This window comes from Mobula birostris, chromosome 12 (genome assembly GCF_030028105.1).
Source record: "Mobula birostris isolate sMobBir1 chromosome 12, sMobBir1.hap1, whole genome shotgun sequence".
Classification (NCBI taxonomy): Eukaryota; Metazoa; Chordata; class Chondrichthyes; order Myliobatiformes; family Myliobatidae; genus Mobula; species Mobula birostris.
This window is the reverse complement of record NC_092381.1, coordinates 13,342,701-13,414,789: the sequence shown is the minus strand read 5'-3', so window position 1 is coordinate 13,414,789 and position 72,089 is coordinate 13,342,701. Positions and strand designations below refer to the sequence as shown.

The following is a 72,089-nucleotide window of genomic DNA, read 5'->3' as shown; positions in this document are numbered from 1 at the left end:
TGTCTTAAGTTTTCTTCTTTAATTGCAAGTAGTCAAGGGATTGTTCAGGTTTTTGCTTCTTTAGTTTTTTAAGTTTTACTTTTACATGACATACTACTGGGTTATGGTCACAGAACAGTCCAGGTATATTAATTTCAGCTCAGCTCAGTTCAGTTCAATCTAGCACTGTGTCTTCATTAACTTCAGGCCTGGACAGTCCACCTTAGTGTATATGACAATAAATAAGCTGAATCTTGAACATTTCTGAATTCAAACCCTTTGATGCCTGGAATTAACTCACACAACCTCCATGACCTGGAGTATTATGTTCATCTCTGATCACCTCATTACAAGAAGGAAGTGGAAGCTGTAGAGAGAGTGCAGAGGAGATTTACTTGGATTAGTTGAGCGAACTAGGGTCTTTCTCTTTGGAGAGAAGGAGGATGGAAGGTGAATTGATAGGGTGTAGAAGGTAATAAGATGCACAGATAGAGTGGAGAACTAGAGACTTCTTTTCCCAGGGCTGAAAGAGCATAATTTTAAGGTGGAGGGAGCAAATGTCAGAGGTAGGTTTTTTAACACAGAAATTGGTGGGTGTGTGGAACACATTGTCAGGGGCTGGTGGTAGAGGCAGATATATTAGGGATAGTTAAGAGACTTTTAAACAGGCACATGGAGGAAAGAAAAATAGAGGGCTCTGTGGGAGGGAAGGGTTAATTGATCTTAGAGCAGGTTTAAAGGTCAGCACAACATTGTGGGCTGCAATATAAGTGTCACTAGTGAATCACGTGCAGGAATCAAGGATGCTTCAGGTATTCAGCTGTGAAGTGGTTCATTTTGGTAGGTCAAATATGATGGCAGGATATAGTATTAATGGTAAGACTCTTGGCAATGTGGAGGATCAGAGGGTTCTTGGGGTCCAAGTCCATAGGACGCTCAAAGCAGCTGTGCAGGTTGACTCTGTGGTTAAGAAGGCATACGGCGTATTGGCCTTCATCAATCGTGGGATTGAATTTAGGAGCCGAGAGGTAATGTTGCAGCTATATAGGACCCTGGTCAGACCCCACTTGGAGTACTGTGCTCAGTTCTGGTTGCCTCACTACAGAAAGGACGTGGAAACCATAGAAAGGGTGCAGAGGAGATTTACAAGGATGTTGCCTGGATTGGGGAGCATGCCTTATGAAAACAGGTTGAGTGAACTTGGCCTTTTCTCCTTGGAGCGACGGAGGATGAGAGGTGACCTGATAGAGGTGTATAAGATGATGAGAGGCATTGATCATGTGGATAGTCAGAGGCTTTTTCCCAGGGCTGAAATGGCTGTCACAAGAGGGCACAGATTTAAGGTGCTTGGGAGTAGGTACAGAGGTGATGTCAGGGGTAAGTTTTTCACTCAGTGATGAGTGCATGGAATGGGCTGCCGGCAACAGTGGTGGAGGCAGATACAATAGTGTCTTTTAAGAGACTTTTGGATAGGTACATGGAGCTTAGAATGGAGGGCTATGGGTAAGCCTAGTAATTTCTAAGGTAGGGACATGTTTGGCACAAATTTGTGGGCTGAAGGGCCTGTGTTGTGCTGTAGGTTTTCTATGTTTCTATACAAATAAAAATAAAAATTGATTACAAAAATTAATTAGGAAATCTAACAAGAGCTCAGGCGAACTGTACAGAACTTGATGAACAGAAATCATTGACGATACACAGAAGAACTTGGTTTAAATTTCACCTGACAAGGAGCCACAATGACCCAACAAAGAGGGGTTGGCATGTCCCTCCTGAACTACACCCCAGGAAGTTCCAGACATTGACAATACCTTGCTAAGTAAATGATGCCAAACTGAATTAGTGATCAAAACAAAGAGTTCAACAATCTCCAGGATCCGAAATGACACACCTACAAAACAAAGTGGAAAAACTGGAGCCAGTGCAAAGACAAACAACTAAACATAAAACTACACAATCCAAAAGGACAATGCAGACCTAGACGGTGATGTTGAGAAAATACAGACTACATACTAACTGACAAAAAAAGACGTATTTTTTAAAAAAAACTATCCCCAGTTGGGACCTGAAGGGCTTCTGCTGTGGTGTACTGTTCTATGCTTTTTGACATGTGCTGTTTTGTAGTGTTCTGTGAGCACGGTGGGTGTGCTATGTTAGTATTAGAGTGTGTAGTAACACTTGGGGGCTGCCCTCAGCACATCCTTGGGTGCGCTGGTTGTTAGTGCAAATGAGACATTTCTCCGTTGGTTTTGATGTACATGTGGTAAATAAATCTGAATCTAAATAGTCAATGTTCAGTGTTCACATCTCTCTCCTCCTTTAAGGCATTCCTTACAACCTCTGTGCTCAAGTCCATCTTAAGCTCCCCTTTGGGCGTGAGGTCAATTTGTTTGGAACCAACTTTGTACCACATGAAAGTTATCAGGATCAGATTTAATATCATTGGCATATTTCGTGCTATATTTCATTTGGAGCTTGAGGAGATTTGGTATGTCATCCAAGACGCTTTCAGATTTCTACACCTGTACCCTAGAGAGCATTCTAACTGGCTGCATCACTGTCCCGTATGGGGGGGGGGGGGTCACTGCACAGGTTCGAAACAAGCTGCAGAGTGTTATAAACTTAGTCAGCTCCATCATGGGTACTATCCTCTGACTATCCAGGGCACCTTCAAGGACCAACGCCTCAGAAAGTTGGCGTCCATCATTAAGGACCCCTGTCACCGAGGTCATGCCTTGTTATCATTGCTACCATCAGGAAGGAGGTACAGGAGGCACTCGCTCAGCGATTCAGGAACAGCTTCTTCCCCTCTGCCACCTGATTTCTGAATGGACATTGAACATATGAACACTACCTCTACTTTCTTTATTTCTATTTTTGCATTACTTAGTTAATTTACGTAATTTACATTTTTTCCCTATTATTATGTATCGCAATGTACTGCTGCCACAAAGACAGAATGTTTCACAACATATGCCCGTGATATTAAAGTTGATTCTGATTCTAAAATTTGTGTTTCGCAGCAGCAGTACATTGCAAAATATAAAAATAAATTACAAGTACTGTATATATAAAAATAAATTAAATAAGTAGGGCAAAAAGAAAAAAAAAAGGTAGCGAGGTGGTGTTCTTGGGTTCATTGTCCATTCAGAATCTAACGGTGGACGGGAAGAAGCTGCTCCTGAACCGCCGAGTGCGTCTCTTCAGGCTCTGCACCTCCGCGGTGATTATATCACTGAGAAGAGAGCCATGGGAGACGGGGGTCCTTAATACGGACTTGTTGAGGCATCCCCTTTTGAAGATGTCCTCGATTCTGGGAGGCTGGTGCCCCTGATGGATTTGTCTGAGTTTCTAACTTTCTGCAGCTTGCATTCCTAGAGAAATCCTGTCTCCCGGGGGAAGTGGTGCTCAGCTCCGCCGCGTCACTGGGCGGCGTGGGGAGCAGGATCCAATCCTGGCCGAGGCGGTGCTCTGGACTCCAGTTTAACTCGGCGGGTTCACTGTCCGCACTCATTGGGAGCGGTCGCTACGAGGAGCAGCATCGGGGTTTTGGACCACACGGAGCGTACAAGTAAGCATTTAATCTTTTACGGTGTGGACGTTTCTGAAAGCCGAATTCAGTTTATATCGACACTAAAACCTCGAGAATTCTGATTAGAACAAGATTGCGGAAACACCGCTTTAGAAGGCTCTACAACACGTTTGAAACTTCATTTTTAACACATTCGAACCTGTAAAGCGATATATAGATTTCGGATTTAATACGGACGCCGGACCCTGGAACTTCCCGAAGTCGCAGAGATGCGGCTGTTTGCCTTTGTCTATCCTGCTTTCTCCGTGGCGAGAGCTCCCCTCGAATTTACGCACCGCTGTTAGTAATAGATGGTCAAGCAGGTGTGATCTGGGGAGCATGTTAATAACCCGAGGAAAGATGGGGCAGTTTTAGGGGGTAGAATTTTTCATTGCAAACCCGGGTCTTGGCAGCTTTGACCGAGATGATGGAGGTTCCATGCAACGTGAACAGGGCGGTTGTATCAACACTTGCGCTAAATACTAAATTCTAAATACGCAAATTACCGAAACCAGATTTCCGCATTTCTTCTGCTCCTGTATTTTGTTGTAGCAAATTACCTTGATATTTTTTCAAATTTAGCACCTGTTCCGAAGAACCTAACGTGTATATTTTGGGGAAATCTTTATTTTTGCGGCAAGGGCGGCTATGGATTCCCCAATCTGATTTTATATATGCAGCATAAATGTTCATATATATATATATAATAGTATTTTTATATATAAAAGTGTTTAAGCAGCGACTGTCCGTATTCCGTTGTATTTATCCCTCTGCAGAAAGGTGCAGGATTTTATGGTGGACGGGTAGTCGTTAGGAGATATGTGTGAAAATTCACTGGACCATGAAAACATAGGAGCAGAATTAGGCCATTCGGCCCATCGACTCATATTGATGCAATTATAAAGAAAGAAAGACAGCGGCTATATTTCTTTAGGAGTTTGAGGAAACTTGAGGACCATATCTGGTCCTAACATATCGATGCAGGTACAAAGAAGGCAAGATAGCGACTATATTTCATTAGGAATTTGAAGGGATTTGGTATGTCAGCAAAAACACTCAAACTTCTATACAGTAGATATACCACGGAGAGCATTCTGACAGGCTGCATCACTGTCTGGTAAAGGGGAGGGCGCAACTGGCAGGTCCGAAAGAAGCTGCAGAGGGTTGTAAATTTAGTCGGCTCCATCTTGGGCACTAGCCTACAAAGTTCCCAGGACATCTTCAGGGAGCGGTGTCTCAGAAAGTCAGCGTCCATTATTAAGGACCCCCAGCACCCAGGGCATGCCCTTTTCTCACTGTTACCATCAGGTAGGAGGTACAGAAGCCAGAAGGCGCACACTCAGCGATTCAGGAACAGCTTCTTCCCCTCTGCCATCCGATTCCTAAATGGACATTGAATCCTTGGACACTACCTCACTTTAAAAATTATATTATTTCTGTTTTTGAACGATTTTAATCTATTACATGTACTGTAATAGATTTACTTACTTTTTCCATTCTATATTATGTATTGCATTGAACTGCTGCTGCTAAGTTAACAAATTTCACGACACATGCCGGTGACAATAAGCCTGATTCTGGTATGTCACCAAAGACGCTGGCAAATTTCAGATGTACGGCAGACAGCATTCTAACCTGTTGCATCCTCGTCTGGCATGACGGGTCCACTGCACAGGATCGGGAAAAAAAAACACTGCAGAAATTTGTGAACTCTGCCAGTTCCACCGTGGGCTCGAGCCTCCCCAGCATCGAGGAAACCTTCAAAACCCGATACCTCAAAAAGGCGGCATCCATCATTCAGGGCCCACCGACCACGTCCCGTCACTCAGGACACGCCTTGCTCCCATTGTTAATCATCCGGGAGGAGGTGCAGGAGCCTGAAGACACGCGCAACACTTGAGGGGCAGCTTCTTCCCGTCCGCCCTCAGATTTCTGAACGGGCAATGAACCCCAAAACACTATTTTGTTTCCCCTCGTTTTGCACTACTTATTGAATTTTCTTATTTACTTATTGTAGTTTATAGTTTTCATGGTTATGTATTGCTGCCGCAGTACAACAAATTGCACCACATATGGCAGTGATATTAAATCTGAGTCTAAGTCTGCTCCACCATTATATCATGGCTGATTTATTGTCCTTCTCAACTCCTTTCTCCAGCCTTCTTCCCATAATCTCTGCACCCTTAGTTATCAACCTTCACTTTAAATACTGTATACCCAATGAATTGGCCTTCATAGTCATCTCTGGAAATGAATTCCACAGATTCACCACCCTTTAGCTAAAGAAATCCCTCCTCATCTCTGTTCTGAAGGGATGTCCTTTTATTCCGAGGCTGTGCCCTCTGGTCCTAGACACCCCTGCTACAGGAAACATCACCTCCACATTAGCTCTATCTAGGCTATAGGTTTGAATGAGATCCCACCCTCATTCTTCTAAACTTCAATGATTACAGGCTCAGAGCCTCATCTGTTCACACCTTCATTCCCAGGTTCATTCTTGTAAACCTCCACTGGATCTTCTCCAATGCCAGCACAAAAATAGTTGAGTATGGGGCCGAAAGGGTAACAAATCTCTGGAACTCTCTGCATCTGTGCATGGTGGAGCATAAGCCATTAGACAATGTTAAGGTGGAGATGGTTAATTATTTATAAGGATTCCCCCACTATAGGAAATATCCTCTTCGCCTCTATTCTAACTAGGCTTTTTAATATTCGATGGATTTCAATGAGATTTCCCCCCCCGCCCCAATTCTTCTAAACTCCAGCGAGCACAGGCACGGAGCCATCAAATGCTCTTCGTACGTTAACTCTTCTATTCCGGGATCATTCCTCTGCACCCTCTTCGATCCTATCACATTCTTTCTTAGCCAAGGGAGCCGAAATGCTCCTGGTGTAACCAGGATTGTTAAGAGACTGTCTTGAGAGTCTGCAGATGCTGAAATCTGGAGCAACAAACTAACTGCCGGAGGAACTCAGCAGGGTGAGCAGCACCACTGGAGGTAGAGGGCTCTGGCCAAGCCTCAACGTCAGGGATTTAAATTCAGATAATGTAATTAAGGTTGTTATAGCCAGGGCTGGTAATGGGGACAAGCTCCCACTACCTATTAAATGTGCCCAATGGTGTGTGCCTCAAATAGCCTCTAACAACCAAGTCCAGCTCCTGGCCTTCACATGTGGCTTAGCTGCTAAGCCCAGCAGAACCATTTCTACTGACAGGAGAAGGGGAAAAGCCAGGTTACTGGTGCCATAAAACCAGTCACTTTGGGCAGATGGGGCTCGTTAGCTGTGGTTGGCAGCTCATCTAGGAGAAAGAAAACTCTGATGTCAAACCTCCAGTGCTTTGTGGCTATACCCACTCATGGGGAAGGCTCCAGGAGTAAACCCCAAGGGAACGATCCAGTCCCTAAGGCAGTCCTACACTGAGTTCAATGCTGACTGGCAACTCCTGCGATGCTGCTGGTACCAAACTGTATCGGTCTCTGCCGTTCCTTTGGGTTTATCAGATGCGCGGAGAGGGGGAGCTTATTCTCCATATCGTACTGCCCAGGCTTATGTATCTAGATAGCTAGAACGCAATACCTATGGTCAATTCTGACTAATGGAGGCCCTCCTCACAATTAATACAAAATTGGAGCTGAGAACTACTTGTACAGACATCTGACTCACCAATGTCTATTAAGGGTTAGTTGATACCGGAATTCTATTTGAAAATCATTTAAGGGATGTGCTGTATATGTGTCTAAAAATAGATTGAGATATTCTAGCACCTGATGGCACAGCCTCTGACAGTGAGATGTACAATTAGAACAGACATGAGGAATTTCTTTAGCCAGAGGGTGGTGAATCTATGGAATTTAGTCCCACTCCCCCACCTTCTCACCATAACCCTTGATGCCCTGGCTACTCAGATACCTATCAATCTCTGCCTTAAATACACCCAATGACTTGGCCCCCACTGCCGCCCGTGGCAGCAAATTTCATAGATTCACCACCCTCTGGCTAAAAAAATTTCTTTGCATATCTGTTCTGAATGGGTGCCCTTCAATCCTTAAGTCATGCCCTCTCGTACTAGACTCCCCCATCATGGGAAACAACTTTGCCATATCCACTCTGTCCATGCCTTTCAACATTCGAATGTTTCTATGAGGGGTCCCCTCATTCTTCTAAACTCCAAGGAGTACAGTCCAAGAGCGGACAAACGTTCCTCATATGTTAACCCTCTCATTCCCGGAATCATTCTAGTGAATCTTCTTTGTACCCTCTCCATCGTCGGCACATCCTTTCTTAAATAAGGAGCCCAAAACTTACCACAGTACTCCAAGTGAGGTCTCAATAGCGCCTTATAGAGCCTCGACATCACATCCCTGCTCCTATACTCTATTCCTCTAGAAATGAATGCCAATATTGCATTTGCCTTCTTCACCACCGACTCAACCTGGAGGTTAACCTTAAGGGTATCCAGCACAAGGACTTCCAAGTCCCGTTGCATCTCAGAACTTTGAATTCTCTCTCCATTTAAATAATAGTCTGCCCATTTATTTCTTCTGCCAAAGTGCATAACCATACACTATCCAACATTGTATTTCATTTGCCACTTCTTTGCCCATTCTTCCAATCTATCCAAGTCTCTCTGCAGACTCTGTTTCCTCAGCACTACTGGCCCCTCCACCTATCTTCATATCATCAGCAAACTTAGCCACAAAGCCATCTATTCCATAATCCAAATCGTTGATGTACAACTTAAAAAGAAGCGGCCCCAACATGGACCTCTGTGGAACACCACTGGTAACTGGCAGAAACCAGAATAGGATCCCTTTATTCCCACTCTGTTTCCTGCCAATCAGCCAACGCACTATCCACGTATGTAACTTTCCCATAATTCCATGGGCTCTGATCTTGTTAAGTAGCCTCATGTGTGGCACCTTGTCAAAGGCCTTCTGAAACTACGCAAGCTTGCTCTGCAATTCAACACAGAACTGTTATATTGACTTAACCACATTCCTGGCTGAGCCCCTCATCCCCTGATCACCTTAAGGTCCAAAGTCAAAGTAAATTTCTTTGTCGAAGTTCATAAATATTACCACATAGTACCTTGGGATTCATATTCTTGTAGGGATTTACAGGAAAATAAAGAAATGCAATAGAATCTGTGGAATTCATTGCCATGAATGACTGTGGAGGCCAAGTATATTGGGTATATTTAAAGCTGTGGTTGGTAGGATCTTGATTAGCAAGAGCATCAATGGTTACGGGGAGAAGGCAGGAGAAGACGTTGATGGGGATAATAAATCAGCCATGATGGAATAGTGGGCCAGGCTGAATGGGCTGATTCTGCTCCTTTGTCTTATGGCCTTGTGGTCTAATGGAGGGTCTAGAAAAGATGGATTTAGCAATGAGGGATTTAACCAACAGATTTAAAAGAAAATAAATAATGAGTTGTAGAGTCCATTGTTTGTGGAACCACAAACGAGAGAAAATCTGCAGATGCTGGAAATTCAAGCAACACACATGTTGGAGGAACTCAGCAGGCCAGGCAGCATCTATGGAAAAGAGCAAACAGTTGATGTTTTGGTCCAGAGTAAGAAGATACACTGCTTGCTCTGACTTCTCATTTTTTTTTTTTTCCCCAGTCCTGGTGAAGAGTCTTGGCCCAAAATGTCATCTCCTTGCTCTTTTCCATAGATGCTGCCTGGACTGCTGAGTTCCTCCAGCATTTTGAGTGTGTTGCATAGGTTGTGGAATCAGCTCAGTGTTGCGGGGAGTAAAGTTGTCCATGTCGGTTCTGGAGCCTGATGGTTGAGGGGTGATCACTGTTCTTGAACCTGTGGTGTGGGACTTAAATCTCATCTACCTCCTGCCCAATGGTAGTGGCAAGAAGAGAACATGGCCTGGATGATGGGTCCTTGATGACAGATGCTGCTTTCTTGTGGCATTGCTCCTTGTAAATGTGCTCAGTGGTGGGAAGGGCTTTGTCTGTGATGGACTGTGCTGTGCCAATCAATTTCTGTAAACTTTGCCATTCCTGGGCATTGATGTCTCCATACCAGAGCGTGATGCAATCTGTTAGGATACTCTCCAGTGTGCAACAAAAGTGTGTTAGAGTTTTTGGTGACTTGCTGAATCTACACAAACTTCTAGTAGACGCACTGCTCTGGCTTTTTGTAATGGGGCTTGCATGCCGGTACCAGGACAGATCCTCTGCTACGATAATGCTGAGGAATTTAAAGTTACTGTCCATCTCCACCTCTGACCCCCTAATGAGGACTAGGCATGTATCAACCTCCATCTTGGATCTTTGGTTGGCCAGAACTCTTTTGGTTCTGAGGGTTTACAAAGCTCCGAACATGGAACCTTCCCAATCCCTGCTCTTAGCGGCTAGATGCTTTAATGCAAGTAAGTGTAAAGTTTCAGTTATGAGGAGGGGTTAGATGGGCTGAGCTTGTTTTCTTTGTAGTGGATTTCTGAACCCATAAATACCATCTCACTATTTCTCCTGGCACAATTTATTAGTTTTCATAACTTGCAGTAATTTGGACGACTGCACTGAACTGCTGCTGCTGCAAAACAACAAATTCCACGACATATGTCAGTAATAATGAACGTGATTCTTCCTCTGCCAGTACTCTTGGCAGTGCGTTCCGTCCACCCACCACTCTCTGTGGGGGGGAAAAAAAACACCTACCTCTGACATTGCCCCCCCCCAATACTTCCCTTTAATCACCTTAAAATTATGTCTGCTCATAAAAGCTATTTCCACCCTGGAGTAAGTCTTAAGCTGTCCACTCAAAAAATGCCTCTTTTCTTATTATATGTCACCTCTCATCCTCCCTTGCTCCGAAGAGGAAAAAGCTCCAGCTTGCTTAACATCTCCTCATAAGGCATGGTCTCTAATCCAAGTATTTTCCTGGAAAATCTCCTCTGCATCCTCTCTAAAGCTTCCACATCCTTCCTATAATGAAGCAACCAGAAATGAACACAATACTTTGTGGTCTAACAAGAGTGTTATAGAGCTGCAATCTATCCTCTTTGCTTCATGACTCTTGAACCAGAGGGGTAACTTCACTAGCCCCACCATTAAAATGTTCCAATAACTTATGGACTCACTTTCAAGGAATCTTCATATCATGGTTTTGATATTGATTCCTTAATATTATTTATTTTTTTAAAACCTCTCATCCTCCTTTGTTCCAAAGAAAAAAGCCCTAGTTCACTCAACTATCTTCATGAGATATGCTTTCTAATCCGGGCAGTATCCTGGTAAATCTCCTCTGCATCCTTTCTAAAGCTTCCACATCCTTCCTGTAAGGAGGCGACTAGAACTGAACACAATATACCAATGAATAAATAATCATTAAAATAAATTGCTAATTGCCAGCACAGATCCTTGTGGTGTGAGACTAATAGCTTATGTTAACCTGAAAACAATTTTATTTTGAAACATTACATAAGAACATAAGAAACAGGAGCAGGAGTAGGCCATCCGGCCCATCGAACCTGCCCCGCCATTCATTAAGATCATGGCTGATCTGTCTGTAAACTCAGCTCCATCTACCTGCCTTTTTCCCCAAAACCCTTAATTACCCTACTATGTAAAAATCTATCTCACTGTATCTTAAATATATTTCGTGAAGAAGCCTCAACTACTTCCCTGGGTAGATAATTCCACAGATTCACCAGTCTCTGGGGAAAAATAGTTTCTCCGTTTCTCCCCATCTCCATCCTAAATCTTCTCCCCTGTATCTTGAGGCAATGTCCCCTAGTTCTAGTCTCACCTACCAATGGGAACAACTTTCCTACTTCTACCTTTCAAAATGTTGTATGTTTCTATAAGATCCCCTCTCATTCTTCTGAATTCCAGAGAGTATAGTCCCAGGCGACTCAATCTCTCCTCATAGGTTAACCCCTTCATCCCTGGAATCAACCTGGTGAACCTCCTCCGCACTGCCTCCAAAGCCAGTCTATCCTTCCTCAAGTATTAGGGGAGTGTAAATTGTCTTGAGTAGGTCAGGCAGCACCTGCGGGAAGAGAAATTGTTGATGTTTTAGGTCCATGACTCTTCATCACTGCTGTAAGCAGAATCAGGTAAAATATCACCAGCACGTGTCATGAAATTAGCTGACTTTGTGGCAGCAGTAAAATGCAACACATAATAATAGAGAAAAAACTGTTAATTACAGTAAGTTTATTTATATAAAATTGTTAAAATTAATAGGTAGTGCAAAAATAGAAATAAAAAAAAGTAGTGAGGTAGTGTTCATAGGTTCAATGTCATTTCAGAAATGGGCAGAGGGGAAGAAGCTGATCCTAAATTGTTGGATGTGTGCCTTCAGACTTCTGTACGTCCTCCCTGATGGTAGCAATGAGAACAAGGCATGACTGGGGTGATGGTCCTCCTCAATGATGGATGTCGCCTCTTTGAGGCATCGCTCCTTGAAGATGACCTGGATACTTGGGACGCTAGTGCCCATGATGGATCTGACTAAATTTACGACTCTCTGCAGCTTATTTTGATCCTGTGCAGTGCCCCCTTCCCCATACCAGGCAGTGATGCAGCCAGTTAAAATGCTGACCACGGTACATCTGTAGATTTCCAGCATCTGTTTTTTTTTTTTTTTTTTAATATTGCAGTCTGTTGTGGGTCCATACCTGATAGAGCTGAATATCTGGCAGGTTAACAATCCTTTCCAATCTGCCTATCACCTGGATCCACCTATTACCTGCCAGCTCTTGCTCTACCCTTTAATTCACTTTTTTTTTACAGAGAGAAATGTGGGTGCTGGTAGAGGAAGATAAAGCCTTTTAAGAGATGTTTAGATGGTGTGACCAGGTGGAGATATGTCTGTACTCAGGAGGTGTAATGTGCTCTTTCCCTCTGCTAGCCTGCAGGTCACTGTTGGGCAAGGTGTAGCATCTACTTAGCCCTCCAATCAGGGTCATGTGAAGCCATGGCAACAGCTGGTGGAAGGTCGTATGAGTAGCTGGTGCATGTCACAAGTCCTGGTTATGCGACCACTGACACCAGGCAGACAATCTCTGAAGAGTATTGACAATGGCTCGGGTTACCCATCTTGTAAAGACACCGCCCGGAAGAAGCAAATGACAAACCACTTCTTTAGAAAATTTGCCAAGAACAATCATGGTCATGGACCATGATCACCCTCGTCATGGGACACGGCACATGATGATGATGATGATAATTATTTTGTAGCCTGGGGAAAAGTACACACTCAGGACAACAAAGACTCTTTCGGGTTTTAATTCCTTTAACTGTTTTAGATGTTTAAGTATCAGAAGAGGGTGGCGAAACCAAACAAACGAATTTACAATCAGTTCTTGCCATCACAATCTCAGTTTAACTTTCGATCCACACCCTTCTGTGTGGACAGGATTACGTATGCAGTATAAAAGTACCAGAACTAATACGGTAGTGGCAATCCTTTCCTCACCATGCCCAGCCTCGAGCGGAACTCAATTCCAACGCCCCAAAGCCTCTTCAGCAGAAAGCAAGCTGGTCTTCCCACTATCCCGTGTATGCGTAATGACATCGCCGTCTCCCTTAAAGGTACAGACAACTATTCTAGCATTACCCGGATGGCTGCCCAAGTATACTTTTAACGATAATGAATAAGATCCGACGGTCACCCGGTTACATCCTCCCCTGCATTCGAGTAATCGTCCTTGATTACTCGCTCACTACAAGAGTACTTTTAACCTCCTTAACTGCTTCTCTAAAGAGAACTGAACTGAGACTAGCCAGTCATGTCTCCGGTCCACCATCTGTTCTTGCCCCAGCGGAGCATCCACGGGCAAGTGGGGATCCACCCCAAACAACAGATAGTAAGGTGAATACCCGGTGGTTGCATGAGGTGTCGCATTATACGCACACACCAACTCGGGTAGATGTTCTGGCCATCTGCGCTGCTTTTCTAGAGGCAACGTACGCAACAAATCGCGCATCGTCCTGTTGAAATGCTCACACTGCGCATCTCCAGTAGGATGATGGGGTGTAGTACAGCTCTCCTTTACCCCGTATAGTTTGCAAAGCTCCGCTCTGACCTCACTTTCGGAGTTACGGCCCTGGTCAGAATGCAATCTCTCAGGAACACCGTACTTCATGAACCAATCCTTCAAGAGCACCATTGCTGTGGTATCCGCCTTTTGATCCCGAGTCGGAAATGCTTGGGTGAATTTAGTGAAAATGTCCGTGACCACTAAGACATTCTCACGCCCGTCACTTGCCGGCTCCAACACAGTGAAATCTACAGTTACAACTTCAGGCAGTCGAGAAACCAGAAATGACTTCATGGGGGGACGGATCCTAGGCTGCGGCATCTTAGTTAGCACACAATGTGGACCATTTTTGACCCACCGTGCCACGTCCTCGTGTACGCCCACCCAAGAACATCGACTTCTCAACTGCAGAGTACATTCTATGCCTTGATGGCCCATAGAGTCATGTACGTACTCTAACTCTTTGCTCCTCAAGCTGTTAGGAACCAGAAGCTGGTAACACTCCCCAAGCTTCTCATCCTCAACTACCCTATACAGTAACCCGTTACGCTCCCTGATACCGTCCCAGTGCATTAACAGAGACAAAACAGGTTTAGGCAGAGTTTTACGCTCCTAGCCACTGAGCTTTCTTTTCTGATCCCATAAGTCTCTCAGAACACCTAACACAGGGCCTTGCTGCTGAAAAGTACGCAAGTCCCTATTAGAATAACCTGGGATGGTTGGAGTGTTCCCTTGCGTCGGACCACTTACCTCACTAGTACCAGCTTCCCAGCCTCGAATTTGCTTAACTCTACAGCTGTTAAGACCAGCGGTAACCAGTGCCGGGTCAAGGGCAGTGCCGTGATTGATCAAACTACAGATTGCCACAGCCCCATCAAACTCTGCATCCTCTGAGACAGGCTCAGGCTCCCCTGCAAACGGCTGCCTAGGGAGTGCATCAGCCATGGTATTGCTCCGACCCGGACAATACCGGACGTCGAAGTCAAACACTGACAGCTGTGACAGCCATCTCTGCTCCACTGCTCCCAACTTGGCAGTTTTCAAGTGGGATAGAGGGTTATTGTCAGTGATTACAGTGAATTTGGAACCCAACAAGTATCCACAAAATTTCTCTACTACAGCCCACTTAAATGTAAGCAGCTCCAATTTCATGCTGCTGTAATTCCTATCATTCTTTTCGGTATTCTTTAATCGCCGGCATCCCTAACGAAGGGTCTCGGCCCGAAACGTCGACTGTACCTCTTCCTAGAGGTGCTACCTGGCCTGCTGCGTTCACCAGCAACTTTGATGTGTGTTGCATATGCAATAACCCTCTTTGCCTCTCCCTGCTGTTGGTATAACACAGCTCCTAGCCCATGACTGCTGGCATCGGTCTCCACTATAAAGGTCTGGGAGAAACCGGCAAAGCCAAGGATGGGGGAACTGGTCAGTTTCTCTTCGAGAAAGTCAAAGGCAGTTTGACATTCTTCCGTCCAAGACTGTTGTTACAGCCGGTCTGTTTTACTTGGACTCCCTACATTAGTACACAAATTCACTACATCATGCAGTGGACCTGCAATCTTAGAGAATCCCTGAATGAACCGTCGATAATAACTGCAAAAGCCAAGAAACGATTTTAAGTCCTGAACTGTCGATGGTACTGGCCACTACTGAACAGCTGAGACCTCCTCAGGATCGGTGCCTGTCCCCTGGTGTCCTAGGAACTTGAGCTCTGACTGCAGAAAATGACACTTCTCAGACCAGTCTCCTGGAGGCGCTTAAACACAGTGTCGAGCCTCTCCGAGTGTTCCTGGAAAGTCTGTGAATACACCAGAATATCATCCGAGTACACAAGCATGATTTGGAAGACTAAGTCATTCATGGTTGCCTGCATTAGCCTTTGAAAAGTTGCCGGTCCATTGCAGACCCCAAACGGCATGCGAAGATATTCATACAGACTAAACGGGGTCGAAAAAGCAGTCTTATGCCCATCACACTCCTCTACTGCCACTTGGTGGTAACCACTTGCAAGGTCTATTGTCGAGAAAAATTGTGCGTCCTGCAGGGCATCAAAACTCTCATCAATACGCGGGAGTGGGAACGCGTCCTTTCTGGTCTTAAGATTCAGTCTCCGACAATATACACACAGTCTTATGCTACCATCCGCCTACCGGACCAACACCACAAGCGAGGCATACGCACTATTGCTCTCCCGAATCACACCCTTCCTCAACAACTTTGAGATGTGCTCTTTCACTTCATTGTACTGGTTCGGCGGAACGCGACGGTGTGGCCGTGAAACAGGCTCGTCATCAAATATCTGAATTTCATGCTTGACCTTGTCAGTGTACCCAAGGTCTTCCTCTTCAACTGCAAAGATATCCAGGTACTTAACCAGTAAAGCTCTTAGCTGAGCTTGTTGTCCTTCACTACCCCCAGTGTCGAGCTTGTCTAGAATTGACTTTCACTTATGATTACTCCACTCCTCCTTTACACCCACTCACGTGATCAATGCCAGCTGAGATCCACTGAAATCTTAATGCACATTGTGGATCACTATCCACGCACTCCACCTTTGACAGGATCCCAGCCGGGTCCTAGGTGTGAGCTGTACATCCTCTCGAGAGGTTTACAATCTGTACTGGCACTATACTATTACCAGAGTCGATGAGCGTAGGAACGACAACAACACCTCCTGGTAAAGGGGTGTTAAATAGCTCAAGTTACATTTATGGTCACTACCAGCATCGCCAGTGACCTTGCTAGCTGCAATGGTGCCTACAGATCCAGCAGGTATGTGCTCAATATCTTTTCCCAATACCTGGACTACTGCTTTCTTTTCGGTAGTGTGCACCTGCACTTTCTGGAAAACATCTCTCCAATCAGAGTCCAACTTCCCTACTAGGATTGTGTCAAACTCTGCGTAGACAAGTTACCTACACTGGCTGATAATGTTCATGCCTACAATACATGGGATAGGTGGTTCGGTGCTAACAGGATCCCTGACTACTAGAAAACCACAATTTGGTATCTTCATGCCCATTGCTTGAACCTCTAGCTCTAGATACCCAAGGTAAGGAACATCAAGACCGTTTGCAGCTGTTAGCCTAAGCCAGCCAGCAGTGGACAACACATCCTCATCCTCTCCATTCAAGTGTTCTCAAAAGAACTGCTCGTCAGGGTGCTCACCTGACTACCTGTGTCCAACAGACAACAGACAGCGGCAGCTGATATTTCAAGCTCCTATGGCGCGTTGCAGCAACTGGTCACGGGATAGCTGTACATTGTCTGTATCTGAGGTTCCGCCGAATTGCCCGACTCCCAACCTCTTGAGGGCAGGAGGATGCAGACTCCACTTCCCTTGCACCCTGCTTCCGTGGGCAATTCTTGGCCAGATGCCCCCCCCCCACCTGACACTTGAAACATATTGGTTGCCCATCTTCTGTGAATCTAGGCTGTAACTTGCGTCTACTGCTAGTAGCACGTGTAAAATCCCTCTGCACAGTGAGATCTTTCACTGCTTGAGTCAATTCACGAAGGGCTTTGCCCTGCCCTGTGACCACTTTAAGGACGTCATCCAGTGTGACAGACTCAGATTCCCGAGCTTTAAGAATCGAGCACTGTGCCTGGCCACCGCTACACTTCGACTTTCCAGACTTTGTATTTCCCAGGGGCTCTTCTGTGAGCCACAGACAAGCTTCATCTCTCACTTCTATCATTGAGGACTTAGGGTGGCCCCACACAAATCTGTGGAGCTCCCTTCTGAAGGAAGGATCCCTGATCCCCTCTATAAATTGATCTCTTAGCACCACCCTCTTATCAATCATGGCACCAGGGGAGTGCTTCAGTATATAAGAGCTTGGGCTAGGGCATATGAAAACTCTCTTACATCTTCACTCTCGAGCTGTTTGCGACTGTAGAAGCTATGCCACAGCTGAGGTGCACTATGCTTGTCTCTAAAAGCTTCCCTGAGACAGGTGAACAAGTCGTCTGCGCGGTCTTCCCCAGCATCACTGGCTGCACCCCTGAGCAGGGACATAACAAAGTCATACTGATCCTGGTCAGACTGATTTCTACTATTAAGTGCACGTTGTACTTCTTCAATAAAGTCATCAACAGACTTTCTCAACATCCCCTGTAAATGGAACAATGTGTCTTTCCCTTGGGACATATACATAGGACCGTTTGCTTAATTTATCTATGGTTGCCATGGCTTCATCATATCTACTATGCAATTCCCTAATTTGTTCATTCAGATCAAGTTCAACTGGTGTGTCCTCTGAGCGTGACATAGTAAAACCTCAAGTCTTTAAAGTTCACACAACAAGCCTGTAAATGGAGCTGCTGCTGTCCTTTGCTGCAAACGCGATGGCTTCACGGCCCGCAGTTCCTGGGGTCGACGTCACCGCTCTGTGTCCTGACGTCAGTCGCTGACGTCCCGGCCCGTTCACGAGAGTCTACCGCGCTCTCTCTCCTTCCGCCCGATGGGAGTGCGGTCCTGTCTTCACCAGTTACCGTATTAGGGACTGTATATTATACTGCATACAACAATCAGAGACCCTCTCAACTGGCTTGGAATCAGCCCCACTCCTGGTACCAGATTTTGTAGCCTGGAGAAAAGTACACACTCAGGACAACAGACTTTTTCGGGTTTTAATTCCTTTATCTGTTTTAGATGTTTAAGTGCCAGAAGAGGGTCACAAAACCAAACGAGCAAATTTACAGCAACACACATCAAAGTTGCTGGTGAACGCAGCAGGCCAGGCAGCATCTCTAGGAAGAGGTTCAGTCGACGCTTCAGGCCGAGACCCTTCGTCAGGACTAACTGAAGGAAGAGAGAGTAAGAGATTTGGGAGGGGGAGGGGAGATCTGAAATGATAGGAGAAGACAGGAGGGGGAGGGATGGGGCTGAGTCAAAATGTGGTGGAAAAGTTGAAGAGCCGAACCCCCATCTGTAATTTCTTCGGCTGCCCAACTTTCCGACCACATTTTGACTCAGCCCCATCCCTCTCCCTCCTGTCTTCTCCTATCATTTTGGATCTCCCCCTCCCCCTCCCACTTTCAAATCTCTTACTAGCTCTTCCTTCAGTTAGTCCTGATGAAGGGTCTTGGCCTGAAACGTCGACTGTAGCTCTTCCTAGAGATGCTGCCTGGCCTGCTGCGTTCACCAGCAACTTTGATGTGTGTTGCTTGAAATTCCAGCATCTGCAGATTTTCTTGTGTGAACGAATTTACAACCAGTTCTTGCCGTTACAATCTCATTTTAACTTTCGATCCACACCCTTGCGTATGGACAGAGTTGCGTATGCAGTATAAAAATACCAGAACTAATACAGTACTAATACGGTGGTGGCAATCCTTTCCTCACCATGCCCAGCCTCGGGTGGAACTCAATTCCAACGCCCCAACGCATCTTCAGCAGAAAGCAAAATGGTCTCCCCCACTATCCCGCGTGTGCATAATGACATCACCGTCTCCCGTAAAGGCACAGACAACTATTCCAGCATTACCTGGATGGCTGCCTAAGTACACTTTTAACGATACTGAATAAGATCCGACGGTCACCCGGTTACAGTTAGATGGCACATGAATGTGAGGAGAATTGAAGGACATGGACATTGCGTAGGCAGAAGGGATTAATTTAGTTGGCCAGTTGATTAATACATAATTTAATTGGTTTTGGCACAACATTGTTGGCTGAAGGGCCTATTTCTGTGCTGTACTGTTCTGTTTTCTTTATACTGCCTATTGTTGCTATGTCTTTCAAAGTCAAAGTCGACTTTGTTGGCATCTGCACATGTCTCTATATATGCACTGGTGCAACAAGAAACACGTAAAACCATATAAGCGATGTTCACAAAAAAAAATCACAAAGGATACACAATTTTTCACAATAAGGAACAAAATTAGAACAAAGTGAAACAAAGTCTGTCTTAGTGAAGACTTATCAAAATGGTTATGGTGTTGCTAAATTTAGTGATTAGGGTTATGCCAATTGGTTTAAGAACCAAATGGTGAGGAGAAGTAGCCGTTCTTGAACCTGGTGGTGTGGGACTCCTTGCCCGATGGTAGCTATAGGAAGATGGCCTGGGTTGCGGGAATTTGTGATGCTAGATGTTGCCTTCTTGATAATGCTTCCAAAGGTGGGGTGGATGTGTCGGTATTGGTTTATTATTGTCATATGTACCACGATACAGTGAAAAGCTTGTCTTTCTTGCAAACTGTTCTTACAGGCCAGATCATTACACAGTGCATTGAGGCAGAACAATAACAATGCAGAATAAAGTGTAACAGCTACAGAAGAAGGGCAGAATAACACACACAAAATTCTGGAGGAAGTGGAGGGTAGGTTCAAAGTACATTTATTATCAAAGTATGTATAATTTATACAACTTTGAGATTCGTCTGCTTACAGGCAGCTACAAAACCTGAATGAACCCAATTTAAACAAAAAGACCACCACCCAATGTGCAGAGAGAGAGAGAGAGAGAAGAAGAATAAAGTGCAAGATCATAACAAGGGAAGATTGTGAGGTCAAGAGTCCATCCTATCAAACAAAAGGTCCCTTCAAGAATTTGATAACAGTGGGGTAGAAGCTGTCCTTGAGCCTGGAGGTACATGCTTTTAGGCTTTTTTATCTTGTGCCTGATTGGAGAGTTGAGATGAGAGAATGTCCGCGGTGGGTGGGGTCTTTGATTATGTTGCCTGCTTTACTGAGGCAGTAGGAAGTGTAGAGAGAGTCCGCAGAGGGTAGGCTGGTTCCTGTGATGTGCTGAGCTGTGTATACGTCTCTCTGCAGTTTCTTGCAGTCACGTGCAGAGCAGTTGCTATACCAAGCTGTGCTGCATTTAGATCGTGCTTGTGATATATTGGGCAAGAGTCCAGATGAAGGGTCTTGACCTGAAATGTTGACTGTCTATTTCCCTTCACAGATGTTGTCTGAGCCAACAAAAAGTAGCGGATACAGCCCGGCCCATCACAGGAAAGGTCCTCCCCACCACTGAGCACATCCATAAGGAGAACTGTCACAGGAAAGGATCATCAAAGACCCCCACATCCAGGCCATGCTCTCTTCTCGCTGCTACCATTGAGAAGGAGATATAGTAGCCTTGGGCTCCACACCACTAGGTTCAGGAATAGTTATTACCCCTCATCCGTCAGGCTCAAGTTCAAGTTTAAGTTTATTGTCATCTGACCAAATGAAACAACGTTCTTCTCTACCATGGTGCACCCATAATTAGTATATCATTCACAGCACATAAAACAACAAATTAGCACAGATACGTTCATAAAATATAATTAAAAATGCATGTGAATTGGGAAGCACAGGTAAGCAGTAAACAGCTCGCTGTCTTAGTGAAGAGACCTCGGTGGTGGCAGGGTATTCATTAGTCTCACAGCCTGAGGGAAGAAGCTGTTACTCAGTCCGGCCGTCCTAGTCCTGATGCCCTTGTACCTCCTTCCTGATGCGAGTGGGTCAAGGAGATTGGGATGGGTGGTAGGGAACTCCGGAAACAGCGTAGATAACTTCACTCATCCCAACACTGAATTGATTTCACAACCTATAGGCTTTCAAGGGCTCTACAACACGTTCTCAATATTACTTTTATTATTTTGTTTTTCTTTTTGTATTTACACAATTTGCCGCCTTTTGCACATTGGCTGTTTGTCTGTCGTTGTTTGTATACAATTCTTCATTGATTCTATTGTGCTTCTTTATATCTGCTTGAACGCCCACAAGAAAATGCATCTCACAGTGTCAGAATCATATCACTGGCATTTGTTGTTTGTGGCAGGAGTACATTACAAGACATAATAATAAAGCTATAAATTAAATAAATAATGCAAAAAAAAGAGAAAAATAGCAAGGTAGTGTACATGGGTTCATTTTGATAATAAATTTAATTTGAATTTTGAACATCTAATCTTTTGAGACTCCAGAGCTGGTGTGATGCTGAAGGTACCAACCAACACTCTAAAACTAGTCATTATCCTCACCCTTCTCCAATGCCAGGCTTGCTAACACTGTGTGTCACTTTCAGAGCCCTGGGCTGGAAGAATGCTACAACATGGATTTTGGTGAACCATCCTCAATGGATCTCTTCTGAACGATGTCTGAGGCCAACATCAGTTCTTCTAATCCCAGCTCCAATGGGTCTGTTTGTACAAAAAACTCTGTATCAGTCACCTTCCCAATTATCTTCATGAGCACAGGGATATTATCCAACAGCATTGCCTTTGTGATTCTGGTGAAGGCCTACAAAAGATTTCGGCAAAAATGGAAAGCTGCATTCCTCCTGTTTGCCAGCGGACTAGTCTTCACGGATTGCTTGGGTCATCTCATTGCTGGGGCCATAACAGTCAGAGTGTATGCCCTGGACAGGGACTGGGAGAAGCTTGACCCCTCTGGGTATCTCTGCTCTATTTTAGGGACCTGCATGGTTTTCTTCGGTCTCTCTGCCTTGTTCCTGGGCAGCGTCATGGCATTTGAGCGGTGCCTGGGCATCACGCATCCTTTCCTCCACTCAACCAAGATGACCACCCGTTGCGCCAAGTTCATCCTGGGATTCACCTGGTTGTTCGCACTGTGCATCGCTCTGCTGCCCAACCTGCACATCGGAGAATATACAGTTCAATGCACCCATACCTGGTGCTTTATAAAAACACAAGGCGTCTCCTTTGGGAAAGAAAGCGGAATTCTGCTCCTGTTCTCCTTGCTGGGGTTGAGCTCCCTTGGCACCTGCTTGGTGTGCAACACAATTAGTGGCATCACTTTGGTGAGAGCCCGTGTGAAGAGCAAGCCCCACAGAAAAGGAAAGTCTCAGCATGTGGAAATGTTGGTACAGCTGGTGACCATTATGTGTGTCTCCTGTGTCTGCTGGGGTCCATTCTTGGTAAGATATTGTATCCTCTATTTCTAATCTTTTAAATATTAAGTGTTTGTTTCCAAATATAACCATATAACAATTACAGCACGGAAACAGGCCATCTCGGCCCTTCTAATCCGTGCCGAACTCTTATTCTCACTTAGTCCCACCGACCTGCACTCAGCCCATAACCCTCCATTCCTTTCCTGTCCATATATCTATCCAATTTAACTTTAAACGATAACATCGAACCTGCCTCAACCACTTCTGCTGGAAGCTCGTTCCACACAGCTACCACTCTCTGAGTAAAGAAGTTAATATTAATAATATTAATATTAAAGAAGTTAATAAGTAATAAATATCTGACTCCAAATATTTATAAGCACTAAATATTTGACTCCAATTTTTTTCAATGGCTGCATAGCGTCCAAGAGAGTCATAGAGTTGTGATGGATGTCTATCATATTCAACAATGACAGGAAACTTGTGCAGATTTTTTAAAGTTGGAAAAGCCATTGCACTGGGTCAGTCCCACTCTCTCAACCTCAGAAGTCTGGGTCCAGTGGTACGAGTAGTCATCACAACTGGGGTCTTGCTTGGTTACTGTGACAACCCTGACTTCCTGTCATGCCCTTTGCTCTCTACAAAGCTTGGTCAAACCGGTTTTCCCAGATCTCACTGTAGATCCTGTTTGGCTGCTCTGTTGGAGCTGACTTCACCTGCTAGGATGGGCATGTCCCTACCTCACCTGCTGGCTACCTTCACCTGGTTTAGCCTGCAGTACCAGGGTGTGGCTGCTGTCGCACGCAAACACCTACTTGGAGCCACAGGTGAGAGTTATGTGTCCAGTGGGGACCAAAGGTGAGTGAGCTGCCCCTTCACTGGAGGTGATATCCCTCCCAGGACACCCATACACTCCGTACAGCAAGGAAATAGTCCTTTCAGTTCTAGCTACCTCATTACAGAAGGACGTGGAAGGAAAATCACTGAATTGGCAGTGACTATAACGAATTCCAGTGATTCTCTGAACCAGTCTTTCCCACATGTTCATCATACTCAGCATAAATCAACTTCATCCAGACATCTTCCACCTGGTTTTGTGCCATGCTATCTAGTTCTGGAGTTAGATCAGTCTTAAACATGTTCTCTGGTTTATTTTTAACTACTCTGTGAAGAAGATGGCGTTCAAACCACAAGTGTGAAGTGATACACACTTGAAGACAGGGATGATAGAAGGATTCTTAGCAGTGTGGAGGAACAGAGGATTGTTAGGGCCCAAATCCACAGGCCCTCATATGTGCTGTGCAAGTTGATCAGGTGGTTAAGAAGTCATTTGGTGAGTTGCCCTTCATTAGTCAGGGGATTGAGTTCAAAAGCCTGCTCTATAAAACTCCAGTTCGACCACATTTAAATTATTGTGTTCAGTTCTGGTTGCCTCATTATAGGAAGGATATGGGAAGTTTCGGAGAGGTACAGAGGAGATTTACCAGGATGCTGCCTGGATTAGAGAGCATGTCTTATTGAGGAAAGGTAGAGCAAGTTAGGCCTTTTCTCTTTGGAGTGGAGTTGTAGAGAGCAGTGGACGCGTGGAATGCCTTGGCGGTGGAGGTGATAGAGGTAGAAACATTGAGGACATTGAAGAGCCTCTTAGATAGGCACATGGATGATAGCAAAATGGAGGGTTATGTGGGAGGGAAGGTTTAGATTAACCTTAGAATAGGTTAAAAGGTCAGTAGAAGGGCCTGTAGTTTTCAATGTTCTATATTGAATTCTGAATATTCATAGACTGAATTCTGAATATTCATAGACTAAATAATAGAACAAACTTAAGAATAGAACTTCATTGCTGCTCAGAAAATTATGTGGTTGAGGTAGTGGTTTATAAACAAATATAATGTGTCTTGAGACTCCAAGCAAGGAGAGGCTGATGATAGTGGATGCTGGATTACAGGAGGGGGATTTCTAGAGTGCCGACGAGATGGCTTTTTAGAGCAGCTTGTGGTTGAGTCCAGCTATTCTGGATTGGGTGTTGTGCACTGAATCAGAATTGATTAGAGAGTTTCAGGTAAAAGAACCCTTGGGTAAGAGATCTTAATATCATCAAATTCACCCTGAAATTTGAGAAGGAGAAGCTAAAGCCAGATGTATCAGTATTACAGTGGAGTAAAGGAAATTACAGAGGCATAAAAGAGGAGTTTGCCAGAATTGATTGGAAAAGAACACTGGCAGAGCAGCAATGGCTGGAATTTCTGGAAGCAATTTGGAAGGCACAGGATGTATACATCTCAAAGGGGAAGAAGTATTCAAAAGGAAAGATGACACAACCATGGCTAACACATAACGTCAAAGCCAACATAAAAGCCAAAGCAACACACATCAAAGTTGCTGGTGAACGCAGCAGGCCAGGCGGCATCTGTAGGAAGAGGTACAGTCGATGTTTCAGGCCGAGACCCTTCGTCAGGACTAACTGAAGGAAGAGTGAGTAAGGGATTTGAAAGTTGGAGGGGGAGGGGGAGATCCAAAATGATAGGAGAAGACAGGAGGGGGAGGGATGGAGCCAAGAGCTGGACAGGTGATTGGCAAAAGGGGATACGAGAGGATCATGGGACAGGAGGTCCGGGAAGAAAGACAAGGAGCGGGGGGGACCCAGAGGATGGGCAAGAGGTATATTCAGAGGGACAGAGGGAGAAAGAGTGAGAGAAAGAATGTGTGCATAAAAATAAGTAACAGATGGGGTATGAGGGGGAGGTGGGGCCTAGCGGAACTTAGAGAAGTCGATGTTCATGCCATCAGGTTGGAGGCTACCCAGATGGAATATAAGGTGTTGTTCCTCCAACCTGAGTGTGGCTTCATCTTTACAGTAGAGGAGGCCATGGATAGACATGTCAGAATGGGAATGGGATGTGGAATTAAAATGTGTGGCCACTGGGAGATCCTGCTTTCTCTGGCGGACAGAGCGTAGATGTTCAGCAAAGCGGTCTCCCAGTCTGCGTCGGGTCTCGCCAATATATAAAAGGCCACATCGGGAGCACCGGACGCAGTATATCACCCCAGTCGACTCACAGGTGAAGTGTTGCCTCACCTGGAAGGACTGTTTGGGGCCCTGAATGGTGGTAAGGGAGGAAGTGTAAGGGCATGTGTAGCACTTGTTCCGCTTACACGGATAAGTGCCAGGAGGGAGATCAGTGGGGAGGGATGGGGGGGACGAATGGACAAGGGAGTTGTGTAGGGAGCGATCCCTGCGGAATGCAGAGAGAGTGGGGGGAGGGAAAGATGTGCTTAGTGGTGGGATCCCATTGGAGGTGGCGGAAGTTACGGAGAATAATATGTTGGACCTGGAGGCTGGTGGAGTGGTAGGTGAGGACCAGGGGAACCCTATTCCTAGTAGGGTGGTGGGAGGATGGAGTGAGAGCAGATGTAAGTGAAATGGGGGAGATGCGTTTAAGAGCAGAGTTGATAGTGGAGGAAGGGAAGCCCCTTTCTTTAAAAAATGAAGACATCTCCCTCGTCCTAGAATGAAAAGCCTCATCCTGAGAGCAGATGCGGCGGAGACGGAGGAATTGCGAGAAGGGGGATGGCGTTTTTGCAAGAGACGGTGAGAAGAGGAATAGTCCAGATAGCTGTGAGAGTCAGTAGGCTTATAGTAGACATCAGTGGATAAGCTGTCTCCAGAGACAGACAGAAAGATCTAGAAAGGGGAGGGAGGTGTCAGAAATGGACCAGGTAAACTTGAGGGCAGGGTGAAAGTTAATAAAGTCAACGAGTTCTGCATGCGTGCAGGAAGCAGCGCCAATGCAGTCGTCAATGTAGCGAAGGAAAAGTGAGGGACAGATACCAGAATAGGCACGGAACATAGATTGTTCCACAAACCCAACAAAAAGGCAGGCATAGCTAGGACCCATACGAGTGCCCATAGCTACACCTTTAGTTTGGAGGAAGTGGGAGGAGCCAAAGGAGAGATTATTAAGAGTAAGGACTAATTCTGCTAGACGGAGCGGAGTGGTGGTAGAGGGGAACTGATTAGGTCTGGAATCCAAAAAGAAGCGTAGAGCTTTGAGACCTTCCTGATGGGGGATGGAAGTATATAAGGACTGGACATCCATGGTGAAAATAAAGCGGTGAGGGCCAGGGAACTTAAAATCATCGAAAAGTTTAAGAGCGTGAGATGTGTCACGAACATAGGTCGAAAGGGATTGAACAAGGGGTGATAAAACAGAGTCGAGGTATGCAGAAATGAGTTCGGTGGGGCAGGAGCAAGCTGAGACAATAGGTCGGCCAGGACAGGCAGGTTTGTGGACCTTGGGTAGGAGGTAGAAACGGGAAGTGCGGGGTGTGGGAACTATAAGGTTGGTAGCAGTGAATGGGAGATCCCCTGAGTGGATAAAGTCGGTGATGGTGTGGGAGACAATGGCCTGGTGCTCCTTAGTGGGGTCACGATCGAGGGGTAAATAAGAGGAGGTATCCGCGAGTTGTCGCTGTGCCTCGGCAAGGTAGAGGTCAGTACGCCAGACTACAACAGCACCCCCCCTTATCGGCGGGTTTAATAATAAGGTTAGGATTAGTGCGGAGGGAGTGGAGAGCAGAGCGTTCGGAAGGAGTGAGGTTGGAATGGGGACAAGGTGCGGTGAAGTCGAGACGGTTGATGTCCTGTCGGCAATTAGCGATAAAGAGATCCAGAGCCGGCAGAAGACCAGAGCGGGGTGTCCATGAAGAAGAGGAGGGTTGAAGACGGGAGAAGGGGTCATCGGTGGGGGTGGAAGAGTCTATGCCTAAGAAGTAGGCTCGGAGACGGAGACGGAGACGGAGACGGCGGAAGAAAAGTTCCGCATTGTGGCGAACACGGAACTCCACGGAAAGCCAAAGAGAGGGCATACAATAGAACAAAGGTTACTGGGAAGTTAGAGGATTGGGAAGCTTTTAAAACTAACAGAAGGCAACTAAAAATGTAATTAAGAAGTTAAAGATGGAATACAACAATAAGGTAGATAATAATATTAAAGAGGATACCCAAAGTTTCTTCAGATACATAAAGTGTAAAGGAGAAGGGAGAGTAGATATCAGACTGTTGGAAAACAATGCTGGAGAGGGACAAGGAAATGGTGGACAAACTGAAAATGTATTTTGCATCAGTTTTCACTGTGGAAGACACGAGCAGTAGGTTGGAAGTTCCAGGTGACAGGGGTCATGAAATGTGTGACAAGAATACACATAGATAAGATGTTAGCTGTCCTGTGTGATCAGCAGTTGGTCTGCCACCTGTCTTCAAGAGAGAGATAAGGAACACAATGAAACAGCATCTGGAGATGTGTAATGAAGGGATGGGAGAGAGAGAGCTGTCTGGAGCGGCTCCCCCTTTGAATCCTGAACTGTTTGAAGTGCTGGACAGGCGATACCCCAGCAGGGGGATAAAAGGGGACCGGTTCGCTAAGGCAGGACACACGACACCCAAGGTAACAAGACCCTGGAAGCGGTGCGCCTCTCACGAGTTGGTGGGAAGTACCGGACAACGCACAGGGTGGAAAGGTACGATCAGCGGGAACCCGGTGTGTGTCCGCCCTTGCTTGGGTGCCGGGTTCACTGCAGAGGATTGACTGCATCTGGAGGAGGGGTCACAGTCGGTGACCTCAGGTGACATCACCAAGGACCTGTCCAAAAGCTGCTTGTGAGCAATTATCGCCGGTCTGTGAGTGGAAGCCGTTTCTGAATGATCAGTCGTTCCAGCTCGTGTTTTTCTCTCTCTCTCTCTTCTCCTCCCCCCCCCCACCCACATTGTCCATCGCCATGGCAACGATTACTGCGAACTGAACTTTGTGTCACTTTGAAATTTGGTCATTTATCCCTAGACAACGATAGAACTTGATTGATGCTGTTATCTTAATTCTGTGCACGTGTGGTTATCATTGCTGAACTGTTGCATTTTATTATCCTTTCGATTACTGTGTTGCTTGTTTCTTTAATAAAACTTCCTTAGTTCTGGTAATCCAGACTCCAACTGAGTGGTCCATTTCTGCTGGTTTGGCAACCCAGTTACGGGGTACGTAACAATTGTATGAAGTTACCATAACTAGAGAGAAGGTTCCTTGGAAACTGAAGGATCTGAAGATAGGTAAGTCATGTAGACCAGATTGTGTACACGCCAGGATTCCGAAAGAGGTGGCTGAAGAGATTGGGAAGGCAGTAGTAATGATCTTTCAAGGATCACTAGATTCTGGAATGGTTCTTGAAAACTGGAAAATTTGAAAATGTCACTCCACTCTTCAAAAAGGGAGAGAGTCAGAAGAAAGGAAATTATAGGCCAGTTAGTCTGACCTCAGTGGATGGGAAGATGTTGAAGTTGATTGTTATACTTTATACTTTATTGTCGCCAAAGAATTGGTACTAGAATGTACAATCATCACAGCGATATTTGATTCTGTGCTTCACACTCCCTTGATTATAAATATTAAATATTAAAGATATTAAAAATAGTTACAATTAGTAAATATTAAAAATTTAAACTATAAATCTTAAATAAAAAATAGAAAAATGGGAAGTAAGGTAGTGCAAAAAAACCGAGAGGCAGGTCCGGATATTTGGAGGTTATGGCCCAGATCCGGGTCAGGATCCGTTCAGCAGTCTTATCACAGTTGGAAGGAAGCTGTTCCCAAATCTGGCTGTACGAGTCTTCAAGCTCCTGAGCCTTCTCCCGGAGGGAAGAGGGACGAAAAATGTGTTGGCTGGGTGGGTCGTGTCCTTGATTATCCTGGCAGCACTGCTCCGACAGCGTGCAGTGTAAAGTGAGTCCACGGACGGAAGATTAGTTTGTGTGATGTGCTGCGCCGTGTTCACAATCTTCTGCAGCTTCTTTCGGTCTTGGACAGGACAACTTCCATACCAGGTTGTGATGCACCCTAGAAGAATGCTTATATATGTGGTTTCAGGGTACACGGAGGCACCTGATAAAACAGGGCATAGTCAGCATGCTTTCCTTAAGGGAAAATCTTGCCTGACAAATCTGCTGGAATTCTTTGAAGAAATAAAAATTAGGATAGACATTGGAGAATCTGTTGATATTGTGTACTTGGATTCTCAGAAGCCCTTTGACAAGGTGCTACACATGAGGCTGCTTAACAAGTTAAGAGCCCATGGTATTACAGGAATGAGTTTAGCATGGATAAAGCAGTGGTTGATTGGCAGGAGGCAAAAAGTGGGAATAGAGAGAGCCATCTCTGGTTGGCTGCCAGTGACTAGTGGTGTTCCGCAGGGGTCTGTGTTGGGACTGCTTAGAAACCATAGAAACTACAGCACAGAAACAGGCCTTTTGGCCCTTCTTGGCTGTGCCAAACCATTTTCTGCCTAGTCCCACTGACCTGCACATGGACCGTATCCCTCCATACACCTCCCATCCATGTATCTGTCCAATTTATTCTTAAATGTTAAAAAAGAACCCGCATTTACCACCTCGTCTGGCAGCTCATTCCATACTCCCACCACTCTCTGTGTGAAGAAGCCCCCCCCAATGTTCCCTTTAAACTTTTCCCCCCTCACCCTAAACCCATGTCCTCTGGTTTTTTTTTCTCCCCTTGCCTCAGTGGAAAAAGCCTGCTTGCATTCACTCTATCTATACCCATCATAATTTTATGTACCTCTATCAAATCTCCCCTCATTCTTCTACGCTCCAGGGAATAAAGTCCCAACCTATTCAACCTTTCTCTGTAACTGAGTTTCTCAAGTCCCGGCAACATCCTTGTAAACCTTCTCTGCACTCTTTCAACCTTATTTATATCCTTCCTGTAATTTGGTGACCAAAACTGAACACAGTACTCCAGATTTGGCCTCACCAATGCCTTATACAACCTCATCATAACATTCCAGCTCTTATACTCAATACTTTGATTAATAAAGGCTAATGTACCAAAAGCTCTCTTTACGACCCTATCTACCTGTGACACCACTTTTAGGGAATTTTGTATCTGTATTCCCAGATCCCTCTGTTCCACTGCACTCCTCAGTGCCTTACCAATAACCCTGGTTAATGTTCTACCTTGGTTTGTCCTTCCAACGTGCAATACCTCACACTTGTCAGTATTAAACTCCATCTGCCATTTTTCAGCCCATTTTTCCAGCTGGTCCAAGTCCCTCTGCAGGTTCTGAAAACCTTCCTCACTGTCTACTACACCTCCAATCTTTGTATCATCGGCAAACTTGCTGATCCAATTTACCACATTATCATCCAGATCATTGATATAGATGACAAATAACAATGGACCCAGCACTGATCCCTGTGGCACACCACTAGTCACAGGCCTCCACTCAGAGAAGCAATTTTCTACCACCACTCTCTGGCTTCTTCCATCGAGCCAATGTCCAATGCAATTTACCACCTCTCCATGTATACCTAGCGACTGAATTTTCCTAACTAACCTCCCATGTGGGACCTTGTCAAAGGCCTTACTGAAGTCCATGTAGACAATATCCACTGCCTTCCCTTCATCCACTTTCCTGGTAACCTCCTCGAAAAACTCCAACAGATTGGTCAAACATGACCTACCACGCACAAAGCCATGTTGACTCTCCCTAATAAGCCCCTGTCTATCCAAATGCTTGTAGATTCTGTCTCTTAGTACTCCCTCCAATAACTTACCTACTACTGACGTTAAACTCACCGGCCTATAATTTCCCGGATTACTTTTCAATCCTTTTTTAAACAATGGAACAACATGAGCCACTCTCCAATCCTCCGGCACCTCACCTGTAGACAGCGATATTTTAAATACTTCAGCCAGGGCCCCTGCAATTTCAACACTAGTCTCCTTCAAGGACCGAGGGAACACCCTGTCAGGTCCCGGGGATTTATCCACTTTAATTTTCCTCAAGACAGCAAGGACCTCCTCCTTTTCGATCTATACAGTTTCCATGATCTCACTACTTGTTTCCCTTAATTCCATAGACTTCATGCCAGTTTCCTTAGTAAACACACGCAAAAAAACCTATTTAAGATCTCCCCCATTTCCTTTGGTTCCGCACATAGCTGACCACTCTGATCTTCAAGAGGACCAATTTTATCCCTTACAATCCTTTTGCTCTTAATATACCTGTAAAAGCTCTTTGGATTATCCTTCACTTTGACTGCCAAGGCAACCTCATGTCTTCTTTTAGCCCTCCTGATTTCTTTCTTAAGTATTTTCTTGCACTTCTTATACTCCTCAAGCACCTTATTTACTCCCTGCTTCCTATACATTTCATACAACTCCCTCTTCTTCTTTATCAGAGTTGCAATATCCCTTGAGAACCAAGGTTCCTTATTCCTATTCACTTTGCCTTTAATCCTGACAGGAACATACAAATTCTGCTTCTTTTTATGTTATATGTCATTGACTTGGATGACAGAATTTAGGGCTTTGTTGCAAAATTTGCAGACGATACAGAAATAGGTGGAGGGGCAAGTAGCTTTGAGGAAGCAGAGAGGCTACAGAAGGACTTAGACAGATTAGGAGAATGGGCAAAGAAATAGCAGATGAAATACAGTGTCGGGAATTGTATGGTTGTGTACTTTGGTAGAAGAAGTAAAAGGGTAGACTCTTCTCAATGGAGAGAAAATTCTCAATTCTGAGGTGCAGAGGGAGTTCGGAGCTCTCTTGCAGAGTTCCCTAAATGTTAATTTGTTGGTTGAGTCAGTGGCGAGGAAGGCAAATGTGCAGTTAGTATTCATCTCAAGAGGACCAAAATATAAAAGCAAGGATGTAAAGTTGAGGCTTTATAAAGTACTGGTGAGGCCTCACTTGGAGTATTGTGAGCAGTTTTGGGCCCCTTATCTTAGAAAGGATGTGCTGACATTGGAGGTGTTCAAAGGATGTTCATGAAAATGATTCTGGGATTGAAGAGTGTTTAATGTATTCACTGGCATTCAGAAGAATGAGGGGTAACCTTATTGAAACTATCAAATGTTGAAAGGCTTTGATAGAATGGATATAGTGAGGATGTTTCCCATGGTGGAGGAGACAAAGACCAGAGGATACAGCTTCAGAATAGAGGGGTGTCCCTTTGGGATGGAGTTGAGGAGGAATTTCTTTAACCAGCGTGTGGTTAAACTGTGGAATTTGTTGCCACAGGCAGAAGTCGAGACAAAGTCATTAGGTATATGATTCTTTACTGGTCAGGCCATGAATTTATACAGGGAGAAGGCAGGAAATTGGATCTGAGGGGAAAATTGGATCAGCCATGATGAAATTAATGGCAGAGCAGACTTGATGGGCCAAATAGCCTAATTCTGCTCCTATGTCTTATGGTCTTATGGTATATTTAAGGCAGAGATTGATAGAATTTTGATTGGTGGGTGCATGAAGGTATACGGGGAGAAGGCAGGAGATTGGGGCTGAGAGGAAAAATGGATCAGTCATGGTGAAATTATGGAGCAGACTCAATGGGCAAAATGGCCTAATTATGCTCCTATATCTTACCGTCTTATGGTTTTATACAACAGTAAGACCTTAATGAATCAGCTGAAAGAAAAAATTATTTCTGCACTGCGTTACCACAAGCTTAGGACTTCTAAAATTGTTTTCCAGTGAACAAAACACCCTACATTCTGGGTTTAATAGAGGAAATTCTGTGGTCATTTTATGGCTTTAGGCCTTTATTCATAGGGATGCAGAAGAATGAGGGATGGCCTCATTGAAACCTATTGAATGGTGAAAGGCCTTGATAGAGTGGATGTGGAGAGGATGTTTCCTATGGTAGGACTCTCTAAGACCAGAGGACACAGTTACAGAATAGAGGGGAGTCCTTTTTGAAGGGAGATGACGAGGAATTTCTTTAGCTAGAGATTGGTGAATCTATGGAATTTGATGCACAGGCAGCTGTGGAGGCCTAGTCTTTATTTATTTATATATATATATATATATATATATATATATATATATATATATATATATATATATATATATATATATTAGCAGAGGTTGATAGAATACCGGGGGGAAGGTAAGAGATTGGGGCTGAGAGGAAAAATGGATCAGCCATGATGAAGTACTGGAGTAGACTCAATGGACCAAATGGCCTATTTCTGCTCCTATATCTTATGGTCTTATATACAACCTTGAGATTCACCTTCTTGCAGGCATTTGCAGAACAAAATACAACAGAATCCAGAAAAAAAACCCACTCAGCAAAGACCGACAAAAAGTATCCAATGTTTGAAAAAGAAAAAATAGAGTTCAGCCCTAAGGCGAGTGAAGGAGCAATCCAATGGCTACAGGCCACAGCGGTGGAACCTATTTAGTGCTGAGGCAGGTGAAGCCAGTCCAGGAGCTCACCGGTCATTCTCTGCCCTCAGCATCGACACCTTAATCTTTAATCTGGCTCAGCGGTTAAATTGGCTATATGTTGTTTCTCACTTTCTGGTCTGGGCCCCAACACTTCAATCTGGCTGAAGTCTGCCCTGGCAATGGTGAGCCTTGGCGTGCCTGCATGCTCGGAAGTCCAGTTTGCTGAATCCTTCAGTTGACCGCAAAAATGCCAGTACGTTCAGGCGGTTCAAAAGCGCAGCTCCCAAAGGAACATTGCAGCCTATGGATTGCAGGGGTCATAGTCTAGAAGAGGTATATTTCGTAGAATAGCTAATAGTTTTGTGAGCTGCCTGTGAAATATTGCCCTGTATCATCAGCTCCATCTTAAACATTAAATGGTGGTTTGTCTTTTTTATACCTTTTAAATTATTTTCATGAAACTTCGGCTCATTCAGGCAGCTGCTTAATTGGGCCAAAATATACTGGTTCTGATGTGTCCCAATTAACCAGAATCTACTTTATTTTCATACATGGAAAATCTAGTCAGGTGGAAGAAGGCAGCATACATGAGGTTTAGGAAGCAAGGATCAGATGGGTCTATTGAGGAATATAGGGCAGCAAAAAAGGAGCTTAAGAAGGGGCTGAGAAGAGCAAGAAGGGGGCATGAGAAGGCCTTGGCGAGTAGGGTAAGGAAAAACCCAAGGCATTCTTCAATTATGTGAAGAACAAAAGGATGGCAAGAGTGAAGGTAGGACCGATCAGAGACAAAGGTGGAAAGATGTGCCTGGAGGCTGTGGAAGTGAGCAAGGTCCTCAATGAATACTTCTCTTCGGTATTCACCAATGAGAGGGAACTTGATGATGGTGAGGACAATATGAGTGAGGTTGAAGTTCTGGAGCATGTTGACATTAAGGGAGAGGATGTGTTGGAGTTGTTAAAATACATTAGGGCGGATAAGTTCCTAGGGCCTGACAGAATGTTCCCCAGGCTGCTCCACGAGGTGAAGGAAGAGATTGCTGATCCTCTGGCTAGGATCTTTACGTCCTGGTTATCCACGATAATGGTACCGGAGGACTGGAGGGAGGCGAATATTGTACCCTTGTTCAAAAAAGGTAGTAGGGATAGTCCGGGTAATTATAGACTAGTGAGCCTTACGTCTGTAGTGGGAAAGCTGTTGGAAAAGATTCTTAGAGATAGGATCTATGGGCATTTAGAGAATCATGGTCTGATCAGGGACAGTCAGCATGGCTTTGTGAAGGGCAGATCGTGTCTAACAAGCCTGATAGAGTTCTTTGAGGGGGTGACCAGGCATATAGATGAGGGTAGTGCAGTGGATGTGATCTACATGGATTTTAGTAAGGCATTTGACAAGGTTCTACACAGTAGGCTTATTCAGAAAGTCAGAAGGCATGGGATCCAGGGAAATTTGGCCAGGTGGATTCAGAATTGGCTTGCCTGCAGAAGGGAGATGGTCATAGTGGAGGGAGTACATTCAAATTGGAGGATTGTGACTAGTGGTGTCCCACAAGAATCTGTTCTGGGACCTCTACTTTTTGTGATTTTTATTAACGATCTGGATGTGGGTGTAGAAGGGTGGGTTGGCAAGTTTGCAGATGACACAAAGGTTGGTGGTGTTGTAGATAGTGTAAAGGATTGTCAAAGATTGCAGAGAGACATTGATATGCAGAAGTGGGCTGAGAAGTGGTAGATGGAGTTCAACCCGGAGAAGTGTGAGGTGGTACACTTTGGAAGGACAAACTCCAAGGCAGAGTACAAAGTAAATGGCAGGATACTTGGTAGTGTGGAGGAGCAGAGGGATCTCGGGGTACATGTCCACAGATCCCTGAAAGTTGCCTCACAGGTAGATAGGGTAGTTAAGAAAGCTTATGGTGTGTTAGCTTTCATAAGTCGAGGGATAGAGTTTAAGAGTCGCGATGTAATGATGCAGCTCTGTAAAACTCTGGTTAAGCCACACTTGGAGTACTGTGTCCAGTTGTGGTCACCTCACTATAGGAAGGATGTGGAAGGACTTTAAAGGGTACAGAGGAGATTTACCAGGATGCTGCCTGGTTTAGAGAGTATGGAGCTGGAACTTTACTCTTTGGAGAGAAGGAGGATGAGAGGAGACATGATAAAGGTGTACAAGATATTAGGAGGAATAGATAGAGTGGATAGCCAGCGCCTCTTCCCCAGGGCACCACTGCTCAATACAAGAGGACTGCTCAATACAAGAGGCTTTAAGGTAAGGGGTGGGAAGTTCAAGGGGGATATTAGAGGAAGGTTTTTTACTCAGAGTGGTTGGTGCGTGGAATGCACTACCTGAGTCAGTGGTGGAGGCAGATACACTAGTGAAATTTAAGAGACTACTAGACAGGTATATGGAGGAATTTAAGGTGGGGGGGGTTATATGGGAGGCAGGATTTGAGGGTCGGCACAACATTGTGGGCTGAAGGGCCTGTACTGTGCTATACTATTCTATGTTCATTTCTTAGTGTAATTTGTAGTTTTTTTTAAAAAATTGCTCTGTACTGCTGCTGCAAAACAACAAAATTTCATGACACATGCCAGTGATATTAAATCTGATTCTGAGGCCAAAAAAAAGTGAAATTTGATCCAAATTGTAACTTAATTCAGATATTTACTCATGGAATATGTAACAGGTTTTTCAACCTACCTGCCATAGAGTCTTAGAACACTACAGCACTGAAACTAGCCCTTTGGCCTATCTAGTTGGTGCTGAACTATTAATTGGCCTGCTCCCATCAACCTGCATACCCCTCCCCTCCATTTACTCATCCAAACTTCTAAATGTTGTGATTGAACCCGCATCCACCACTAAACCAATTTAAAACAGGAACACAAGAGAATTTGCAAATGCTGAAAATTCAGAGCAACACACACAAAATGCTGGAGGAACTCTGCAGGTCAGCAAGAAGGGGTATAAACAGTCATTGTTTTGGGTGAGACCTTCATCAGGACTAGAAAGGAAGGGGGAAGAAGCCGGAAGAAAAAGATGGGGGGTGGAGTACAAGTTAGAAGGTGAATGGGGAGATTGGGTGAAGTGGGTGGGGGAAGGGGGAATGAAGTGAGAAGTTGGGAGGAGATAGGCTGAAATGGTAAAGGGATGAAGAAGGAACTCTCACAACACGCTGGAGGAACTCAGCAGGTTGGGCAGCATCCATGGAAAGGATCGGTCGACGTTTCGGGCCGGAACCCTGCGTCAGGACTGTAGGGGGAAGAGGCAGAGGCCCTATAAAGACGGTGGGGGGAGAGTGGGAAGGAGAAGGCTGGTAGGTTCCAGGTGAAAAACCAGTAAGGGGAAAGCTAAAGGGGTGGGGGAAAAGAAGCAGGGAGGTGATAGGCAGGAAAGGTGAAGAAGGAATAGGGGAAAACACAATGGGTAGTAGAAGGAGGCGGAACCATGAGGGAGGTAATAGGCGGCTGGGGGAGGGGGCAGAGTGACATAGGGATAAGGGAAGGGAGGGGGAGGGAAGTAACGGAAGTTGGAGAATTCTATGTTCATACCAAGGGGCTGGAGACTACCTAGACGGTATGTGACGTGTTGCTCCTCCAACCTGAGTTTAGCCTCATCATGGCAGTAGAGGAGGCCATGTATGGACATATCTGAATGGGAGTGGGAAGCAGAGTTGAAGTGAGTGGCTACTGGGAGATCCTGTCTTGGCGGACGGAGCGGAGGTGCTCGACGAAGCGGTCCCCCAATCTGCGTCGGGTTTCACCAATGTAGAGGAGGCCGCACCGGGAGCACCGGATACAATAGATGACCCCAACAGACTCACAAATGAATAGTTGCCTCACCTGGAAGGACTGTTTGGGGCCCTGAATGGTGGCAAGAGGGGAGGTGTAGGGACAGGTGTAGGACTTGCGCTTACAGGGGTAAGTGCCAGGTGGGAGATTCGTGGGGAGGGACGTGTGGATAAGGGAGTCACGGAGGGACCGATCCCTGCGGAAAGTGGAGAGGGGTGGAGAGGGAAAGATGTGCTTAGTGGTGGGGTCCTGTTGAAGATGGCAGAAGTTGCGGAGGATAATGTGCTGGCTCTGGAGGCTGGTGGGGTGAAGAAGGAATTTGATAGGAGAGGAGAGTGGACCATGGGGGAAAAGGGAAGGAGGAAGGGAACAGAGGGAGATGATGGGCAGGTGAGGAGGAGTGATGAGAGGGGATCTAGAATTAGGACTGAAAAAAAGAGAAAAAGGCAAGGGTGGAGGAATAACTGAAAATTAGGGAAATTGATGTTCATGCCTTTGAGGCTACCAGACAGAGTCTCAAGTGTCTTAAAAATATTAAGACTCTAAGACATTGGAGCAGAATTAGGCTATTCAGTCCATTAAATCTGCTTTGCCATTCAATCACGGTTGATTTATTTTTGCTCTCAAACCCATTCTCGGCCTCCACAACCATTTTTGGCAATGAATTCCACCTTCTGGCTAAAGAAGTTCCTCTTCCTTTCTACTGTTCACAATGGCAGTATTCTGCAAACAACTGTATGAAACCTCTGGGCGACATGGTACCGTTGCAGTTAGCGTAACGCTAGTGCAGCGCCAGAGACGAGTGATCACTGTTCAATTCCCGCTGCTGCCTTTATGGGGTTAGTATGTTCTCCCAGTGGCTGCGTGCATTTTCCTCTGGCTGCTCCGCTTTCCACCCACGTTATGAGTTGTGGGCGTGCGACGTTGGCACCTGAAGCACAGTGACACTTGTGGAACTCTTGATGCAAGATGACTCATTTCACTGTATGCTTTGATTTACATGAGACAAATAGAGTTAATTCTTTTTATTTTTTTGAAAGATCTGCCTTTGGATTATACCACTGGTAGTCAGCTGTGTGCGCCCAATTCCCAGAGTGAGGATTGAGCCCAGAATGTCTGACTCACTTCTGTCCATAAATCACTACACCACGTTGACAGACCGTATACCAAATCATCTTGAAATGTTGTACTCCTCTTTATGGCCAGTGATGATGTGTCATTAACCTGTTCACCATGAAAACTCCTGGTAGTTAATGCTTGGTGATGGGACGATTTGGATGGAGTTTCAGCTGCAGAGTTAAAATCAGAACTCAGGGGTCTTTCAGTTTAATGAATAAAGTGTTTCTTGTACCTCAAGTCCCAGGAGGAGACAAAAGTGAGATTTCAGATTACATACAGAGTGTAACAGAGGTAAAGAAGAGTTCTAATAAAGGGACTCAGTCCAAAATGTTGACCGCTAACCCCTCTCCATGATGCTGCCTGCCTTACTGAGTTACTACAGCACTGGTCAAGATTTCCAGCATCTGCAGAACCTCTTGTGTTAAAGGGAGATTCATGTCAATGCTCTCGTGAGAAGTGTTTGATGGCTCTGGGCCTGTACTTGCTGGAGTTTAGAAGAACGTTAGGTGAACTGAAAGGAAGTTCTGTGGACGAGAACGAGATTCCTGGATGGTAAGTTGTCAACCAGGTGCCAGGGTCCAGGCCACCTCAGATCGAGTCCTCAGCACTTTTAAGTGGGATGGTGGGCAGCCAGAGGTCATTATCCGTGTAGATACCAATGATATAGGTAGAAAGAAGGACGAGGTTCTGCAAAGTATGTTCAGGGTGCTAAGTTAAAGGGCGCGACCTCCAGGGTTGTGACCTTAGGATTGCTTCCCATGCCACATGCTAGTGAAGCCAGAAATAGGAAAATTTTACAGCTTAACACGTGACTAAGGAGTTTGTGTAGGAGGGAGGTCTTCAGATTTTTTAGATCTTTGAGCTCTTTTCAAGGGAAAGTGAGACCTGTGCAGAAAAGATGGCTTGCATCTAAACTGGAGGGTGACAAATATTCTAGCGGGAAGGTTTGCTACTACTGCCTGGTGGGGGATTAAACTAGAGTTTCAGGGGGATGCGAACCAGAGTACCAGAGCAGATAGTGGAGAAGTTGTGGAGGCAGATGTTGTTAAGACCTCTGAGAAAGTCAGGAAACAAAAGGTTGTGCATGGTGCAACCGATGTCTTGAGCTGCATATATTTCAATGCAAAAAGTAATGTAGGAAAGGCAGATGAGCTTAGAGCATGGATCAACACCTGGAATTATGATGTTGTAGCCATTAGTGAGACTTGGTTGCAGAAGGGGCAGGACTGGCAGCTCAGTATTCCAGGGTTCTGTTGTTTGAGAAGTGACAGAGCAGGAGGGTTTAATGTAGGAGACGTGGTGTTACTAGTTAGGGAAAATGTCACAGCAGTGCTCAGTCAGGACAGACTGGAGAACATGTTCATTGAGGCTTTATGGGTGGAAGTAAGGAATAAGATAGGTATGACCACGTTAATGGGGCTTTATTACAGAGCACCCAAAAGTCCGAGAGAAACAAATTTGTAGAGAGATCAGATACTGTAAAAGGACTAGATAGGATAGAACTTGTCAAATGTGTTCAAGACACTTTCCCTAATCTGTACATAGAATCATTTTAGTCACCATGGACTCACCTTCACTGCTGAGCAGGTGAGAAGGGCTCTGGGGAAACACAGACACGGCAAAGCAATGGGACTGGATGGTGTGAACCCCAAGGTCCTGACGGAGTGTGCTGAGCAGCTGCGTGGAGTTCTCCAGCGCATTTCCAATCTGAGTCTCAGCCTGGAATGAGTCTCGACTGTGTGGAAAACATCATGTGTGGTTCCAGTATCCAAGATGGGCCAACCGAAAGTCTTGAATGACTACTGTCCAGTGGCTCTGATCTCACAGATTGTGAGGCTGGTCCTGGCTCACCTCTGACCCCTGGTCAGATCAGCCCTTGAACCCCTGCGGTTTGCCTACCAGGAGCACATTGGAGTCGACGAATCTGTCATCTACCTACTGAACAGAGCTGACTCCCATTGGATAAGCAGGGCAGCACTGTGAGGATCATTTTTTTTTTTTATCTCTCGTGTGCCTTTAATACCACCTAGCCATCATTGCTGGGGAAGACCCTCCATTCAATGTAGGTTCGCACCTCCATTGTATCCTGGATAATGGACGACCTGACTGGCGGACCGCAGTTTGTGCAGCTTCAGAGCCGTATGTCAAACATGGCTATAAGCAGCACTGGCTCCGCACAGGTGACTGTATGGGCTCACTTCTTGTTTACCCTGTATACCTTGGACTTTAGATACAACGCTGAGTCATGTCATCTGCAGAAAGTTTCTGATGACTCAGCAATAGTTGGGTGTATAAAGAGAGGACAGGAGGATGAATACAGGGCGTTGGTGGAGGACTTTGTCAAATGGTGCAAGCTGAATCATCTGCAGCTCAACAATATTAAGACAAAGGAAGTGGTGATGGACTTTAGGAAGACTAAGCCTGCATTGAACATAGAAATTTACCGCACGTTACAGGCCCTTCCGCCCACAATGTTGTGGCAACCATGTAACCTACTCTAGAAACTGCCTAGAATTTCCCTAGCGCATAGCCCTCTATTTTTCTAATCTCCATGTACTCTTAAAAGACCCTAGTGTCCGCTTCCACCACTACCACCAGCGGTGCATTCCACGCACCCACCACTCTCTGTGTGAAAGACTTACCCCTGACATCTCCTCGGTACCTATGTCCATTGCTCCCTGTTACTATTGATGGTGAGGACGTAGATGTGGTGGGGACCTACAAGTAGCTGGGGGTGCACCTGGATGACGGACTTGAGTGGAACACCAACACGGAAGCTGGGTAAAAGAAGGACCAGAGTTGCCTCCACTTGCTGAGGAGACTGAGGTCCTTCGGAATATCCAGGCCTCTCCTTCACATATTCTACCAGAATGTTGGTGCCAATACAACCTTCTATATGCTGGTGTGCTGAGGCAATGGCATCAACATCGGTGATGCCAACTGGCTTAATAAACTGATTAGGAAGGCTGGTTCAGTTATAGGAGTCAAACTGGACACACTGGAGGCTGTGGTAGAACAAAGAACCCTACAGAAAATCCTGGCAATTCTGGACAATGTTTCTCACCCCCTGCAGGCCACCTTGGCTGAACAGAGGAGTACTTTTAGTAGCAAACTAGACAACTGAGCTGCTCCGAAGCGCGCTATATGAGGTCATTCTTACCCTCAACCATTAGGCTCTATAATGTCAACCTGTAACCGGGGAAGTAATGACCCCCCCCCGCTAGACTGTTTGTGGTAACTTATTTTTTTATTCTTTCTACTTCCTTCTAATATTTCGATCTGTGCCCTTATACTGTAATTTCCTTTGGGATCAATGAAGCAGCTAACTATCTAGAAGTCCCAATGAGAGAGTGCGCAATACTTGATCTCTTGTTAGGGAATGAGACAGGGCAGGTGACAGAAGTTTGTGTAGGGGAAAACTTTGCATCGAGTGATCACAATGCTATTCGTTTCAAGGTAATTATGGAAAAGGACAGGTGTAGCCCTCAGGTTGAGATTCTAAATTGGAGAAAGGCCAATTTTGACAGTAAGGATCTGGCAAGTGTTAATTGGGACAGGCTGTTTACTAGCAAAAGTGTATTTGGTAAGTGGGAGGCTTTCAAAAGTGGAAGTTTGAGAATACAAAGCTTGTGTGTGCATATCAGAATAAAGGGCTAGGATAGCAAGTTTAGGGAAGCTTGGTTTTTGAGAGATATTGAGGCCCTGGTTACGTAAAAAAGGAGGTGCATAGCTGGTATAGAGAGGTAAGAAGAAATGAGGTGCTTATGGGGTATAAGAAATGCAAGACAACACTTCAGAAATAAATCAGGAGGGCTAAAAGAAGGTACGAGGTTGCTGTAGCAGACAAGATGAAGGAGAATCCAAATGGAATTTGATGAAGGCAGGCAGTGGATGTTGTCTACATGGAGTTCAGCAAGGCACTTAACAAGGTCCCACATAGGAGGCTGGTCAAGAAGGTTCAATCCTTTGGCATCCAAGATGTGGTAGTAAATTAGATTAGATACTGGCATTGCAGGAGAAGCCAGGGAGAGGTGTTAGATGATTGGATTGCATCTCTGTGGAGGACAATTCGTAGAAACATAGAAACCCTACAGCACAATACAGGCCCTTTGGCCCACGATGCTGTGCCGAACATGTACTTAATTTAGAAATTACCTAGGGTTACCCATAGCCCTCTATTTTTCTAAGCTCCTTGTCATTGGGTATATTTAAAGCAAAGGTTGATAGGTTCTTGATTAGTCAGTGAGTCAAAGGTTATGAGGAGAAGGCAGGAAAATGGGGTTGAGAGGGATAGTAAATCAGCTATAATGGAATGGCAGAGCAGACTCAATGGGTTGCATGGGCTAATATCTGCTCCTATATCTTATGGTCTTATTTTCTTAAGGAAGTGTAGGCTGCCTTTTTGTCAGGGATAACATTCATTAATATGCTGAAAACTGATGGTTATTTCAGAATCAAAATTGAATCAGGTTTATTATCACCGGCATGTGACGTGTAGCTTGTTAACTTAGAAGCAGCAGTTCAATGCAATACATAATCTAGCAAAGAGAGAGAAAAATAAATAAATATTTAGTAATAATAATAAATAAACAAGTAAATCAATTACGTATATTGAATAGATTATTAAAAAAGTGCAAAAACAGAAATACTGCACATTAAAAAAAAGTGAGGTAGTGTCCAAAGCTTCTAAGTCCATTCAGCAATCGGATGGCAAAGGGGAAAAAGCTGTTCCTGAATCGTTGAGTGTGTGCCTTCAGACTTCTGTATCTCCTACCTGATGGTAACAGTGAGAAAAGGGTATGCCCTGGCTGCTGGAGGTCTTTAATAATGGACACTCCCTTTCTGAGACTCCACTCCCTGAAGATGTACTGGGTACTTTGTAGGCTAGTGCCCAAGATGGAGCTGACTAGATTTACAACCTTCTGCAGCTTCTTTCAGTCCTGTGCAGTAGTCCCTCCATACCAGACAGTGATGCAGCCTGTCGGAATGCTCTCCGTGATGCAACTATAGAAGTTTTTGAGTGTATTTGTTGACATGCCAAATTGCTTCAAACTCCTAATAAAGTATAGCCGCTGTCTTACCTTCTTTATGACTACATCAATGTGTTGGGACTAGGTTAGATCCTCAGAGATCTTGACACCCAGGAGCTTGAAGCTGCTCACTCTCTCCACTTCTGACCCCTCTATGAGAATTGGTATGTGTTCCTTTGTTTTACCCTTCCTGAAGTCCACAATCAGCTCATTCGTCTTACTGACGAATTAGTGCCAGGTTGTTGCTGTGGCACCATTCCACTAGTTGGCAAATCTCACTCCTGTACGCCCTCTTGTCACCACCTGAGGCTCTACCAACAATGGTTGCATCATCAGCAAATTTATAGATGGTATTTGAGCTATGCCTAGCCACACAGTCATGTGTATACAAGGAGTAGAGCAGTGGGCTAAGCACACACCCCTGAGGTGCACCAATGTTGGTCATCAGCGAAGAGGAGATGTTATCACCAATCCGCAGAGATTGTGGTCTTCCAGTTAGGAAGTTGAGGATCCAATTACAGAGGAAAGGACAGAGGCCCACGTTCTGCAACTTCTCAATCAGGATTGTGGGAATTATGGTATTAAATGCTGGGCTATAGTCAATGAACAGCATCCTGATGAAGGTGTTTGTGTTGTCCAGGTGGTCTAAAGCTGTGTGGAGAGCCATTGAGATTGTGTCTGCCGTTGACCTATTGTGACGATAGACAAATTGCAATAGGTCTACGTCCTTGCTGAGACAGGAGTTCAGAATTGACAAGATGGCGCTGACGATATATGTGACTTTTAGTGGCAGCTCACTAACCTACTAGATATTCTACTTGATATGCTTCTTCCGAATTATGATCGCTGCAATCTGCACCCTGTAATTTCCCTTTAACAAATAAACTTTTAAACTGTTTAAATGAACTAGCGATTTTATGATCTCCTGAAGGATTCGCTGAACTTGGCTCTCAAGAATGCAGGTATAGCACCTTGAAGCGGACGAGGGTGGGCCATCACTGGAAGAGTGTGCTGGGATGGACTTCAAGCAGATTAAAGTGTCGAGGCCCGAGAGTGGAAAATGAACCAGTGTTCAGCCCCACTACTCTGTGCTAGCCTAGATCTCCCCATTTGAGCCCCTACCATCTACCTGTGCTTGACCTGTCTTACTCTCTTCTTGCTACTACCATTGTGTCAGAGGTGAAGGAGTATTGGATGCCACACCACTGGGTTTAGGAAGAGTTGTTGCCCCACAGCCACTGGGCTCCTAGACTGGCATGGTAGGCTTTATTCACCTCAGTGCTGAACTGATGCCATAGCCCGTAGGCCCATTCAGGGACCCTGCCTTTCCTATGTGTGGTTTTTCAATGATTCTGTTGTATTTTTTATTTTCCTGTGGGTGCCTGCAAAAATATGAATCCAAAGGTTGTATATGGTATAATAAATTTAACTGTGAACATATGTTGTGAAATTTGTTGTTTTGCAGAGGCAGTACAGTAACAAGCATTAAAAATTGTTATAAGTTACAATAAGGATTATAAAAAAGTAGTGTGAAAAGACAGCAAAATGTGAGGCAGTGTACGTGGGTTCATGGATTTGTTTAGAAATCTGATGGTAGAGGGAAGAAGGCTCTTCCTAAAACATTGAGTGTGTGTCTTCAGGCTCCTGAACCTCCTCCCTGAAGACTGAAATGAGAGGAAGACATGTTCTAGATGATTCTTTCTTTCTTTCTTCCTTTAAGCCTGTCTCCCCTACAGTGGCATAGGCTGCCAACAGCAGCTCACCAGAGCCCTCTGTCCTGGACCAATCTATCAAGTTGTCCCTAGGTGTAGCCCATTATGTCTTCTAGGTGAAGATACTTCCTCTCCCAGGGATGAGATCTTTAGAGCTTCTGTCGGCATTTCTGTAGTTCCAGCTGTTTACAGGATGGGGTTACTAACCCCAAGTCCAACACCATCCACGGTGGAGTTATGTCCTGGATGATGAGGGTCTTTAGTGATCGACCCCACCTTCTTGAGTCATCGCTGTTTGAAAATGGCCTCAATGGTGGGGAGACAAGTGCCCATGCTGGAGTAGACTGAGTTTACAACCCTCTGCAGCTTTTTCCAATCCTGTGCAGTGGCTCCTCCAAACCAGATAGTGATGAAACCAGTCATAATATTCTTCATTGTATGACTCTTTGGTGCCATACCAAATTTCCTCAAACTCCTAATGAATTATAGCCACTGGCATGCCTTCTTCATAATTGCATCAATGTGCTGGGCCCAGGATAGACCCTGAGAGATGTTGACATGCAGAATCTTGAAACTGTTCACGCTTTCCACTGCTGGTCCCTTGATGAGTACTGGCGTGTGTTCCCTTGACTTACCCTTCCTGTTGTCCACCAGTAATTCTTTGGACTTACTGATGTTTGAGTGCAAGATTGTTGTGACATTACCAATCAACCGGCTGATCTATCTCGCTCCTGAACGCCTCTTCTAAGACTCACCAACAACAGCTGTGTCACCAGCGAATTTATAGATGACATTGGAGCTGTGCCTAGCCACACTGTACTTGGCAGAGTATATGGAAATTACAATGCAAAGGGTTAAGGTAATGAGTAGCATTTACTGTCAGCTTATTAGTTTTTGATACAACTAACAACATTACCAGAACACTAGTTAGGCAGCTGGCCACTGTTATATAGAACACTACAGCGCAGTACAAGTCTTTCAGCCCACAAGGCTGTGCCGACCTTCTTATCTACTCTTAAGGCTTTCCTATCCATATATTTGTCCAGGTACCTTTTAACTGCTATTATCTGCACCTGCCTCTACCACATCCACATACTCAACATTCCCTGTTAGGACAACATGCCCTTCATGTCCCCTTTAAATCTTTCCCCTTTCCCCTTAAACCCCTGCACTCCAGTTTTAGAATCCCCATCCTGATGGAAGTCTGACCCTTTAAGCCTCTGATGCTGCTGCAGGCAAGTTTTTCATTGTGCCCTTACCTCACCTTGAGAGACTCAGAGACAGGTACGTCAGTGACACGGCAATGCAAGGCCCTCCACTGGTCGGATATTGCACCCCAGCTGTCTGTGATATACAGACCAGGCCCAGGGCAGTACAAGATGGAGAGCAACGGCAGGAAGTGATACGGTTGGCATCGGCCGCGTCGCAGGAGCTGCCAGTCAGCGTTGTGCTCAACATGGGATTGCCTGGGGACTGTAGCTCCAGATTTTCCTCAGGGTGCATCCCAAAGACTACCCCATGAGTGAAGGCAGCGGAGTTTGAGATCAGAGTTTTCCTTCTCCTAGATGGTCTGCCAACCACGGCTGATAAACCCCATCTGCCCGAAGTAACTGGCTTTAAGGTGCCGATAACCTGCCTTTGCCCCTTCTCCTGTCAGTAGAAACAGTTCCACTGGGCTTAGTAGCTAAGCCACATGTGAAGGCCAGGAGCTGGACTTCGTTGTCAGAGGCTATTTGAGGTGTTGGCCATTGGGAGCATTTAATAGGTAGTGGGAGCTTGTCCCCATTACCACCCCTGGCTGTAGCAACCTTAAGGAAGCATGATAGCATAGCTGTTAGCACCACTAATTGGAAGATTGGGGTTCAATTCCTGCCACTGTCTATAAGGAATTTGTACATTCTCCATGTGAACACGTGAGTTTACTCCGAGTGCCCAGGTTTCCTCTCTCAGTCCAGGTTAGGGTTAGTAAGTTGTCAGCATGCTATGCTGGTGTGGCGACGCTGGCAGGCTGCTCCTAGCGACATTGCAAATGATGACACAAATGACACGTTTCACTGTATGTTTCAATGTACATGTGACCGATGAAGCTGATCTTTAAATATTTAAAGGTGGAGGTCTATGTGGGAGTGAAGGGTTAGGTTGATCTTCGAGTAGATTTATACAGGTCGGCACAACATTGTGGGGTCAAGGGGCCTGTCGTTTGTTCTACTCTTCTTTGTCCTGCCACATTTCATGTTGAGATCTTTCATCTGGACTGGAAAGAAAGAGGAAAAATAGCCCCCTTTTCAGTATAAAATGGTGCGGGGTAGGGACGGGGGAGAGCAAGAGTTGGGATGGGATAGGTGTATCCAGGAGGAGCGGGTCGATTGGCAGGTGAGGGGTGCGAAGAGTGGGAATGATGTAAGAAGCGGGGAGATTATAGCTGGAAGTGAGAAAGGGCGGAAGACGATGGGATCGGATAGGAAAGGACAATGGGCATGGAAGTGAGGAAGGAACTGAAGGGAGAACTGGTGGGATAAGCGAAAAGCGGACAGAGCAGGTTGGTTACTGGAAGTTAGAGAAATCAATGTTCATGGCTTTGGATTGGTGACTACAGAGGTAGAATATGAGGTGGAGTTCATCTAATCTGTGAGGCAATAGTAGTCTACTCTTTATCCAGTACTGGCTGAATGTTTATGGTGGAACCCTAATTAAATATCCAAGCACAGCTCATTGTCAAAGGGCTTTATTGTTGACGTGTTCCACCACCTTACTAATGATAGAGAGGAATCCAATCTGTCAGTATTTCATGGTTTAGAATCATACCTCTTTTGTCTTTGTTAACTTTGCCTCGAGGGCTTTATGAGGTATTTTCACACAAGACTTCTGACACATGTTGTTGATTGTATTGTATATATGCGTGCCTCAAACTTTAATAAAGTGGGCCCTGTTCCTTGCTGCGTTATCAACAAATGGGGGTTGGGGGGGTTGATGGCGTGGTAGTGTAGTGATCAAAACAACAATTTACAGTATCAGTGACCCGGGTTTAATTCCCACCACTGCCTGTACGTTCTCCTTGGGACCACGTCAGTTTCCTTCCTCAGTCCAAGGATGTACCGATTGGTAGGTTAATTGGTCATTGTAAATTGTATTGGGATTAGGCTAGGATTAAATCGGGGCATTGATGGGCGGGTGTGGCTCAAAGGGCTGGAAGGGCCTGTTCTGTGCTGTATGTTAAGAAATAAATATAAAAAATTAACCATGGATATTGTGTCTGAGAGATCTATGTGACACACAAGCCAGGGCAGCACAACATAAGAGAGCCCATGTAGCAGGCTCTTTGTCTCCGTGAATCCAAAAGAACGGCAGAGACTGATACAGTTTGGCACCAGTGGCGTCACAGGAGTTGCCAGTCAATGTTGAACTCAATGTAGGACTCCCTTAGATACTCCAGCTCTGGATTTTTCCTCAGTATTTACTCCAGAAACCTTCCCCATGAGTGGATATAGCTGTAAGGCAGCAGAGATTTGAGCTCAGAGTTTTTCTACTCGTAGATGAGCTGCCAGTCACGGCTGATGAGCCTCACCTGCCAGAAATGACTGGTTTTAAGGCACCAGTGACCTGTCTTTGCTCCTTCTCTTGTCAGTAGAAACAGTTCTGCCAGGTGTATTAACTGACCCACACATGAAGGCCAGGAGCTGGACTTGGTTGTCAGAGGCTATTTGAGATACATGCCTTTGGGAGCATTTAATAGGTAGTGGGAGCTTCTCCCCACTATCCCCCTCCTCCCCGGCTATGACAACCTTAAGGAACCATTGATCTTATGGAGGGCTATAAAATCATTGGGGCCATAGATAAGGCAAATGTACTCGTTCTTTTTTTCCAAGGCTGGGGAATCAAGAACTGGACGACGTATGTTTTAGGGTGAGGGAGAGAGATTTAATAGGAACCCAAGGGGCAACGGTTTCACCTGGAGGTAGGGGTCAGTACATGGAATGAGCTGCCAATGGAAGTGATTGAGACAGGTATGATAACATTTCAAAGGTACTTGGACAGGTACATGAATAGGAAGGGTCCAGATCAGCCTTTCTCAACCTTTCTGTCCTGGAGGAATCTTTGAAATATTTTTCAGGACTTGGGGATCCCTGAGTAAAAATTATTATATCTACAGCTCACGGGTATGTTAGCATGATCAGGAAGTTGAAGATATAATAATCCAAAAATAATTGTTAGTGCCCTTTTGAGTAAAGAATGAATTTTTAGCCAGCCTTCCTTGAAAGAAAACAGGTAGTTAAGCTGAGCTTACCTTTCTTGAAATTAATCTTTCTCATAACTTAAAAACTCATAAAGCACATTTTTATACAAGACTTTGATAAAAACATTTTCTTACTAAGTAACATGATCAGGCTCAAATATAGGCCTAGCTTCTGAAATCCGTGCTTATAGTTTTCCACAGACTAGGCACAATGGAATAGGACAACTTGGATCACCAGTCCATGTAAAACCTAAAGTTAAGCAGCATTCATTGTAAAGACAGACTTATTTTGTGTCTGTTGTTGTACTATTGCAGTAAAGTAGCTCAGGAGATTGTAATTCTTCATCATTAACCTTATCAGAATTGTCCATAGGCCTAGGCCTAGAATCCTCTTCCATCTCACACCTGTTCTTGAAAAATCGCCACATTCGACCATCTTTTGAAGGAAAATTTCCGCCAATTTTCTACCACACCTGCAGAGTTTGTTTGCTCCCATAAGTCAGTTGGTAATGGCAAGGGCAAGTTGGGGGAGGTAATTTGTGGTGGCGGGGGGGGAGACTCCTGTCACAGCCCAACTTGGGTGAGTCCATTCAATGCTCAGAAAATGGACATCACGCTCCTTGTCAGCCGACTGTCTTCCCCTCAGTGCAATACAGCGTTCACCAATTATCAACGGCCTCTCCTATCTCGCGTCAATAACAGAATGGACTCAACCAAATGAACACAGTCCGACCGTGCCCTGTCATACTGGGCTGAGAGACCGCTAATGAGATTACTAACGAGGCTGATCAGTCACTGCCCACCCCTGCGAGCGCTAGCATTGTGCATTGCGTGAAGTTCAAAAAACAATGTTTATTTTTTAAAATCACGATCTCTCATAGAACCCTTAGTCACCTCTCACGGAACCCTAGGGTTCCATGGAATGCCGGATGAGAAACCCTGGTCTAGACGTATATGGGACAATTATGGACAAATAGGATTTGCTTAGATGGGTGTCTTAGTTGGTATAGACCAGCTTGGCCAAAGGGCTTGTCTCTGTGCTTTATGAATTTCTTTACATTGGTAAGGTGTAAGAAATTGTCCTAGTGCAGGGAAATAGGATTAGCATTGATTGGGCAAAAATGGGCAGGGATGTTTTGGGCTGAATGGCACATTTCTATTCTGTATGTCTCTATGACTTTATGCCAGAGTAAAAGCTTACTATGTATGCGGCATAATTTTTCATTGAACTATGCTTGGAGGTATTTGGTGAGCTATGCAGTGGTATGACCAAAGCTGGAGGTTCTAACAAGCCTTTTAAGGTGGCAACACCCAAGTCTGATTGTCAATAGTAGACCAAAGTAACTTTGGGCTTCACACAGAACCTGAATTGCAAGATGTGTAACTTTTGTCATGTTATAGGGTGTGGAATAGGTTACAAAAAATGCTAACGCCTTCATTATACTTAATTATGTATTTTTAAGTGCAGGTGAGTCCTGTTCTCCAACCTATGAGACTGTTTATTTCATCTCAGAGTGAAATGTTAAATTTAATGTTCTATATTTTTAATCCAATGTGGTCTATAAATCTAAGGCTATTTTGTGTTGCCTCAAAAGCTGATGGCATATTTGAGCTCCATGGGAGCGTTAGCGGTTAGCGTGACATCATTATAGCTGGCGAGAGGTATTGGAGTTCGGAGTTGAACTCTGGTGTCCTGAGTAAACAAGTTTGTGCGTTCCTTCCTGTGTGCACGAGGGCGCTCAGATTTTCTCCCACGGTCCAGAAATGTACCAGTTAGTAGGTTAATTGGCCATTGTAAATTGTCCCATGATAGGCCAGGGTTAATTTGGTGAGTTGCTGAGTGGTGCGGTGTGAAGGGCCTATTCTGTGTTGTACCTCTAAATAAAATAAACATTCGTTTTCATATTGGAGTGAGTATACTGCATTGGTTCTACTGAACAGTCCAATCACATGAATGAATTGGATGAGTTCTGAGTCATCTGATTGGATAACAGCACTGCCTGTTCATCTCAGTGTATCATTCATGCTCCTGGCCATCATTATTTTGCAGGACGACACATGGGGGAACCATATCCCCTTCACTAAAAAAGAAGCCTCGGCAAAGGCTGTACTTCTTGAGGCAGTTATTTAAAATTCTGCCTGGTGCAATGTCAATACTGAGAGCATCCTCACAACAGCCATGACTGTCTGATTTGGTGCAACACCCCCTCACGATATCAGAAACTACAGTGAGCTGACAGGCCAGCAGAAAAGATCATTAGCTGCAGACTATGGGGCTTGTACACATCCTGGACGTACAAGAGGTGGGCAGGACAGATGCTACCCACCATGGAGGCTGGCTTTTCCAAAGCCTCCCTGCTGGAAAGCACTATAGGGGTATTAAAACACAAACTTCGCACCACCTTACTTAAACTTTTCTTCCCCCGGGCAGTGAATCTGATCAACCAATTATAGTCAGACCACCCAGTCCACTCTACCTATTACCCCCGTCGCCACCCTGCACCTTAAGCACTTTAAACCACGTTTTATAATGCAATTTACATTGTGAATACCTGCTGGAAGTTATGTATTTATGCACATTTTATTCCATGTTCATACTTTAACTTCTAACTTTATTTTTATATAATCCTTTATTCTTTATAAATGTTGAATGTTGTTTTTGTTGTGTGTTGCGCCCTGCCCAACACACAGCTACAGTTTTTAATACGTGTAAAGGTGCACTCAGTACCTGCTTGAATAGGTACACCTCGTTAATGCAAATATCTAATCAGCCAATCAAGTGGCAGCAATGCAGACAGTCAAGAACAGGGGTCCCCAACCCTTTTTACACTGCGGACCCGTTTAGTATTGACAATATCGCAGAAAAATGTTGGAAATGAAAGCAACGTTTTCAGTGCTTTCGTGTCTGTCTCAGGATATTTAGCCTTGACTTTGATCCAGAATGCCTGCAGAGATGTTATATCAAGCAAACTTTTCAGCCCGCTGTCATTTGCAAGCTCGAGCAGTTGATCCCCTTCTCGCGCTGACATGGATGACACGCGGGTAATGACCTCGTATGTGTTCAAGCTCAACAGTGGGCGTGACGGGGAATGAGGGAAGGTGCAGCTGACTCATATCGCCAAATCATATCGTTTCCTCGCGGCCCGGTAGCGCATGCTTTGCGGCCCGGTACCGGTCCACGGCCCGGTGGTTGGGGACTGCTGGTCAGGAAGTTCAGTTGTTGTTCAGACCAAGCATCAGAATGAGGAGGGAAAGTGATCTAAGTGACTTTGGAATGACTGTTGGTGCCAGACGGGGTGGGTTGAGTATCTCAAAAACTGCTGATCTGCTGGGATTTTCATGCACAGCAGTCTCTAAAGTTTACGGAAAATGGGGCAAAAAACAAAAAAAAACATCCATTAAGTTTTTTTACGCAGAGTGGTGAGTGCGTGGAATGGGCTGCCGGTGACGGTAGTGGAGGCGGATACGATAGGGTCTTTTAGGAGACTCCTGGACAGGTATATGGAGCTTAGAAAAATAGAGGGCTATGGGTAACCCTGGGTAATTTCTCAGGTAAGGACATGTTCGGCACAGTTTTGTGGGCTGAAGGGCTTGTGTTGTGCTGTAGGTTTTCTATGTTTCTATGTAATGCCTTGTTAATGAGAGAGGTCAGAGGAGAATGGCCAGACTGGTTCAAACTGACAGAAGGTGACACTAACGCAAATAACGGTGTGTTACAACAGTGGTGTGCGGAAGAGCATCTCTGAGTGTACAACATGTCGAATGTTGAAGTGGATGGGCTACAGTAGCAGCAGACTGCACCGGTTTCCACCCCTGTAGTCACCTTATTAGGTAGACTCCTGCAGCTACAAGAGTGGCCACTGAGTGTATAAGCAAGCAGAGCTGAGGAGAACTAAGGTACCGGTGACCCGTTTCCATCCAGGGGGTCAGTGTGGACATGGTGGAGGATTACAAATACCTGGGGATATGAATTGACAATAAGCTGGACTGGTCAAAGAACACTGAGGCTGTCTACAAGAAGGGTCAGAGCTGTCTCTATTTCCTGAGGAGACTGAGGTCCTTTAACATCTGCCGGACGATGCTGAGGATGTTCTACGAGTCTGTGGTGGCTAGTGCGATCATGTTTGCTGTTGTGTGCTGGGGCAGCAGGCTGAGGTAGCAGACACCAACAGGATCAACAAACTCATTCGTAAGGTCAGTGATGTTGTGGGGATGGAACTGGACTCTCTGACGGTGGTGTCTGAAAAGAGGATGCTGTCTAAGTTGCATGCCACCTTGGACAATGTCTCCCATCCACTACATAATGTACTGGGCGGACAAAGGAGTACATTCAGCCAGAGACTCATTCCACCGAGATGCAGCACAGAGCGTTATAGGAAGTCATTCCTGCCTGTGGCCATCAAACTTTACAACTCCTCCCTTGGAGGGTCAGATATCCTGAGCCAATAGGCTGGTCCTGGACTTATTTCATAATTTACTGGCATAATTTACATATTACTATTTAACTATTTATGGTTCTATTACTATTTATTATTTATGGAGCAATTGTAACAAAAACCAATTTCCCTGGGATTAATAAAGTTTGACTATGACTATGACTATAAATTACAAAAAAAGACAATTTTAAACATCGTCCACCAGCACAAGAATGAACTTAGACGGAAGACAACCAATCCCCTTACTCCTCCCCTCTACTGATCCCTTCATTTTGGATACTCAGCAGAAAATTGATAATCAGAATCAGATTTAATATCACTGGCGTATGGCATGAAATTTGTTGTCTTTGCAGCAGCAGCACAATGCAATACACAATAATAGAGGAAAACTGTGAATTGCAGTAAGTGTATATAAAAGAATTAAATAAATGTGTAGTGTAAAAATAGAAATAAAAATGTAGTGAGATAGCGTTCATGGGTTCATTGTCCATTCAGAAATCTGAAGGCAGAGGGGAAGAAGCTGCTCCTGAATCATTGAGTGTGTGCCTCTTTCCTGATGGTAGCGATCAGAACAAGGCATGACCTGGTTGATGGGGACCCTTAATAATGGATGCTGCCATTTTGAGGCATTGCTTCTTGAAGCAAGGGAGGGGATTGCTGAGCCTCTGGCAATGATCTTTGCATCATCAATGGGGACGGGAGAGGTTCTGGAGAATTGGAGGGTTGCGGATGTTGTTCCCTTATTCAGGAAAGGGAGTAGAGATAGCCCAGGAAATTATAGACCAGTGAGTCTTGTTTCAGTGGATGGTAGGTTGATGGAGAAGATCCTGAGAGGCAGGATTTTTGAACATTTGGAGAGACATAACATGATTAGGAATAGACAGCATGGCTTTGTCAAAGGCAGGTCGTGCCTTATGAGCCTGATTGAATTTTTTGAGGATGTCACTAAACACATTGAGGAAGGTAGAGCCGTAGATGTAGTGTTAATGGATTTTAGCAAGGTACCCCATGCAAGGCTTACTGAGAAAGTAAGGAGGCATGGGATCCAAGGGGACATTGCTTTGTGGATCCAGAATTGGCTTGCTCACAGAAGGCAAAGAGTGGTTGTAGACGGGTCATATTCTGCATGGAGGTCAGTGACCAATGGTGTGCCTCAGGGATCTATTCTGGGACCCTTACTCTTTGTGATTTTTATAAATGACCTGGATGAGGAAGTGGAGGGATGGGTTAGTAAATTTGCTGATGACACAAAGGTTGGGGGTGTTGTGGATAGTATGGAGGGCTGTCAGAGGTTACAACGGGACATTGATAGGATGCAAAACTGGGCTGAGAAGTGGCAGATGGAGTTCAACCCAGATAAATGTGAGGTGCAAACAACAGGAATTCTGCAGATGCTGGAAATTCAAGCAACAAATCCTGACGAAGGGTCTCGGCCTGAAACATCGACTGTACCTCTTCCTAGAGATGCTGCCTGGCCTGCTGCGTTCACCAGCAACTTTGATATGTGTTGCTTAAATGTGAAGTGGTTCACTTTGGTAGGTCAAATATGATATAGCATTAATGGTAAGGCTCTTGGCAGCGTGGAGGATCAGAGGGATCTTGGGGTCCGAGTCCATAGGACACTCAAAGCTGCTACGCAGGTTGACTCTGTGGTTAAGAAGGCATACAGTGCATTAGCCTTCATCAATCGTGGGATTGAGTTTAAGAGCCAAGAAGTAATGTTGCAGCTATATAGGACCCTGGTCAGACCCCACTTGGGGTACTGTGCTCAGTTCTGCTCGCCTCACTACAGGAAGGACATGGAAACCATAGAAGGGGTGCAGAGGAGATATACAAGGATGTTGCCTGGATTGGGGAGCACGCCTTATGAGAATAGGCTGAGTGAACTCAGCCTTTTTTCCTTGGAATGACGGAGGATGAGAGGTGACCTGATTGAGGTGTACAAGATAATGAGAGGCATTGATCGTGTGGATAATCAGAGGCTTTTTCCCAGGGCTGAAATGGCTAACATGAGAGGGCATCATTTTAAGGTGCTTGGAAGCAGGTACAGAGGAGATGTCAGGAGTAAGTTTTTTTACGCAGAGAATGGTGAGTGCGTGGAATGGGCTGACGGCGGCGGTGGTGGAGACAGATACGATAGGGTCTTTTAAGAGACTCCTGGATAGCTACATGGTGCTCAGAAAAATAGAGGGCTATGGGTAAGGCCCAGGTAGTTCTTAGGTAGGAACATGTTCGGCTCAGCTTTGTGGGCCGAAGGACCTATATTGTGCTGTAGGTTTTCAATGTTTCTGTGTTCTCTAAGATGTCCTGGATACTACGGATGCTAGTGCCCATGTTGGAGCTGACTGAATTTACAAATTTCTGGAGCTAATTTTGATCCAGTGCACCAGCCCCCCACCGGCTCCCCCTCCCATACCAGACGTTGATGCAGCACACACAATGCTCTCCATGGTACATCTGTAGAAATTTGTGAGCATCTTTGGTGACATACCAAATCTCCTCAAACTCCTGATGAAGTAATATTGCTGCTTTTGTAATTGCATCAATATGTTGGGTCCAGGATAGATCCTTAGAGATAGTGAGAGCCAGGGACTTGAAGTTGCTCAGCAGTAAATGACTTTATTTGCATGTCTTTCTTTTTCATCGGGCGGCATGGTGGAATAGCAGTTGGCGTTACACTTCGCAGCCCCAGTGGCGTGAGTTCAGGTTCCTGCTGCAGTCTGTAAGGAGTTTTGTGTGTTCTCGCCGTGACTGCATGGGTTTCCTCCAAGTTCTCCAGTTTCCTTCCACAGCGCAAAGATGTAACGGTTAGTGGGTTAACTGGTCATTGTAAATTGTCCTGTGATTAGACTAGTGTTAAATAGCTGGGTTGCTGGTCAGTGTGGCTTGTTGGGACGGGAGTGCCAGTTCTGCAGGGTATCTCTAAATAAATAAATGCATAAAATAAATGTCAAGGACGTACAGGTTAGGGTTAATACACTGTGGGCATGTTATGTTGGCACTGGAGACATGGAGATGCTTGCAGGGTGCCCCCAGCACAATCTCAGACTGTGCTTGTCAGTGATGCAAACGGCACTTTTTTTTTTTGCAGGTTTCGAAGTTTTGGTGCACATGTGACAATAAGGCTAAGCTTTTTCTTTATCTTTATCATTCAGGTAACCATAGCGATGATAGGAAGCTTGTACGCGGGCCCCAAGTCGGAAACGTCGCTGCTGATGGGCGTTCGGATGGCTGCTTGGAATCAGATCCTGGATCCCTGGGTGTACATCCTGCTCCGGAGAGCAGTGCTGAGGCGGGTTTGCAAGGTGGTTCAGCTGTGTTTGGGAAAGAATGCCGACCAGCTGCACAGGTGGCGCTGCAGCACCATCCAAAGCTCAGTCATGATAGCCACAATGGACATGTCACTGACCATTGCGAGAAGACAGTCACAAATAAACCAAGCAGGACAATGACGCTGACTGACTTATATCAAGGCTTTGTAAGCCTTAGCTAGTAGGCCCTATGGGACACGTGAAATAGTCCAATCTCACTCTTAAAGTCCTGCTTTGCACTAAAATCCCTTTGAAGGTTTTTGTCCATGGATCTCCAGCTTTGGTCATGGTTTGAATTGGATGGAGGAATCAGAAACCGGAGTGATATCAGCCATTAGCAATGAATGATGATTCATGTCTTCTAAATGGTCCACATCATGAATGGGACATGTGCCAAGATGGAACCTAGGAAGGGATGCACCCATTTATTATTTGGTAGTGAAGGAGCATGATTAGGAGCTACAAACTGTATATTGACACATATAAGGGCTTTCTTTGGTTATGTTTTGTATTAACACTTGAGCACTTCTGCCCTGGTGACAGGACTGTAGAAGCCTTGAAGTATCATTGTTAATTTGTCAAGGAAGAAAAATGATTGCACATGCAGAAAAACTTCTCAGGCAATGAAACCTTTTCCTCGACCAATGGAAAAACTCCTGATGTGAGGCTCCGCTCCTTGGATGAACTCGGGTCTCCTGGAGAGCGATCACAAGTGTGACTGACCAGTAGACCAGTTTGTCTTAATGATTCTGGTTCGAGGAGGAACATTGGCCGAGACCCGAGAGAACAGCCTCCTCTTCTTCATATACCACAAGGAGATCTCTTCCATTTGTTTTCAGTGATTAGATAAGATGTTATGGAGCTATAGAGACAGCCCAATATCTCCATGCAACCCACCTCTGATTCCTATTCCTTGCCAGTTCCCCCTAACTTTCAAATCTTCATTCTTACAAATATTTATAATTCTCCACCTTAGACTCTTAAATTGACAACTTGTATAATGCAGATGAACTCCTGATATCTCAGCCTACTTTGACATAGCCCTTAATATCCATTTGGCGATCATCACTGCTCTTTCTTAGAATCAGATTTGATTTCACGGACATATGTTTTGAAATTTGTTATTTTTCCAGAAGCCGTACAGTGAAATACATAATAATAAAAATATAAATTACAATATGAAATAGATATAATTTTTTTTTTAAATTAAATAAATAGAGCAAAAAGACAGCAAAAAAAAGAGAAAAAATATTGAGGTAGCATGCATGTGTTCATTATCTATTCATAAATCTGATGGTGGAGGAGAGGAAGCTGTTCCTAAAACATTGAGCGTGAGTCTTCAGGCTCCTGCACCTCCTCCTTGATGGGAGCATTGGGAAGAGGGCATGTCCTGGTTGATGAAGGCCCTTAATGATGGATGCTGCCTTTTTGAGGAATTGTCTTTTGGAGTTGTCCATGATGCTGGGGAGGCTAGAGCCCCTGATGGAGCTGGCTGAGTTTGCAACTTTCTGCAGCTTTTTTTGGATCCTGTGCAGTGGCCCCTCCCCTCCATACCAGATGGCTGTCCAGATTTCACAGCTGTAATACTATATTCTGCGTTCTGTTCATGCTTTTTCACTTTGTACTACCTCGATGTACTTATGTTTGGAATGATCTGTCTGGAAGGCATGCAAAACAAATTTTTTCACTGCTCCATGCTACCTGTGACAATAATAAACCGATTTATTGATTGATTGGTTGGTTGTATCCGATGATGACAGTGAAACCTGTATGGGAGAGTTTTTACAGTGGAAAAGCCGCAGTAATGGGGCAGTTCCACTCTCTCGACTTTGGAAGTCTGGGCCCAGTGGTATGAGTAATCGTCACAACTGGGTTCTCCTTGATTGAAGTGGATAATCATGACATCTTCTGTGCCTCGTCATGCCCTTTGCTGTTGCGTAGCTGTCTTCCTGGCTGTTGGACCTCACTGTTGTTATCATTCACCCAGTCTGTCCGGAGCTGCCTTCGCATGTGAGGACATGCATTTCACCATCCCACTGGCATACGAGACTTGCTGGCTATCCTTCCCTCGCCTAGCCCACCTGTCGAAGCAGTGTGCTGGGGATGTGGCTGCTGGTACATGCAAATAGGTATCTGAAGCCACGGGTGAGAGCTGAGTGTCTGATTGGTGCCAAAGAATGGACACAAGAAGCCCCTTCACCTCCCTAGACACCTCATACATATCACACAAAAGAAAACAATTACCAATTCGTTAACTACACTCAATGGCATTTTTATTAGGAACAGGAGTGGAGTCTGGTCTGGTCTTCTGCTGTTGTAGCCCACCCACTTCAAGGTTTGACGTGTTGTGCATTCAGAAATGTTCTTCTTCTCATCACGGTTGTTACAAATGGGTATTTGAGTTACTGTCACCTTCATGTCAGCTTGAACCATTCTGACCATTCTCCTCTGACCTCGCACATTATCAAGGCATTTTTGCCTGCAGAGCTACTGCTCACCGGACGCTTTTTGTTTCTCACACTATTTTCTGTAAACTCTGGAGACTGTTGTGTACCAAAAATTGCAGGTGAGCAGCAGTTTCAGAGATACTCGAACCTCCCCATCTGGCACCAACAATCATTCCAGAGATAAAGTCACTTAGATCACATTTCTTCCTTATTCTGAAGTTTGGTCTGAACAACAACCAAAACTCTTGACCATGTCTGCATGCTCTTATGCACTGACTTGCTGCAACATGATTGGCTGATTAGATATTTGCATTAATGAGCAAGTGCTCCAGTGTACCTAATAATGTTCCCATGGAGTGTAGATTATAACAAGTCCTTCATTTTTTAAAAAAAGTTTCCCTTACATCACTCTTCTACTTCCCAACCGTTGAACTGATTTGCTTGGAACTCTGCCATAAGAAAGCAGCATCCATCATCGTGGACTCCCACCATCCAGGCCATGCTCTTTTCTTGCTTCTGCCATCAGGAAGGAAGTACAGAAGCCTCAGGTTCCACACCACCAGGTTCAGGAACAGTTATTACCCTACGACTATCAGGCTCCTGAACTGGCGTAGATAAGTTCACTCACCTCAACCATGAACTGAAACCACAATCTACAGGCTCGCTTTCAAAGACTCTACAACTTATGTTCTCAGTATTACTTATTTAATTTCCACAATTTATCTTTCTTTGCCCATTGCTTGTTTGTCAGACCTTGTTTATGTATAGTTTGTTTTTGTAAATTCTTTATTTTCCTGAATTGCCTGCATGAAAATAGTATGGATGTGGAGAAGACGTTTCCAGTAATGGGAGAGTCTCGGGCCAGAGGACACAGCCTCAGAATATAAGGATGTCCCTTTAGAGTAGGGATGAGGAGGAATATCATTAGCCAGAGGGTGGTGAACATGTGGAATTCATTGACACAAGTGGCCGTAGAGGTCAAATCATTGGGTAAGACAATGAGGTTGAAATGGATAATGGGGTTGAGTGGCAGGGCAGAGCAGAGTCAGTGGGGCAAATGGTCCTGAAAGTCTCCTTCCATCTTTCTTTAGTCTAAGGAGAATCAACCCATCTTCTTCAATATCTTATCCTAATGCCAAAGATAAATTTATTTTAGCGATAGTGTACAGCACAGAGCACTGCCTTCCGGCCCTGTGAGTCATACCACCCCACCTACCCCACAACCTCGATTAAACCTAGCCTAATCATAGGATGATTTACAATTAAGCTACCTGGTACATCTTTGGACTGTGGAAGGAGACCCGAGCAACTGGGGAAAACCCTCGCACACCACAGTGAAGACGTACAGACTCCCTGCAGAACAGTGTGGAATTGAACTCTGAACTCTGGAATGCCCCCAGCTGTAACGGTGTTGCGCTAACCGCCACGCTACCTTCTGGTAGGGCCCATCTCCAGAATGTCTCTTCCTACCCTTCCTTACTCTTAAGGAGAGCCAACCATCTTCTCTCTTATCTGATCCTAATGCCTGAGATTTCTGGAAATGTCAAAGGTGAAGGAGGTGAAACAATAAATTCTAAAGGTGAAGAAACTGAGAGTCAATTTTCCAAAGAGTTGTGGGCAGAACCCAGGGTCTCTGTGGTTTACGTATGGCATTCCAATAGTGGGTGAAACTTTTCTGCTGGCACACTGTTTTGTAAAATTGATCACATTACAATCTGGCTCAGGACGCAACAGTTTTCTCACTGTAAATTCTGACAGCACACTCAATTCTTTTTTATTGTTGTTTTGTATATTTATTTATTTTTCTGTAGCTATAAAAGATGAGACTAAGAATGCAACGGAATAGGTTAGGTCGGTGGACTAACTGAGATAGCTGCTCATTCTATCCCATGCCAAGTTTTGTTCTCTTCACTCCCCTTGCATGTCTAGAGTGCCTTTTTGGAGTCTGAAGTTGCAGTGCAGGAAATGTGGCAGCCAATCTGGCGCACAACAGGCTCCCACAAAATAGTGATAACAGATCATCTGTTGCTGAAGGTACTTATTATTATTTTATCGATTTCGAGTAACAGGCCTTTACAGCCCAACGAGCTGAGTATGCCCGCAGGAATGCGGTGACATGTATGTGCTTTGATAATAAAATTTGATAATAAAACTTTGATAATAAATCAAATAAAACTTTGAACCCTTGCTGCCCAATTACACCCATGTGACCAATTAACCTATGAACCTCATATGTCTCTGGAATGTGGGAGGAAACCAGAGCACCCGGAGGAAACCCACGTTGTCACAGGGAGAATAAATAAACTTCTTGCAGCCAGCAGTGGGAACTGAATCTGAATCCGGGTCGCTGTCGCTGTTACGCTCACGGCTATGCTACCAAGCAGTGGCCCGTATGGCTATCAGAGGGACTACCCCCCCCCCACCCCCCAGTTTCTCCTCAAAGAAACTGTGGAGTATTTTACATCCAACCAAAGTTAGTTGTAATCACACATTTTATCATAGAACATAGAACATAGAATAGTACAGCACAGTACAGGCCCTTCGGCCCACAATGTTGTGCCGACCCTCAAACCCTGCCTCCCCTATAAGCCCCCATCTTAGATTCCTCCATATACCTGTCTAGTAGTCTCTTAAACTTCACTAGTGTATCTGCCTCCACCACCGACTCAGGCAGTGCATTCCACGCACCAACCACTCTCTGAGTAAAGAACCTTCCTCTAATATCCCCCTTGAACTTCCCACCCCTTACCTTAAAGCCATGTCCTCTTGTATTGAGCAGTGGTGCCCTGGGGAAGAGGCGCTGACTATCCACTCTATCTATTCCTCTCATTATCTTGTACACCTCTATCATGTCTCCTCTCATCCTCCTTCTCTCCAAAGAGTAAAGCCCTAGCTCCCTTAATCTCTGATCATAATGCATACTTTCTAAACCAGGCAACATCCTGGTAAATCTCCTCTGTACCCTTTCCAATGCTTCCACATCCTTCCTATAGTGAGGTGACCAGAACTGGACACAATACTCCAAGTGTGGCCTAACCAGAGTTTTATAGAGCTGCATCATTACATCGCAACTCTTAAGCTCTATCCCTTGACTTATGAAAGCTAACACCCCGTAAGCTTTCTTAACTACCCTACACACCTGTGAGGCAACTTTCAGGGATCTGTGGATATGTACCCTGAGATCCCTCTGCTCCTCCACACTACCAAGTATCCTGCCATTTACTTTGTACTCTGCCTTGGAGCTTGTCCTTCCAAAGTGTATCACCTCACACTTCTCCGGGTTGGACTCCATCTGCCACTTCTCAGCCCACTTCTGCATCTTATCAATGTCTCTCTGCAATCTTTGACAATCTTCTACACTATCTACAACACCACCAACCTTTGTGTCATCTGCAAACTTGCCAACCCACCCTTCTACCCCCACATCCAGGTCGTTAATAAAAATCACGAAAAGTAGAGGTCCCAGAACAGATCCTTGTGGGACACCACTAGTCACAATCCTCCAATCTGAATGTACTCCCTCCACCACGACCCTCTGCCTTCTGCAGGCAAGCCAATTCTGAATCCACCTGGCCAAACTTCCCTGGATCCCATGCCTTCTAACTTTCTGAATAAGCCTACCGTGTAGAATCACAGGAATAAGATGTGGCCTCTATGGAAGTTGGCGCGTGGCCAGGTGGTTAAGGCATTCGTCTAGTGATCTGAAGGTCGCTAGTTCGAACCTCAGCTGAGGCAGCGTGTTGTGTCCTTGAGCAAGGCACTTAACCACACATTGCTCTGCGACGACACCAGTGCCAAGCTGTATCGGCCCTAGTACCCTTCCCCTGGACAACATCTGTGGCGTGGAGAGGGGAGACTTGCAGCATAGGCAACTGCCGGTCTTCCATACAACCTTGCCCAGCCTATGCCCCGGAAACCTTCCAAGGCACAAATCCATGGTCTCACGAGACCAACGGATGCCTATATATATATATATATATATAAGATGTGGCCTCTCAGTGGCCTCTTTATTAGGTACACCTACATGTTAATACAAATATCTAATCAGCCAATCATGTGGCAGCAACTCAATGCATAAAAGCATGCAGACATGGTCAAGAGGTTCAGTTGTACAGTCTAAACTTCAAAATGGGGAAGAAATGTGATCTAAGTGACTTTGACTATGGAGTGATTGCTTGTGTCGGAAGGGTTGGTTTGACTATCTTGGAAGCTGATCTCCTGGGATTTTTTTTTTTACACACAACAGTCTCTCAAGTTTACAAAAAACAAATAGCATTCATTAGTGAGCGGCAGCTCTGTGGGAGAAGCTGCCTTATATTGAGAGAGTATGGCCCGACTGGTTCAAGCTGACGGTAGCTGAAACAGGCACGCGTTACAACTGTGGTGTGCAGGAGAGTTTCTATGGACACACAACATGTTGAAACCTGAAATTGATGGAACACAGCAGCAGGAGACCACATTGGGTTCCGCTCCTGTTCCTAATGCAGTGGCCACTGAGTGGTATTCCTAAATAATATAGAAACGTCAGATAATCTTAAGCACAAGAAATTTAGCAGTTGTGGAAATCCAGACCACAAACACAAAATTCTGGAGAGTTCAGCAGGTTAGGCAGCATTTATGGAGATGATCTGGGCCAAAACCTTTCATCTGGACTGGAAAGGAAGGGGGAAGAAGGCAGAATAAGAAGGTGGGGAGAAGGGAAGGAGTACAAGCTGGCAGGTGATTGGTGAGTCCAGGTGAGTGGGGAAGGTAGGTGGGTGGAGGAGGAGGGATGAAGTGAGAAGCTGGGAGGTGATAGATGGAAGAGGTGAAGGAAAAAGGTGGAAGAGATGAAGAAGAAAGTATCTGATAGGAGGGAAGAGTGGACCATGGGAGAAAGGGAAGGAAGAGGGGCAGCAGAGGGAGGCGATGGGCAGATGAGGACGAGAAGGGGTAAAAAGTGAGTCAAAATGATGAATGGAAAAAAAAGAGTGAGCAGGAGGAGAAATTATTGGTAGCTAGACAAATCAATGTTCATGATGCCACCAGGTTGGAGACTACCCAGATGGAATATGAGGTGTTAATCCTCCAACCTCAGAGTAGCTTCATCATGGTGGTAGAACAGGCCATGGGCTGACATGTCAGAATGGAATGGGGAGTAGAATTAAAATGGTGGCCACTGGGAAAACCTATCTTTTGTTCAGACAGAGTGAAGGTGATTGATGAAGTGGTCCTCCAATCTACATTGGGTGTAGAGGTGGCCAAACCAGGAGCGGTACTAGCTGTCCAGTAGACAACCCAGGTGGAGCAGATGTCCCAGGATACAGAGACAACCCTGACCGTGACCGCAATAAGATAGTCTTATTTTGGTTTTGCAACACATAAAAAAAACTGAATATTTCTTTATAACAAAATCTGAGGAAGAAGATTATGTGAATCAGCTGGAAACCATTATCTATTCCAACTGGTTTTGGTCTCTGCCCCTGGCTTTTGCTGGGGTTGAAGAAATAACAGGCAGGACAGACGAAGTTTGAGGAAATAAAGTAGGCCAAAGTCAGTATGGTTTCCCTGAGGGGAGATCTCCCCTGACAAAGCTGTTGGAACTCTTTGAGGAAATAAGGAGAGTCAGTGCATGTGGTTTATTGGATTTACAGAAGGCCTTTGTCAAGGTGCCACACATGAAGTTGCTAAATAAGATAAGAGCCCACTGTATTACAGGAAAGATACTCGCATGGACAGAAAACTGGCCAACTGGTAGGAGGCAAAGAGTGGGAATAAAGGGGCCTTTTCCAAATGGCTTCCAGTGACTAGTGTTGGAAATAGGGGTAGGTGTTGGGACAGCTTCTTTTCACGTTATATATTAATGATATAGATAATGGAGTTGATGGCTTTGTAGGAAAGTTTGTGGATGATACGAAGTTAGGTGGAGGGGCAGGTAGTGTTGAGGGAGCAGGGAAACTGCAGAAGGGCATAGACCGATTAGGAGAATATGAATAGAAGTGACAGATGGAATGTAGGTTAGGAGTATATAGTCATACACTTTTGGCAGAAGAAATGAATGTGTAGACTATTTTCTAAACAAAGAGAAAATTCAGAAATTAGAGCTGCAAAGAGACTTTGGAGTTCTCATGCAGAATTCCGTAAAGGTTAACTTGTAGGCTGAATAAGTGGTAAGGGTAGCATATGCAGTTAGTATTCATTTCAAGAGGACTAGAATATAACAGTAAGGCTGAAATGTGGACTGTACTTGGAGTATTGTGAGCAGTTTTGTGCCCCTTATCAATGAGGAGGTTCATGAAAATTATTACAGGAATGAAAAGGTTAATGTATAAGGGGTGTTTGATGACTTTGGGCCTGTACTCATTGGAGTTTAGAAGAATGGGAGTGGGAGCTCATTGAAACCTATCGAATATTGAAAGGCCTAGGTAGAGTGAATGCGCAGAGGATGTTTCCTATTATGGTGGAGTCTAGGACCTGAGGGCACACAGTCAGAACAGAAGGACTCCCTTTAAAACAGAGCTGAGGATGAACTTCTTTAGCCAGAGGGTGGTGAATCTGTGTACTTCATTGCCACAGACAGCTGGGCAGGCCAAGTCATTGAGTATATTTAAAGTGGAGGTTAATAGGTTCCTGATTAGTCAGGGAGTTAAAGATTATGGGGAGAAGGCAGGAGAATAAGAATCAGCTTTAATATCATTGGCATATGGCATGAAATTTGTTGACTTTGCAGCAGTAGTACAAGTAATACATAGAAACATAGAAACCTAGAAAATAGGTGCAGGAGTAGGCCATTCGGCCCTTCGAGCCTGCACCGCCATTTATTATGATCATGGCTGATCATCCAACTCAGAACCCTGCACCAGCCTTCCCTCCATACCCCCTGATCCCCGTAGCCACAAGGGCCATATCTAACTCCCTCTTAAATATAGCCAATGAACTGGCCTCAACTGTTTCCTGTGGCAGAGAATTCCACAGATTCACCACTCTCTGTGTGAACAAGTTTTTCCTAATCTCGGTCCTAAAAGGCTTCCCCTTTATCCTCAAACTGTGACCCCTCGTTCTGGACTTCCCCAACATCGGGAACAATCTTCCTGCATCTAACCTGTCTAATCCCTTTAGGATTTTATATGTTTCAATCAGATGCCCCCTCAATCTTCTAAATTCCAATGAGTACAAGCCCAGTTCATCCAGTCTTTCTTCATATGAAAGTCCTGCCATCCCAGGAATCAATCTGGTGAACCTTCTTTGTACTCCCTCTATGGCAAGGATGTCTTTCCTCAGATTAGGGGACCAAAACTGCACACAATACTCCAGGTGTGGTCTCACCAAGGCCTTGTACAACTGCAGTAGTACCTCCCTGCTCCTGTACTCGAATCCTCTCGCTATAAATGCCAGCATACCATTTGCCTTTTTCACCGCCTGCTGTACCTGCATGCCCGCTTTCAATGACTGGTGTATAATGACACCCAGGTCTCGTTGCACCTCCCCTTTTCCTAATCGGCCACCATTCAGATAATAATCTGTTTTCCCATTTTTGCCACCAAAGTGGATAACTTCACATTTATCCACATTAAATTGCATCTGCCATGAATTTGCCCACTCACCCAACCTATCCAAGTCACCCTGCACCGTCTTAGCATCCTCCTCACAGCTAACACTGCCGCCCAGCTTCGTGTCATCCGCAAACTTGGAGATGCTGCATTTAATTCCCTCATCCAAGTCATTAATATATATTGTAAACAACTGGGGTCCCAGCACTGAGCCTTGCGGTACCCCACTAGTCACCGCCTGCCATTCTGAAAAGGTCCCGTTTATTCCCACTCTTTGCTTCCTGTCTGCTAACCAATTCTCTATCCACATCAATACCTTACCCCCAATACCGTGTGCTTTAAGTTTGCACACTAATCTCCTGTGTAGGACCTTGTCAAAAGCCTTTTGAAAATCCAAATATACCACATCCACTAGTTCTCCCCTATCCACTCATCTAGTTACATCCTCAAAAAATTCTATGAGATTCGTCAGACATGATTTTCCTTTCACAAATCCATGCTGACTTTGTCCGATCATTTCACCGCTTTCCAAATGTGCTATTATCACATCTTTGATAACTGACTCCAGCAGTTTCCCCACCACCGATGTTAGGCTAACCGGTCTATAATTCCCTGATTTCTCTCTCCCTCTTTTTTTAAAAAGTGGGGTTACATTAGCCACCCTCCAATCCTCAGGAACTAGTCCAGAATCTAACGAGTTTTGAAAAATTATCACTAATGAATCCACCATTTCTTGGGCTACTTCCTTAAGCACTCTGGGATGCAGACCATCTGGCCCTGGGGATTTATCTGCCTTTAATCTCTTCAATTTACCTAACACCACTTCCCTACTAACATGTATTTCGCTCAGTTCCTCCATCTCACTGGACCCTCTGTCTCCTACTATTTCTGGAAGATTATTTATGTCCTCCTTAGTGAAGACAGAACCAAAGTAATTATTCAATTGGTCTGCCATGTCCTTGCTCCCCATAATCAATTCACCTGTTTCTGTCTGTAGGGGACCTACATTTGTCTTTATCAGTCTTTTCCTTTTTACATATCTATAAAAAAGCAAAGAAAAACAATTGTGAAATACAGAAAGTTTATATATGTAAAATAGGTAAATTAAATAAGTAGTGCAAAAATAGAAATAAAAAAAGTAGTGAGGTGGTGTTCATGTGTTCAGTGTCCATTCAGCAATCAGATGGCAGAGGGGAAGAAGCTGTTCCTGATTTGTTGAGTGTTCGGCTTCAAGCATCTACACCTCTTCCCTGGTGGTAGCAACGAGAACAAGGCACGGCCTCGGTGATGGGGGTCCTTAATGATGGATGCTGGTCCTTTGCACAATAGCTGCTGTCAGTCTTTGTTCATGCATAGTTTTTCATAAATTCCATTGTATTTCATTATTTTCTTGTAAGTAGCAGCAAGGTGGTAATTCTCAAGGCTGTATATGGTGACATAATATGTACTCTGGTAATAAATTCACTGACTGACTTTGATCTACTTGCTTCTGCGGCAGGCAAATTTGCAGTGGGCCGAGATCGTCTGGAAGGCTGGAGGTAATATATACCACAACCAGCCTCTCGAAAACCTTCATGCTGACCAGAAAGGAATTATTCTATCCAATCTCACCTCTCCTCAGGCCACAGCTCTGTCAGGGCAGTTCCAGAGGAACTTCTCCAGGTGGATTCTGTTCAATATTCAACAGGGTTACACTCAATGGCCTCAGTGTTCTCTCTCAAGTGTTAATTTACTTTCCTTTAGAAGGCTCTGATTGGTTTTACTATCACCACTTTATATACTTAGTGTCCACTTCATTAGAGACCTCCTGTACCTAATAAAATGGCTGCCAAGTGTAGGCTTTCGGTCTTCTGCTACTGTAGCCCATCCACTTCCAGTCTCAACATGTTGTACATTCAGAGATGCTCTCCTGCACACCACTGTTGTAATGTGTGGTTATTTGAGTTATTGTCGCCTTCCTGTCAGCTTGAACCAGTCTGGCCATTCTCCTCTGACCCCTCTCATTAACAAGGCAGTGATGCTCACTGGTTTTATTTTTGCTTTTTATACCATTCTCTATAAACACTGGGGACTGTTGTGAATGAAAATCCCAGCAGATCAACAGTTTCTAAGATCCTCAAACCACCCTGTCTGGCACCAACAGTCATGCCACAGACAAAGTTCTAAGTTCAAAGAATGTTCACTACAAGGAATGTATACACTATACAGCCTTGAGATTCATCTCCTTGCAGGAAGCCACAAAACAAAGAAATAAATAACGGATGGGGTACGAGGGGGAGGTGGGGCATTAGCGGAAGTTAGAGAAGTCAATGTTCATGCCATCAGGTTGGAGGCTACTCAGACAGAGTGTGGCTTCATCTTTACAGTAGAGGAGGCCGTGGATAACCCTCCACCTCTCCCTCGTAGACTTCTCTAACTTCCACTAATGCCCCACCTCCCCCTCATACCCCATTCATTACTTATTTATATACACACATTCTTTCTCTCTGTCTCCTTTTTCTCCCTCTGTCCCTCTGACTATACCCCTTACCCATCCTCTGTTTTTTCCCCCCCTCCCCCTTTTCCTTCTCCCTGGGCCTCCTGTCCCATGATCCTCTCATGTCCCTTTAGCCAATCACCTGTCCAGCTCTTGGCTCCATCCCTCCCCCTCCTGTCTTCTCCTATCATTTCGGATCTCCCCCTCCCCCTCCCACTTTCAAATCTCTTACTAGCTCTTCCTTCAGTTAGTCCTGACGAAGGGTCTCGGCCCGAAACGTCTACTGTACCTCTTCCTAGAGATGCTGCCTGGCCTGCTGAGTTCACCAGCAACTTTGATGTGTGTTGCTTGAATTTCCAGCATCTGCAGGACTCCTCGTGTTTGAGCCCCATTCTCATGTTTGGACTGAACAGCAACGGAACCTCTTACGTAGTTCAGTGTAGTTTTTGTATTGGTCACGTAGCACCATGGTCCTGGAAAACGTTGTCTCATTTTTACTGTGTACTGTAGCAGCAGTTATGGTCGAAGTGACAATAAAAAGTAACTTGGTTGACCTGAAACAATAAAAAAGTAAACAAATAACACACAGAGAACGTGATTTGCGAAATCCCCGAAAGTGAGTCCACAGCCACTCAGCCAGTTCAGTGCTGAGGCATGGAAACCCATGTGATCATGGAAATGGAATGCTGATCTTACAGCTAGCACTGTAGAGTGTTGTGTTAACTGTTATGTGACAATGGAGTTGGGGAGGTTTGTATATTTAACTAATTAATTTATTTATTGACATATAGTGCAGAATAGAAAGGAAGGACATAAGCCGGGAAGATGTGGAATCGATATGGGTAGAGCTGCGTAACACTAAGGGGCAGAAGACGCTGGTGGGAGTTGTGTACAGGCCACCTAACAGTAGTAGTGAGGTCGGAGATGGTATTAAACAGGAAATTAGAAATGTGTGCAATAAAGGAACAGCAGTTATAATGGGTGACTTCAATCTACATGTAGATTGGGTGAACCAAATTGGCAAAGGTGCTGAGGAAGAGGATTTCTTGGAATGTATGCGGGATGGTTTTTTGAACCAACATGTCGAGGAACCAACTAGAGAGCAGGCTATTCTGGACTGGGTTTTGAGCAATGAGGAAGGGTTAATTAGCAATCTTGTCGTGAGAGGCCCCTTGGGTAAGAGTGACCATAATATGGTGGAATTCTTCATTAAGATGGAGAGTGACAGAGTTAATTCAGAAACAAAGGTTCTGAACATAAAGAGCGGTAACTTTGAAGGTATGAGACGTGAATTAGTTAAGATAGACTGGCAAATGACACTTAAAGGGTTGACGGTGGATATGCAATGGCAAGCATTTAAAGGTTGCATGGATGAACTACAACAATTGTTCATCCCAGTTTGGCAAAAGAATAAATCAAGGAAGGTAGTGCACCCGTGGCTGACAAGAGAAATTAGGGATAGTATCAATTCCAAAGAAGAAGCATACAAATTAGCCAGAGAAAGTGGCTCACCTGAGGACTGGGAGAAATTCAGAGTTCAGCAGAGGAGGACAAAGGGCTTAATTAGGAAGGGGAAAAAAGATTATGAGAGAAAACTGGCAGGGAACATAAAAACGGACTGTAAAAGCTTTTATAGATATGTAAAAAGGAAAAGACTGGTAAAGACAAATGTAGGTCCCCTGCAGACAGAAACAGGTGAATTGATTATGGGGAGCAAGGACATGGCAGACCAAGTGAATAATTACTTTGGTTCTGTCTTCACTAAGGAGGACATAAATAATCTTCCAGAAATAGTAGGAGACAGAGGGTCCAGTGAGATGGAGGAACTGAGCGAAATACATGTTAGTAGGGAAGTGGTGTTAGGTAAATTGAAGGGATTGAAGACAGATAAATCCCCAGGGCCAGATGGTCTGCATCCTAGAGTGCTTAAGGAAGTAGCCCAAGAAATAGTGGATGCATTAGTGATAATTTTTCAAAACTCGTTAGATTCTGGACTAGTTCCTGAGGATTGGAGGGTGGCTAATGTAACTCCACTTTTTAAAAAAGGAGGGAGAGAGAAACTGGGGAATTATAGACCGGTTAGCCTAACGTTGGTGGTGGGGAAACTGCTGGAGTCAGTTATCAAGGATGTGATAATAGCACATTTGGAAAGTGGTGAAATGATCGGACAAAGTCAGCATGGATTTGTGAAAGGAAAATCATGTCTGATGAATCTCATAGAATTTTTTGAGGATGTAACTAGTAGAGTGGATAGGGGAGAACCAGTGGATGTGGTATATTTGGATTTTCAAAAGGCTTTTGACAAGGTCCCACACAGGAGATTAGTGTGCAAACTTAAAGCACACGGTATTGGGGG

At 44.9% G+C, this 72,089-nt stretch overlaps 1 protein-coding gene across 1 annotated transcript; it reads left to right on the top strand.

Moving 5' to 3' along the window:
• The first annotated feature begins 21,633 nt into the window (after nucleotides 1–21,633).
• On the top strand, nucleotides 21,634–58,414 carry LOC140206257 (prostaglandin F2-alpha receptor-like). Its single transcript, XM_072274585.1, is given in 2 exon segments — nucleotides 21,634–22,434; nucleotides 57,126–58,414. Coding segments are annotated over 2 exon segments (1,098 nt in total). The 3' UTR covers nucleotides 57,423–58,414.
• Nucleotides 58,415–72,089: the final 13,675 nt, after the last annotated feature.